The 60,948-nt window shown below is 36.1% G+C and overlaps 1 protein-coding gene across 3 annotated transcripts; it reads left to right on the top strand.

The window, feature by feature from the left end:
• Positions 1 to 216: 216 nt before the first annotated feature.
• LOC105493692 (caspase-12) lies at positions 217 to 16,667 on the top strand. Of its 3 annotated transcripts, none has more exons than XM_071075515.1 (11): positions 217 to 297; positions 1,400 to 1,651; positions 3,229 to 3,294; positions 3,463 to 3,540; positions 8,301 to 8,395; positions 8,792 to 8,965; positions 9,883 to 10,117; positions 10,708 to 10,857; positions 15,290 to 15,399; positions 15,789 to 15,908; positions 16,501 to 16,667. In XM_071075515.1, the coding sequence occupies exons 1-10, from the start codon at positions 291 to 293 to the stop codon at positions 15,885 to 15,887; spliced, it is 1,266 nt and encodes a 421-aa protein (XP_070931616.1). In that variant the 5' UTR covers positions 217 to 290; the 3' UTR covers positions 15,888 to 15,908; positions 16,501 to 16,667. The 3 variants fall into 3 exon arrangements, 2 of the variants coding, with proteins under 2 accessions (XP_070931616.1, XP_070931617.1); XM_071075516.1 differs by lacking the exon at positions 16,501 to 16,667 and adding an exon at positions 16,162 to 16,486; XR_011611027.1 differs by lacking the exons at positions 15,789 to 15,908; positions 16,501 to 16,667 and adding an exon at positions 10,971 to 11,083 and having other exon boundaries at positions 15,290 to 15,379.
• The last annotated feature ends 44,281 nt before the right edge of the window (positions 16,668 to 60,948 follow it).

The following is a 60,948-nucleotide window of genomic DNA, read 5'->3' as shown; positions in this document are numbered from 1 at the left end:
AACAGAATGCAGAGACGTGTTCTTGTGCAAGTGTGCATGCTTTCATTCTGATCACTTTGTTATATGAAATACAAAAAACACCTTCTGCTTTCTCTTTTCCAAAAGAAAGCCGTTATACATATATGAGATCAGGAGTCTAATTGTATCTTGGCAAAGAGAAAGAGAATTTGAGGACCTGTAGTTTTCCATTTAGGGTGGTATCAACAAGCTGGTCCATTCAGAGGAGAGCAAGCCTGTTGAAATTGCTTTCACTTTCGTAGCTTTTTCCTTTCCAGGGAGCAGTAGCAGCCATGGCTGGTGAGTGGCTTCAGTTCTTCTGTTGTTTATGGTTGTACTTTGAGAACACTATAGTTCAAGGGAAAGAAGAAGGCAGACTGGAGAGGGTTCTCCCAAGACCTAATTATTTTACTCTGGGTGTAGCGGGAGATATGTGAGCTTGGTCACAGCACTAAAAATGCAAACCAAGTGTCTTCATGAATATGTTACAACGTCTCAAAAAAAAAGAGAAATGTAGACACATCTGGATCTCTGTTCTTAAACTTTTCCTTTGATTTTTAGACTCTTCTTTTAACTCATACTGACCTGCAGTTCTCACCCATTTTATAAGTGTTCTGTTACGGTGAGGGTGAGAAGCCAGACGGTTGAACAGGATAACTTGCATTTCCTCCATATTTCTACTCTCTGTGTGAACTTTCAAATACAGCAGGAAATGGGTCAGCTACAATATGTACTTTCAGTCTCGGCATGCCGAGCTTCCCTGTCAGCCTTGATAAAGGAAACAAAAAAGGTGTTATTTTACAGATGAATGCATTTATGTTTTACTGCTGCACATATTGAATATAATGTCTTTTCAAACTAGTTTTTCAAACTAGTTATTGATAAAAGTGAAAGAAAATGAAGAGATCGTAGGAGATGCAAAGACTAAACTGAGTCAGCTGTCACTAAGTTCCTTAGCGAATTCACTTTGCTTCTCTGAATCTATTTCACCATCTATGGAAATGGCTAGGTGAACAAGACAGGAGCTTCTCCATGTGTGGTCCTTGCACCAGAGGTTTTGGCATCACCTGAGAAACTGTTAGAAGGGAAAATTCATGGCCCATTCTCACCTATGAAATGAAAATTGTTTGCACTAGGGTGCAGGAAGCGCTGCTTACTAAGCTTTCTAGGTGATTCTTATGCACATTAAAATTTGGGAACCACTACCCTAGAATAGGCTAACTAAAGTTCTGTCTATATCTGAGATTCTATCATTCTCACAGACAAGAAACCATCCAAAGATGATCTGGTCCACATGGTGAAGTTGCTGGCCAGGAACGTTCTATATGGCATTTTTGATGACTTGATGGAGAATGGGCTATCTAAAGTTCTGCCTATATCTAAGATTCTGTCATTTTCACAGATAAGAAACCATCCAAAGAGGATCCAGTCAACATGGTGAAGTTGCTGGCCAGGAACGTTCTAGATGGCATTTTGGATGATTTGATGGAAAATAATGTGTTAAATACGGAAGAGTTACGCAATCTAGGAAAAGGTTTGAACTTCATGGTGAACAACGCTGGAAACCTAGTTGATAACATCACTGAGAAAGCGCAAATGGCAGGCAAAATACTTAAGGACCGCCTATTGAGTCACCCAAAACAGCTGAGTTTAGGTGAGTATTGTCGTACTAAGAGCTAGTAACTCATTCTTTCTCTACTATTCTTATTCAGTTTTTGTCTTCTTTACTTTTTCCTTCTCCAAGTGGAGAATAAACTATCCCCATTTTAGCACCTTCTTCACCATTTTTTTTTTAATTGAGATGGAGTCTCGCTTTGTTGCCCATGTGGGAGTGCAGTGGTGCAATCTTGACTCACTGCAACCTCCACCTCCCTGGTTAGAGCAGTTCTCCTGCCTCATCCTCCTTAGTAGCTGAATTTACAGGCACCCTACACCATGCCTGGCTAATTGGTTTTGTTTTGTTTTGTGTTTAGTTGAGATGGGGTTTCACCATGTTGTCCAGACTGGTCTAAAACTGTTGATCTCAGGTGATCCTCCTGTCTCAGCCTCTGAAAGTGCTGGGATTACAGGCATGAGGCACCAGGCCCGGCCTCCTGTCTATCATATTTAATGCCACATAATACTCTGATTAACCCCAATTACTTTTACACTGCTGTTAACTTTTTCTTTAACAATCCTCACCCTCATCATTCCCTTCAGTTTACTGATTCATTATAGTATTATGTCTCCCTCTGCTGAAATGTAAGCCCCACCATGTGGGGGATCTTTGTCTGCCCTGTTCATGAACATATCCTAAATACATAGAAATGATACCTGACACATAATAGGTGCTCAGTAAATATTTGTTAAATACGCATATGGTGCTGGAGACATTATTAAAGGCTGATAGCCTTTAGCTATTCTGGGATACTCTGGTTTCACAATGTGGACCTTAGTGTCGTTCCCAGATACAGAATGTACAATAGGGAATATCCATTATCTTTTGCTTAGCTGTGGCTTTGCCCCGGAAAGAAATGTCTGGAAATCTAGATTTCTATTCAAGGAAGTAATAGGGAATTCATGGGTTGGTGGGGTACAGACGTTTCTTTCTCTGTGTAGCACAGGTTGTTGCACTTTTGCTTTGAAAGATAATGAATATTTTAATCTTTATGGACCATGTGGCCTCTGTCATGACTCAAATCATCTATTGCAGCTCACAAACAGCGTAGACCACAAGTACATGATGGGTGTGTTGATGTGTGTCCCAATACAATTTTATTTATAAAAATGGGTGTCAGGCTGAATCTGACCCACAGGCTGTGGTTTGCTGATTCCTATTCCAGACTGTAATATATAAATGAGTATATTCCCAATTCTTGGACATGCATCTGGAATTATTTTTGTTGTAGATAATTTTTATACATAGATGTACTTTTCTTTGCTCAGAATGAACAATGCCGTTGCATAAAAACTTTGATTAAAGATTTTGATTATTCATTGAATTCTATAAGCAGACAGATAACAAGCTCCCTTTTGTTTTACAGAAACTCAGCCTCCCTTTACACTTGGCTGAAGGCTACATTCCTCTAGGACAAACTTGTTGCTTAGTGAATGGGCCAAATCTTCATGCTTCATACAGTAGCCCCATGCTAGCATAGTCATCTACTCATTAGTGAAAGGGAAAGAGTGTAAAGTGTGTAGGTTCTTGAAACTTAGTTCTGCAAACAAATCTGTTTTTTTATATTGTTTCAGAATATCAACGTGAGAGTGAGGACCAGGAATCTGAAGAAAGCTCTGTATCATCTTCCTCTTCCACAGGTAACGGCCTCCTAAGGCCAGATTCCAAAAGAAAACTCTTGGGCCTCTATTGTGAGAATGTATCCCAGTAAAGACCTGGGAAACCTGTGTTCTCAGTCAATTTTCATCCTTGGAAATGGCTTTCAGAGTAGAGCACTGATCCTAAACCTTTTCTTCATTCTACTGCAGAATCAGAAGAAGAAAATGAAGAAAGCAAAGATGAAGAAAGAGCTGCATCAGCTCATTCAATGGCTGTTCCTCCAACAGGTAAATTGCCACCAAAAACGTGGTTCATGGGAACCCTCAGGCATCGTTTGGGGGTAAGATAGCCTTAGAATGAGCCCTATATTACAGAGGAATCACCACTGCATTGAGGTTCAGACAACATAGTTATTTCTCACCTCCTGTTGTAACAAGGTGTCTCAAAAGCAAGATGAGCACCTACATCCCTGCTCTTCAATTCTCCTCAGAACCCAGAAATGAAGGTGAAAGTGAAGAAACTGAGCAGAATGCTGTATTGGTCCAAGCATCAGCTTTAACAATGACAGGTGATATCTATCCATGGACATATAATGATATTATTTGAGATAAAGCAGACCTTTTAAAGGTCTTATGGGGTAGTGCAAAGAGAACTGGAATAAAAGCTAAGAACATTGTATATGGTGAGCCCACCACTACCACTATGTGCTTTGATGTAAATATCCCCACCTTTCTGACACTCACATTTTTAAATGGAATTCATCACATCTTTAAAAAATGTGTAAAACTACAGATATATAAGAAACTATTAACTGCAGAAAACAGAATAAGGAAATGGTTAAGAAAAGCACATAAAAAATAATAAAAACTGCATATGAGTCACACATTCTATGCAGTCACCAAGGAAACTGATCAATTATCGAGCTACATTAAAGAATTGTAGTGTCTAGAATGACAGGATGAGCATAAAAGATAGTATTGTCTTCCGAGTGCCATATTTTCAAAAGTTCTGAACAAACTTAAAAAGGAATAAAAACTTTTCAACCTTTTATCATGGTTTTATCCACTCAGTATATATTAATTGAAAACCTACTGCATGCTGTCTAGTACTGTGTGTATAGCAGTAACCGAGATAGACAAAGCTCCTGCTCTCATGGAGTTTACAATGTAGTGAAGTAGGTATGTAAAAGGCATGTAAATAATAAATAGTGTGATTTCAGAGAATGCATAAAATAAAGGAGGATTAGGTCATAGAAAGAGGTGGTTGTGTATGTGTGTGTGTGCACGTCGTGTGTGTGTCAGCCAGGGGTGGTCAAGGGAAGACCAGTGAGCCAGGGTGTTTGTTTAGTCATGACCTCTCCCCAGAGGTGGCATTTCAGTACATACTTGAGCTGTGGGGAAGGAGCTGTGCCAAACTCTGAAACACAAGTGTTCTCTAGAAAGAGGAAACAGGAGCAAGGACCCTGAGACAGTAACGCTCTTGTTGTGTAAGAGGGTCACAGCCAATCTGACTGCAGATTAGGAAATTAGGGGTAGTGTAAGTGGAGCTATTAAAGATTCATGCCAGGAATTTTATTTGCAACAGAAAACATTGCAGGGTTTTTTTGTTTGTTTGTTTGTTTTTTAGGACAACTGTTTATTAGTAGTTGACAATCCTTACAAATTCCAGGAGTGTTGCATAGCCTCTGTTCTTCCTAGCCATCTATTACAGTTAACGTGCATTCCTAAAACAAGTGTTTAAACTTACATAAGTTTATCTTAGTTTACATAAAATAGTTGACATTAAAAAGCAAAAGCAATATAAATATAATAAATTGACCTCTCTGTGTAAGAATTTGGTACTCCCTTTAACCAAAATGTAAATAAGGTGTTTCCAACTGAGGGTTTTTAAATAACAACCCTCAAAGTGAAAGACAGCTGTTAATCTCCCACTTTTCTCTCTCCATTTCTTTCATTTCCCGTTTCTTACCATCTGTTTCATTTTCTTTCCATTGAATTCTTTTTCTTGTTCCTCTGTTTTTCCCTCTTCTCTTTTTTCCTCTGTTCTTTTTCTCCTTCCTTTCATTTACTTCACTCTGTACTCTCAATTATCCCTTTAATCTTCCTGCCCATGTTGAAATCATTACATACTAATAATGCCAAGTAAATTGCAACTGCAAGGACATGACCTAATGTCACAGCAGAAAAATGATAAATGATGCATCTTGCCTTCATTTACACTACTTAGAAGTTGTTAAACAAGGAGTGATAGGATAAGCATCCCATCAAAAAGGTCAGTTGAAAGTGGTTTAAATATTTCAGTTAGAAAGACAATAGCTTTTAGACTGACTTTATGGCAATAGAGTTGATGAAAAGTTGTTAAATTTGAGACCTAGTGTTACCGGGGGTCCTTGTTCCCAGGGCTCCCAAGATGGTGGCAGGCCGCTTCCAAAATGGCAGCGGACCACTTCCAAGATGGTGGCGAGCCTCGTGTTCTCTGACCTGGGGTTCCTGGCCTCACAGATTCCAAGGAAAGGAATCTTGGGCCATGTGGTGAGTGTTACAGCTCTATTAGAAGCCATGGGTCATGGAACAGAACCGTGGAACCCGGGGACTAGTGCTCAGCTCAATTAGGATGAACCCAGGCACTTAGCTGTGCAGGAACAATGGCAAGCCTTTAGCCCGATCGGGAGTGGCAATGGGTGCCTTGCTGGATCAGGAGCACAGCAGACATCCTGCTGGATCGGGAGGGATGGAAGTCAGTGACGGGTCTGCAACGGGGGCAAACAGCAGTGGCAGAAGGCGAGTGAAGACAGCTCAGCTTGAGCTGTAACAAAACATGGACCAGAAGAGAGTGCAGTTGCAAGATTTAATAGAGTGAAAACAGAGCTCCCATATAAGGCGAGGGGACCCAAAGTGGGTTGACCTTGCAGGCTCCAATGCCTGAGTTTATATCCTGATCCTTGTCCCTCCTGCTGTGCTCTCAGGCAATAGATGATTGGCTATTTCTTTACCTCCTGTTTTTGCCTAATTAGCATTTTAGTGAGCTCTTTGATTGGTCGGGTGTGGGCTAAGTTGCAAGCCCCATGTTTAAAGGTGGATGTGGTCACCTTCCCAGCTAGGCTTGGGGATTCTTAGCCCAGGAAATCCAGCTAGTCCTGTCTCTCACTAGTTTTGGCAGCAGAATCAATGGAAACTGACTAATGAATTGGATATGGGATGTGAAAGAAAAGAAATAATTAATAATGACTAGGTTTTTGGCTTGGCAACTGGGGTGAATGGTGCCATTTACTGAGTCAGAGAAAACAGGTGTGCAGGAGATACAGATTTGAAGGAGTGCACAATATCAGGAGTCCTGTTTTGAATGTTTGGTTTGGAACACGTGTTACCTCCAGTGGCAGACGTTGAATAGGCAAATGGATGGGCTCACAGAGAAATCTGGACTGGGAAAAATCTGGAGATTCATCAGCATGTAGATAGTATTTAAGAGATTGAGACTGGAAGATGCCACCTGAGAAAGAGCATTGACAGAGAATAACAGAGTGTCTGGCATAGAAAAACACAACTTTTGGAGACATTGTGGGAGAGGAAGAACGAACGACTAAGACAGACAGATTTAGGAAGAATGGCTGGAAAATGCAGCATTACAGAAGCCTAGAGAATGTTTTCTAAGAAAGAGTATATTTTCAACCATGCCATGCTAAGAAATCAACAAATGATCAGTGGTAGTTTTGATAATAAGTATTTTATTTAAGGATTGAGGATAACAGCCAGATTGGATTGCATACAAAAAAAAAAAAAAAAAAAAAAAGACATGAAAATTTGAAATAGCAAAAAAAAAAAAAAAAAGATTGCTTTTAAGGCATTATGTAGAGAAGTAGAGAAATGGGACAATACCTGGCAAGGAAACAGGAAGGCTTTTTTCAAAAAGAAAAAAATAAACCTTTATAGATATTAAGGCATGCTGATACCAATGGGCATAAGTCTGTAGGAAAAGAGGAAGAGATTGATGACATAGAACCTGAGGCAGAATAAATACCTGATAAAAACCCTTGTGGGTAGGAGGCGATGGAATTCAGAACTCAGGTAGGGGCAGTGACCTTTGATAGGAGGAAGGACACATGTTTTATGCAGTAAAAGAGAAAGTAGAACAGGTGAGCAGAGATGTAGGTAAACTGATGGATTTGATGGTTAAAAGGGGAAATATTTCTTATGCAAAACTATGATAAGATATAGGTTTGTTGCCCTAAGGGAACAAAGAACCAGGGGAGACCTTGTAGCTATTTTCAAGTATTTGAGGACAACTATTCACTAACAAAATTTATAAACTAGCAATCTTTCCAGATACAATTCTATATACTGGAAATACAAATATAAAAGTCGACTTCTCTATCCTAATTAAGGTTATAGTAAGTAAACACAATTAAAGTACAATGCAATAGTTGTTTATGTAGAGGGTATTTTCATGTAAGAATGAAAAATAGGGAAAGACATATTGGTCATGGAAGAATTCATGGGCTTTTACAGGGAAATGAATTAAATGTTTTCTGTATGATTCTGAGGTGGGAAATACATATCAATACCTAGAAGGTACACATTTTATTACATACATAAGAGTTTAAGAATGCCTTGGAATGTTTTGCGTTCCATGAAAGGGGAGATGTCTCAGAGAATGGTAAATAATAAAGAAAGGATATTTCAAGTGACATTCAAATATCTGAGTAGTGATTCCACTAGGCTAAATAAACATTAAACTTCCTTCCAAATCTTAGTTGCTGTATTTATATAATGCTAATGTGTTGGGTCTGAAAGATTAGTCCATGCCATGAGCACTAACAAAAACACGGAAATTTATAACGAGGCAGTAAGAAGCAGAAAGAAAATAGGGATGTACTCAATATTTTTGTTATAGGCATTTTAAATATGAAGCAATTTTCTCATTTTGTAAAACTTTTTCATGGACTGGCAGCAAGCAGCTTTGAGGAATGAGAGCCTAGCAAAAGGGTCTGCAGGGTTGCAAGGCAGCAGACATTACTGCTTAATGAGCTACACAATTTTTTCTCTTTCAGCTCCTCTGGAAATCCAGGGTGCCCAACCCAGTGGCAGGTTAAAGCTTTGCCCTCATGCTCATTTCCGTGAACTGAAGACGAAAAGGGCGGATGAGGTGATATGCTTTGAAATAGGGAGTCATAAGATTACTCATTCAGACAAGACACTGGGGACTTACTGGGATGCTTTAACTCTCGTCACAAAGGCCTTAAGATCAGGAAATGATCTAACTGATTGGTCTTCACATTATATTTTCTGTTTCTTCAATCTCACTTTGGGACACAGTCTAAACTCCTCTCCACCACCTAACTGAAGCCAACTTCGTACAGTGAACACTTGCACCTCGTACATGCTTTCAGTCTGGTTTTCTGCCTCTTTCCTCACGAGGGTGTATTTTCATGCAGAAACTTTGTGTCACTTACTATATATTTATACTGGCCTGTTGTGTATGAACTTTGGAGGCAAAAAGGAAAAGGCCTGGGGAAAGTCATTCTGTGTGTATTAATTGCAGATATATCCAGTGATGGAGAAAGAGGGCCGAACACGCCTGGCCCTCATCATCTGCAACAAAGAATTCCACTATCTTCTTAATCGAAATGGTTCTGAACTTGACCTTTTGGGGATGCAAGATCTACTTGAAAACCTTGGATACTCAGTGGTTATAGAAGAGAATCTCACAGCTCAGGTAATGGCTCCAGAGGGCAGAACAAGCTTTCCGTTTTTTTTTCTTTTTTTTCCTTTAGATAATTTTCAACCTCTTAATTGGTAGCTACAAGAGCAAGATGTATGATATTATAGGAATTATATTTTCTCCAGAATAGGATCCCGTGGATTTCAGCCTTCTCTAATGCACCATCTTATAACATGTATGTGTGTGTGTGTGTGTGTGTGTGTGATTAGATAAATTCTATGTAGCAGAGTTTTAGTGAAAATATTAGGTCTTTCTGATGTTCACAATCTGGGAGACTACTAGATGGTCTGGTTAAGACAAAAGCGCCACACCCTGCCACGCGGCCATGTCTGATTCCTACAGAATTAGCTCGTGAGATTTTTAAAATGTCCGTAGCAAATGACTAAATGTAAAGGCAGGTATAGGTGAAAAAAAATCACACACACACAAATATATAATGAAAAAGTTGTGATTCTAGCTCTGTTTTGCATGACCTTAGACCATTTTAAACTAACTTTCTGCAGCTCCATAGTGAAGGAATTTCATATTTTTAATACTTGTCAATTTTATCTTTTAAAATAAAAACTTACAAGAACACCATTGTTAAACAGATTATAGCAAAGTGGCCCTGTTGGTGTCTTGTCATCTCACTTGGCCTTCATTTTATTCCATCTCCCAGCATCTTCAGAAACCTATGGTTTTACTGAAAACCACTGGGCAAGATACTACATAAAAACCCTACTAGCTTTAATATTCTATACTGTTAAATTTTCTAGTTTTATGTCAGAACACTATTTGTCTTATAATCCCATTCAGTCTAAACCATCTGATTCCTTAGTACTGGCTCATTTTTGTGAACCCCATGTACTATTTGAGTACGAACTGCACACGTGTGGAGACTTCCTTGATAGTGACTCAAGGGTCTCTTTCAGGAAATGGAAACAGCCCTAAGGCAGTTTGCTGCTCGCCCAGAGCACCAGTCCTCGGACAGCACATTCCTGGTGTTCATGTCACATGGCATCCTGAATGGAATCTGTGGAACTAAGCACTGGGATCAAGAGCCAGATGTTCTTCACGATGACACCATCTTCGAAATTTTCAACAACCGTAACTGCCGGAGTCTGAGAGACAAACCCAAGGTCATCATCATGCAAGCCTGCCGAGGCAGTGAGTCTCCAATTAGAAAGCTATAAATCTTGATTTTGAGACCCCCGGGAGTGGCTGTGCACTTTTAAAATTAGCCTGGTGTTTATACTTCATTTTCCTAGGGATAAGCAAGATAAACAACATTTCAGTACTATTCCTAGGTCCAGTGCACTTCGAAATTGTATTAAGTCCATACCATTTTTTAAAGAAACTATAAGTAGAATAATTAGAAACATCCCAATCATCTGGGATGATATTGTCAACATGGTTGTTCTAAACTCAAGTGGGCTCTGTTTTGTTCCCGGTAAGTGAGGCAGTATTTCTAGTAGTAAGGTACTTGCATTTTTAAGTAATGCCATGAGAAAATGTACTAAAGTAAAGGTATTATGGTAAAAGAGACAGTATTGTGTATGTGTATGCGTATGCGTATGCATATGTGTATATGTGTGTATGTATATGCATATGTGTATGTGTGTGTATGTGTATGTGTGTGTATGTGCATGGGCATGTGTGTGCATATGTGTATGTGTATGCATGTGTGTTTGTGCTTGCATATGTATATGTGTATTTATAAATATCTCATGTTTCATAAGACATAATGTCTCTCCCAGGTGGTGCTGGGATTGTTTGGTTCACCACTGACAGCGGAAAAGCCAGTGCAGAGACACATGGTCAGCTCTTGCAAAGTAGCATCTGTAATGATGCTGTCACAAAGGCTCATGTGGAAAAGGACTTCATTGCTTTCAAATCTTCCACACCACGTAAGTGATTTCAGAGAGAATAGTTTCTAGATTTCTTTGTAGGCTGCTAGATAGTCGACTTGGCTATGATTATATCTTATCACTGATAAGAGCATTTCTTCTCTAATTACTAGGATATTTTAGATGGAGAAAAGATTTAAAATGCTGAGACTTTCATAATTAGAAAGCTATAAATCTTGATTTGGGAAGAAACGTTCAAAGTTAACAGGACTTTGGAAGGACTTTGGTGAGCATCCAGACCTGGAATAATCTAACTACAAAAAGTGAGGTGTTATCTGATTTTGTTTTTTGAATGTAACAATGGCAGAGAAAGGTATCATTTTCTCACAGTGTATCTCCACAGTCACTTACCAGCAATTAAAGAAGCCAACCACTGAAACCATTATGCTTGCTTCACACATCCCAGTAACTCTTGGCCTATTATTATTAATCTAGTTTCAGGAAACTAGTTAACATTTAAATGCCTAAATGTTAACTAATTTTGGATAATGAAGTCAATGAATAAAAAATCAGTCCTTCGGCTGGAAAGTCACAATGCAATGTAAAAATAGAGAATATTCTTGACCACTCATGGTCAAAATTGCAGATCTCTTTAACAATCATCCACAATATTATTCTATCAATGATTTGGATAACAGGAGCAATTTTTAAATACTCCTTTGCACAGTTCACAGTTCTAAATGCTCTAATTTATGGATTTCAAATTTTAATGAACATAGAAATCACTTGATTTCTTGTTCAGTAGTTTGCTTATGCAGTAGATTTCTTATTCTGTAAATCTGGGGTGGGGCCTGACTTTCTGCCTTTCTTTTCTTTTTTTTTATTATTATACTTTTTTCAAAAAATTTATTTATTATTATTATACTTTAAGTTGTAGGGTACATGTGCATAACGTGCAGGTTTGTTACATATGTATACTTGTGCCATGTTGGTGTGCTGCACCCATCAACTCGTCATTTACATCAAGTATAACTCCCAATGCAATCCCTCCCCCCTCCCCCCTCCCCATGATAGGCCCCGGTGTGTGATGTTCCCAAATTCTAGGGTACATGTGCATAACGTGCAGGTTTGTTACATATGTATACTTGTGCCATGTTGGTGTGCTGCACCCATCAACTCGTCAGCACCCATCAACTCGTCATTTACATCAGGTATAACTCCCAGTGCAATCCCTCCCCCCTCCCCCCTCCCCATGATAGGCCCCGGTGTGTGATGTTCCCAAATTCTAGGGTACATGTGCATAACGTGCAGGTTTGTTACATATGTATACTTGTGCCATGTTGGTGTGCTGCACCCATCAACTCGTCAGCACCCATCAACTCGTCATTTACATCAGGTATAACTCCCAGTGCAATCCCTCCCCCCTCCCCCCTCCCCATGATAGGCCCCGGTGTGTGATGTTCCCAAATTCTAGGGTACATGTGCATAACGTGCAGGTTTGTTACATATGTATACTTGTGCCATGTTGGTGTGCTGCACCCATCAACTCGTCAGCACCCATCAACTCGTCATTTACATCAGGTATAACTCCCAGTGCAATCCCTCCCCCCTCCCCCCTCCCCATGATAGGCCCCGGTGTGTGATGTTCCCAAATTCTAGGGTACATGTGCATAACGTGCAGGTTTGTTACATATGTATACTTGTGCCATGTTGGTGTGCTGCACCCATCAACTCGTCAGCACCCATCAACTCGTCATTTACATCAGGTATAACTCCCAGTGCAATCCCTCCCCCCTCCCCCTTCCCCATGATAGGCCCCGGTGTGTGATGTTCCCCTTCCCGAGTCCAAGTGATCTCATTGTTCAGTTCCCACCTATGAGTGAGAACATGCGGTGTTTGGTTTTCTGTTCCTGTGATAGTTTGCTAAGAATGATGGTTTCCAGCTGCATCCATGTCCCTACAAAGGACACAAACTCATCCAGAAGCGACTTTCTGCCTTTCTTAAAAGCTTTGTTGTGATTAGGGCTGTTGTTTGTGGCTGCATGTGAGCACTGAGGGGCTAGAGGACACTCTGAGTCCAGCCTGGGGAATAAACAACTAAAGTGGCTTCCCTTTGTCATGTATTCGAGTTTTCATAAGATTTTATTCGAAAAATAAGTTCTACACTTACAGCTGTTAAAGGAAGTTAAAGAGGTATATAAGGCCTGGTACAAATTCTGAAAGTATACTTAATTTATTTGGGGAAATACAATACAATATGCAAAATTCTTCCTTCCTTCCTTCCTTCCTTCCTTCCTTCCTTCCTTCCTTCCTTCCTTCCTTCCTTCCTTTCTCTCTCCCTTCCTTCCTTCCTTCTTTCCTTCCTTCCTTCCTTCCTTCCTTCCTTCTTTCCTCCCTCCCTCCCTCCCTCTCTCTCTTTCTTTCTTTCTTCTTTTTCCTTCTTTCTTGCTTTCTTCCTTTCTTTTCTTTCTCTTTCTCACTTTCCCTTCCTCCCTTCCTCCCTCCCTCTTTTCCTTCCTTCCTTCCTTCCTTCCCTCCCTCCTCCTTCTCTTTCTTTCTTCCTTCCCTCCTTCCTTCCTTCCTTCCTTCCTTCCTTCCTTCCTTCCTTCCTTCCTTCCTTCCTTCCTTCCTGTCTGTCTGTCTGTCTTTCTTCTCTCTCTCTCTCTCTCTCTCTCTTTCTCTTTCTTTCTTTTTTATTTCTTTCGCATGTAATTTTGTGCTAGGCCTGGGCTCAGTGCAAGACATATGATGCACAATTAAAGCAGGTATGGTTACTGAACTTGATGGAGCTTATACCCAGAAAGGCAGGCACTTAACAAGAATAAATAATAATTGTTAACTCTGGTAAAAGCCTTAAAAAATATGTGTTCACATTTGAGAAATGAAGGAGTTAACAAATCTAGGGTAAGAGAGGAACTTTTTAGATAGGAAAGGCAGTGCGTATGGAGAACTTACAGACAAAAAAGCAGCTTAGGAGAGGGGGCTGGGTGGCTGGAACACAGCATCAGGAGAGATGCTAATATAGTCTGGAGAGTGAGGCAGGCCTGAAACACCTGAGGCCTTATATGGTCCTTCATACTAATAGTAATAGGAAACTCAACTAGGCTGTAAGCAGTTAAATGATAAGATCTTTGTTTTTGAAGATCATTCTGGAGGTTCAGTGTGGAATACATTATAGTACAGCAAGAGTCGATATATGAGGACAGGTTAAATGCTAGCACAATATATTAAGCCATAGATGATACTAATAGTCTTGGTATGTAATAAGTTCTTGTATCTAAGAAGCAATTAGTATACAAAAGTAGTATGACTGACCACCCAGTGGTTTGGTGAATATATGGTACGTGAAGAATAAAGTGTGATAGAAGTGACTCCAGCATGCAAGTAAATGATGGGGCATTAGTTAAAATGGGAGTTTTGCAGGAAGTTTTCAGGTGCTTTGGCATATTTTGAGATGAAATGAAGAGTAGGGAGCTGCACAGTTGTATATTTCAGAGGAGAGATTTGCATGTGGGATAAAATTTTGAGAGATGCTGGTCTAAGGATAATATTTAATATCCTAAAAATGGATGAAATCATCTAAGAATTGAGAATCGCATAAGAGGGGACCTTGAAATGGAGGTTAAAATTACCCTAGAGTTCAATACTAGAGAAATAGGAACCAGTAAATTTGACTCGCAAAGTAGAATCAGAGAATAAGAAAGAACATAAGGAGTATGCGTTGCTAGATTTACCAACAAAGAATCTGTTGGAGTTCCAACAGTTTCTGATGTGAATGAAAGATCAGATCTAGGTAAGGGTTGATGAATGACTATTAGATTTAGTAACTTGGAGGTCATGGTGACCTTGGGGAAAGCCATTTGGCAAAGTTGATGTTAGGTATAGAAAGGAGAAGCCTAATAGGAGTGAGCAGGATAAGGGAAATGGAATGATGAATATAGACAGAATTGGAATTTTGACTTTAAAAAGTAAGGAGAAATCAGCAGCTGGCTGCAACTAAAGCAGTAGTTAGAGAAGTATTGCCTTTTTTTTTCTAAATTATAGGAGCAACTTGGTCATATTGAAATGGTAAACAGAAGCAGTCACTGAAAATATTTTTATACAACATAACAAAAAGTACACAAAAATATATAGTATGAAACAAGTCAGGATGAAGAAAGGGCCCAGAATCAAGGAATGTCAAGGCTGTATTATTTTTCTCTTATGTAGTTAGTGCTGAAAGGACTTATACTCTTTTCCACCACTTGCAAACCCAGAGGATATCACTTCAGTCTAGCCTACTAGAAAAGTCAAGGGGATTTATGAGTGAGGGTCCATGATGGTTTTTTCCGGGTCTGCCATGGAAGCTGGAGGTACTATCTTTATTAGCATTGGTTTTCCTCTCTTCTCCGAAGAAACAAAATCAGATTTTGTCCCAAAGGTATTGCTCCAGGAATCTTCCACCTGTATAAAAGATCACATCCTCCAATATTTTGATGCCTTTTATTTGCAGATAATGTTTCTTGGAGGCATGAAATAAGTGGCTCTGTCTTCATTTCCCAAATTATCTACTACTTCAAAGAGTATTCTTGGAGTCATCATCTAGAAGAAATTTTTCGAAAGGTAGGGGTCTTCCTTTATTTTCAATGTTATGCCCCAGAAAATTTTGGAGAACCATTTGTGAATTTTTATAGGAAATCTCAAAGCTCTTAATTCATCTTGACAATCCTTCCTGTATTGCAAGTTTATTCAAAGATGGGGTCTTCCAAAATGCTACATAGAACCAGTGTGGGTTTTCCCAATAACCTGACTTTGATAGATTTGCTCACCCAGGGAATTCTTTTTAGAGTAAGAATTCATTTGTGTATGTGCTATATCTAAGGAAAAGCTAAAAATACCTTCTGTTTACATTACCTAGCTACAGCCTTAATACACACCATGACTTTTCTCACTCCTGAAAGAGTCAGGTTTTCCTTTCAGAACATCTCTAAAGGCTTTCTTTACTACTTTAGGTTCAACGTTCATTTGAGACACCAAATGTAGTGACCCAGTTGCCCACCATTGAAAGACTATCCATGACACGATATTTCTATCTCTTTCCTGGGAATTAAAACTCATAAAAAGCAACTCAGGTAAATATATTCTAGAAGTGGATTTGGGTGCTCCCTGTTCATCTATTCAGAAAGTCTGGATAGAATGGAGAATAATGATGGCATGTCAGCTGCCCGCTAGTTATAGAGAAGGCTTGTGTTATTTTCCTTTTCTTAGTGACCCCCAGTGAAATCCTGGTTTTATATTACATCAGTCATAGCATAATGGTTGTGTAAGTAATGGTAGCCCAATAGTGGTCAGCTAGAAAATCCTTTATGTCTAATTTCTCTCAAGGAACTACTCAGCAAGTGGGGAATATTGGATAATGATGTACGCGGAAAGAAAAGTCATTGGAAATGTGATGTATATCCAGTGTTTGTCTCTCTTCACCCGAAAGTCGCTTTTACTGAGCCATGTTCTCCTCTGTTTGTGATGAGGTTTTCCTGTACCATATGTTAGACTAGCTGCTAAATCTATGCTGAGGCAATGAGGCCCTAGTACAGATCTTCCCATTTGGGGATGACAGGTTCATAGCCCTTTTGTGAAGGTATTTCTCACAGTAGAGATTAGTTATATTTACATCTTACCTCTAATAGCCAAATTACTCATGTTCTTTTCTTCTACTTTCTCTAGGAAAATGAAGGCATTATGGTATCTATGAATCTGCTGTATGAAAAGGTCAATTTTTGATTAAGAATATTTTTGTATCAAACTGCTCGCTCTCCACCTTTTGCAAATACCAGGCTAAAATCAATCTCATTTTTTTGCTAAATTAATGCTTAATAAATTTTTATTATAAACTTGTGCTTGTTTTCTCATTTTGTCATAAATAAGTCATGCTTATAGGAGAAAAAATTAAGTATTAAAAATCACAAGAAAAAATTAATGAAAAAATAATCATTGTCAACCTTGTTAAAACTATTCACAAAACTCAAGTTATTTTATATAGCCTGCTTATTTTGAATATGCGATTTTGTATCCTTTCATTATATTGTTATAACATTACTACTAGTAATAAAACTGTCCTAAACATAACTTTTAAGTTTATAATATTCATCAGGCATATATAGTACATACTATTTAACTTTCACCTGACTTTTAGATGTTGATTTCAATATTCATTTATTTTATTTTATTTTTTGTTTATTTCAATAATTTTGGGGAACAGGTGGTGTTTGGTTGCATGAGTAAGTTCTTTTGTGGTGATTTATGGTGCACCCATCACCCAAGCAGTGTACACTGTACCTAATGTGTAGTATTTTATCCCTCAACCCACTCCCACCCTTTCCCCTAAGTCCCCAAGAGACCATTGTATCATTCTTATGGCTTTGTGTCCTTACAGCTTAGCTCCCACTTATGACTGTGAACATACGATGTTTAGTTTTCCATTCCTGAGTTACTTCATGAAGAATAATGGTGTCCAATTCCGTCCAAGTTGCTGTAAATGTCATTATTTAATTCCTTTTTATGGCTAAGGAGTATTCCATGATGTGTATATATATCACATATTCTTTATTCATTCGTCGATTAATATGCATTTGGGCTGGTACCATATTTTACAATTGCAAATTGTGCTGCTATAAGCATGCATGTGCAAATACCTTTTTTGTATAATATCTTTCTTTTCCTCTGGGTAGATACCAAGGAGTGAGATTACTGGATCAAATGGTAAATCTACTTTTAGTGCTTTAAGGAATCTCCACACTGTTTTCCATAGTGATTGTACTAGTTTACATTTCCACCAGCAGTGTAAAAGTGTTCACTTTCACCACATTTATATCAACATCTATTATTTTTTGATTTTCTGATTATGGCCATTCTTGCAGGAGTAAGATGGTATTGTATTGTGGTTTGATTTGCATTTCCCTGATCATTATAGACGTTGAGCATTTTTTTCCATATGTTTGTTGACCATTTGTATATCTTCTTTTAGGAATTGTTTATTCATACCCTTAGCCTACTTTTTGATAGGATTGTTTGTTTCTTTCTTGCCAATTTGTTTAGGTTCCTCGTAGAGTCTCAATATTAGTCTCAATACAGACTGTGGGTTGTTTGTGCACTCTGCTGATTATTTCTTTCGCCATGCAAAAGCTCTTTAATTTAATGAAGTTCCATATATTTATCTTTGTTGTTGTTGAAGCAAGAAAAAAATTGTTTTGCATTTGCTTGGTCATAAAGTCTCTCCCTAAGCCAATGTCTAGAAGGGTTTTTCTGATGTTATCCTCTAGAATCTTAATGGTTTCAGGTCTTAGATTTAAGTCTTTGATCCATCTTGAGTTGATTTTTGTATAAGGTGAGAGATGAGGATCCAGTTTTATTTTTCTACATGTGGCTTGCCAATTATTCCAGTACCATTTGGTTAATAGGGTGTCCTTTCCCCACTTTGTGTTTTTGTTTGCTTTGTCAAAAATCAGTTGACTGTATTTGGATTTATTTCTGGGTTCTCCACTCTGTTCCTTGGTCTATACACCTGTTCTTATATCAGTGCCATGCTGATTTGGTGACTACAACTTTATAGTATAGTTTAAAGTCAAGTAATGTAATGCCTCCTGATTTGTTCTTTTTGCTTGGTATTGCTTTGGTTACATGGGCTCTTTTTGGTTCCATATGAATTTTAAGGTTTTTTTTTCTAGTTATGTAAAGGAAGAGGGTGGTATTTTTATGAGAACTGCATTGAATTTGTAGATTGCTTTTGGCAATATGGTCATTTTTCATAATAATGATTCTATCCATCTATGAGCATGGGTTGTGTTTCCATTTGTTTGTGTTATCTATGATTTCTTTCAGCAGTGCTTTGTAGTTTTCCTTGTAGAAGTCTTTTACTTCCTTGGTTAGGTGTATTCTTAAGTATTTTGTTTTTTTGCAGCTACTGTAAAAGGGGTTGAGTTCTTGATTTGATTCTCAGCTTGGTCAATGTTGGTGTATGGCAGAGCTACTGATTTGTGTACATTAATTTTGTATCCTGAAAGTTTGCCAAATTCATTCACCAGTTCTAAAAGCTGTTTGGATGAGTCTTTAGGGTTTTCTAGGTATAAGATCATGTTATGAGCAAATGTGACAGCTTGACTCCCTTTTTACTGATTTGGATGCACTTTATATTTTTCTCTTGTCTGATTGCTCTGGCTAAGACTTCCAGTACTGTTAAATAGAAGTAGTGAGAGTGGGCATCCTTGCCTTGTACCAGTTCTCAGAGGGAATGCTGAGAGTTTTAATTATGAAGAGATGCTGGATTTTTTCAAAAGTTTTTTCTGTATCTATTGATGTAATCAGGTTATTTTAATTTTTAATTCCGTTTATGTGGTGTATCACATTTATTGACTTCTGAATGTTAAGCCATCCCTGCATCCTTAGTATGAAATTCACTTGATCATGTTGGATTACCTTTTTGATATGCTGTTGGATTCGGTTAAGTAGTATTTTGTTGAGGATTTTTGCATCTATGTTCATCAGGGATATTGGTTTGTAGTTTTCATTTTAAATTATATCCTTTACTGGTTTGGGTATTAGGGCAATACTGGCTTCACAGAATGATTTAGGGAGGATTCCCTCTTTCTCTATCTTTTGGAATAGTGTCAGTAGGATAGGTACCAATTATTTTTTGAATGTCTGAAAAAATTTAGCTGTGAATTTGAATTTGTCTGGTCCTGGACTTTTTTTTTTTTTTTGGTTGGTAACTTTGTAAATTACCATTTCAATCTTGGTGTTTTCTGTTGGTGTGTTCAGAGTCTCTATTTCTTCCAGATTTAATCTAGGAGGGTTGTATATTTTCAGGAATTTATCTATCTCCTCTGAGTTTTTTAGTTTGTGCATAGAAAGGTGTTCATAGTAGCCTTGAATGATCTTTCGTATTTCTGTGGTATTGCTTGTAATATCTCACATTTCCTTTCTCATTGAGCTTGCCTGGATCTTCTCTCTTCTTCTCTTGGTAAATCTCGCTAATGATCTATCGATTTTATTTATCTTTTCAAAGCATCAGCTTGCCGTTTCAGTTATGTTTTGTATTGTTTTTATTTCCATTTCATTTAGATCTGCTCTGATTTTGTTATTTCTCTTGTTCTGCTAGATTTGGCTTCGGTTCTTGTTTCTCTAGCTCCTTGAGGTGTGACCTTAGAATGCCTATTTATGCTCTTTCAGACTTTTTGATGTAGACATTTAATGCTATGAACTTTCCTCTTAGCACCACCTTGACTGTATCCCCAAGGTTTTGATAGGCTGTGTCACTATTATTGCTCAGTTGTAAGAATTTTTTTAATTTCCCTCTCGATTTCATTGTTGACTCAATGATCCTTCAGGAGCAGATTATTTAATTTCCATGTATTTGCATGGTTTTGAGGGTTCCTTTTGGAGTTCATTTCCAATTTTTTTTCTACTGTGGTCTGAGAGAGTACTTGCTATAATTTTGATTTTCTTAAATTTATTGAGACTTGTTTTGTGGCCTGTCATATGGTCTATCTTGGAGAATGTTCCATGTGCTGATGAATAGAAGTATATTCTGCACCTGTTGGATAGAAAGTTCTGTAAATATTTGTTAAATCTATTAGTTCTAGGGTATAATTTAAGTCCATTGTCTCTTTGTTGACTTTCTGTCTTGACGACCTGTCTAGTGCTATCCGTGGAGTATTAAAGTCCTCAACTACTATTGTACTGCAGTCTCTCTGATTTCTTAGGTCTAGTAGTAATTATCTTATAAATTTGGGAGCTCCAGTGTTAGGTGCATATATGTATATATTTAGGATTGTGATATTTTCCTGTTGGGCTAGTCCTTTTATCATTATATAATATCCCTCTTTTGCTTTTGCTTTAAAGTTTGTTTTGTCTGATATAACAATAGCTACTCCTGCTTGCTTTTGGTGTCAATTTGCATGGAATATCTTTTTCCATGCCTTTACCTTCAGTTTATGTGATTCCTTATGTGTCAGGTGAGTCTTTTTTAGACACCAGATACATGGTTGGTGAATATTTATTCATTCTGCCATTCTGTATCTTTAAAGTAAAACATTTAGGCCACTTACATTCAGTGTTTATATTGAGATGTGAGGTACTACTCTATTCATTGTGCTATATGTTGCCTGAATACATTTCTGTTTTGTTTTGTTTCTCATTGTGTTGTTGTTTTAAAGGTCCTGTGAGATTCATACTTTAAGGAGATTCTATTTTGGTGTGTTTCAAGAATTTGTTTCCATATTTAGAGCTTCTTTTAGCAGTTCTTGTAGTGCCAGCTTGGTAGTGGCAAATTCTCTCAGCATTCGTTTGACTGAAAAAAACTGTCGCTTTCCTTCATTTGTGAAGCTTAGTTTCATTGGATACAAATTCTTGGCTGATAATTGTTTTGCTTAAGGAGGCTAAAGATAGGACTCCATTCCTTCCAGCTTGTTGGGTTTCTGCTGAGAAATCTGCTGTCAATCTGACAGATTTTCCTGTATAGGTTACCTGATGCTTTTGCCTCACAACCCTTAAGATTCTTTCCTTTGTCTTGACTTTAGATAACCTGATGACTATGTGCCTAGGCAATGATCTTTTTGTGATAAATTTCCCAGTTGTTCTTTGAGCTTCTTGTATTTTGATGTTTAGATCTGTACCAAGGCCAGGGAAGTTTTCCTCAATTATTCTGTCAAATATATTTTCCGTACTTTTAGATTTCTCTTCTTCCTCAGGAACACCAATTATTCTTAGGTTTGCTCATTTAACATAATCCCAAACTTCTTGAAGGCTTTGTTCATTTTCTTTAATTCTTTTTTATTTGTCTTTGTTGAATTGAGTTAATTCAAAAGCCTCGTCTTCAAGCTTTGAAGTTCTTTTATCTGTTGTTCAATTATATTGCTGAGACTTTCCAGCAATAGAATCGCGTTTTGCATTTTGCAATTATCTTAGTGTGCATTTTGCAATTATATAAGTGTGCCCTTAATTTCCTAATATTGTGATTATTTTTTATTTATACTATCTATTTCACTGGAAACTTTTCCATTTATATCCTGTATCTTTTTTTTTTTTTTTTCCCCTTTAAGTTGGACTTCACCTTTCTCTGGTGCCTCCTTGATTGGCTTAATAGTTGACCTTCTGAATTCTTTTTCTGGCAATTCAGAGATTTCACTGGTTTGGGTTCATTGCTGGTGAGCTAGTGTGATCTTTTGGTGGTGTTAAAGAATCTTGTTTTGCCATGTTACCAGAATCGTTTTCTGGTTCGTTCTCATTCTGATAGACTATGTCAGAGGGAAGATCTGGAACTCAAGGGCTGCTGTTCAGATTCTTTTGTCCCACTGGGTGCTCCCTTGATATGGGGCCCTCCTCTTTCCCCTAGGGATGGGTCTTCCTGAGAGCCAAGCAGCAGGGATTGTTACTTCTCTTCTGGGTCTAGCCGCCCAGCAGAGGTACTAGGCTCTAGGCTGGTAGTGGGGAGTGTCTACAAAGAGTCTGTGATGTGATCCATCTTCAGGTCTCTCAGCGGTGGATACCAGCACCTGCTCTGGTGGAGGTAGCAGTGGATTGAAGTGGACTCTGTGGGAGTCCTTGGTTGTATTTTTGTTAAGGGCACTGGTTTTGTGTTGGTTACCCTCCAGCAAGGAGGTGATGCTTTCAAGAGCACATCAGCTGTGGTAATATAGGGAGAATCAAGCAGTAGGTGGGAACATAGTGCTCCCAAGGGATTATGTCTTTTGTTTTTTGTTACCAGGGTGGGTAGAGAAAAAACATCAGGTGGGGGCAGGGTTAGGCATGTCTCATCTTAGAGTCTCCTTGGGTGGGGCTTGCTGCAGCTGCTGTGGGGTTGGGGCTGTGGTTCCCAGGCCAATGGAATCATGTGCCTATGGGGATTATGGCTGACTCTGTTGAATCACATGGGTTACCAAGGAAGTGGGGGAAAACCATCAGCCACAGGCCTCACCCAGCTTCCATGAAGCCCACAGCTCAAAATGCTAGTCTCACTCCCATTGTGTCCCCACAACAGCACTGAATTTATTTCCAGGCAGCCGGTGAGCAGGGCTGAGAACTTGTCCCCACCACAAGCCTCCCGGATGAGAAAGCATGTGGACTCACAGTTCCTCAGCTCTCCCACACAGCCTGCAGTAGCAATCCACCTTCTTCAAAGGGTCTGTGGATTCTCTCAGCTTTCCTAGTATGTTCTTGTGGTAGTTCTTGCAGCAAAGTACACGATGTAGGTCTCCACATGCTGCTCTGTCTGTTAAGCTTAAGAATTTCTGGAATAAAAATTCCCTTGTACATGTATCTGTAAGTCTCTGTCTGATAAAATTATTGGAATAAACTCTCATAACTGAAATAACAGAGTCAAAAGCATTAAATTTTAACTTTTCTATGTAAGATATTTTAACAAAATTGTCCAAATGGGCACTCTCTGTGAGCAGAAAGTGACAGGACCCATTTATCTATAGTTTCACCATTGTGAATATATAATTAATCCTGTTGATTTGTCAAGCCAAAAACAAAATCACTTTAAATTTTCATTGTTTCCTTTATAAATTGGTTAAGCATCCTTCCATATGCATATTGGTCACTATAGACAAGTTACATGTTAGCTGGTGTCTCCTATTGCCCACAGGTTCTACACGTTTGCTTTGCAAACTATCTTCTGGGCTACCTCACCAATTTCAAACCCCACCAAGCTTTTCCTCTTACCTGCTAGGCACATTCTCACTTTAGAATTTGCTACCATTACCATCACTGCCCAAAATAATATCCCTTCTCCTCACCATACTCATATGATGTGCCACTGCATTTATTTAAGCCCTTATTGGAAAAATCTAATAAAAAGCTAGCCGGCCAAGGAAAAGTAGGGTTTGCAGAATTCCAAACCTGAGATCATAGAGCAAAGTATGAAAGGGTGAAATTGAAGTTGATAAATAATTGTATAATGACTGCCATGTCCTATGTAACTTATCAAAATCTTTCTGCTCTTCTTAGTGTTACAGTAGGATTATCACAGAAACAGAATCAGATTGTTTGTACCTGTATCATTCAGAATTTGGTCAGAGAAGCAGAATCCTCTGGAAGCTGTTTCAATGGTCTATGTGAAGCTGATGCTTCTTTGTCTATGACTGGAGTCTGTAGGGTACCTGACAGGGTAAGCAAGAGGTGAGTGAAAATAGACTTGATGGGAAGGAAGCAAGACAAACTAAAACCTGGATGAATCAGCTACCAACCAAAAGACTGGACTAAACTCATTCCAGTCTCTCACTGTTGCTACACTTCCAACTTTGGAGGTGGGTGTGTTCTGCAGAAAGAGCTAATGTTAAACTCATACCTGAATCTAAGTAATCATCCGATTGAAGAATTGAGGAAGCTGAAGGAGAAAACTGACTGGACCCACAGGAACTGTGGGCCTGGCTGTTTCTCCAGCCAACCACAGAAGAGGCGACAGACCTAAGTTGCAACATGGCTCGTGTTTTTCACCTGTCTTTCATGTCTAATAAAATATGGTTGCTGCTTTACTCTCATCTTCCAAATCTCAGGAAAATCTCCTGTGACCTAAGCTAACTTGGAACTATGTATGGAGAGGAATTCTGAGAAACTTAGTTTCAACTTAGTTAAGTTGATACAATAAAAAACTAAAACATTGGCCTGCATATAGTACACTATAAATATGTATGTATAAATGGTCATATATATTGATCCACTGACTTCTCTTATCACTTCTACATTACCTTCTTAGATGAAATCACGTAATTTCATTGTATTCAATGTCATCTATATGTCGCTATATTCCCAACTTTGTATATGCTCAATAGATTTGTCTTCTAAATTTCACATCAATATTTAACAAATTGACAACTGGTATATTTTTGGGACATAATTTCTAAACTGGATTTATATTTATCATGTCCTTCTACTCCTCAATTAACTCTTCTTTCATTGTTCCCATACTTCTTAGTGAGTGATACTTATATAGAACCAAAAAACTTGGAGTTATCCTTGATATCTTTTTCTCCTGCAAATCCCACATAAAATCAGTCACCTAGTTCTGCTAATTTTCTCTCAATTTCATCCATTTTTCCACATCCTGTGTGGTAGGCCCAGGCCAAGGCAAAAATCATCTCTCAATTGAACGATGACAAATGTCTCTTAATCCTTTAAAAAATGCAAGCTCTCTTGTTTAGGTCTGGAAAAATATTGGGGAATACAATTTACAAATTTTATGATTATAACAGTAATCAAATTAGATGGATTGGCTAATGGCATTATGTAATGGGATTTTGCTGTACTGTGGAGAATATTCAGTTCTGCTATAGAAGATAAAAAACCAAATCGAATGGATGGAATTCACAAGAAGTGCTAAACATGGACAGTAATATGTTAGAAAATAAGCATATGAGATATAGGCAAAACCCACAAGATCGGTTTATTATATATAATGAAAAAGAAGTAACTTGTGAGACATAGGTAGAATTCAGATGATTTGGTAAAACAGATAGTAACTTAGTAACCTGTATGACAACCAGAGATAGAATAAATAGAAAACGTGATGGAACAAAAATATGCTGCTTAGATGCAAAGGAAGAAAAGACCCACATCTTGAGAATGCCACTTCTTCTTGACTGAGAACTTTATCAAACCTCACACAACAAGGCTCTATTGACACACAACAGGGTTCTATTCTAGTCCTACCCAAGTAGTTTAAATAAGATACCCAGTATGGTTCTATTCTGGTCCTGCCCAAAAAGTGCAAATAAAACCAAAGGCTGTTCAATAAATGAATTGATGCTACTCTTGCATCAAGCACACTTCTCCTGCATCTCTCTGAAAGAGGATGTTTGTGTCCTTGGCTCTGGTTATCTTCTTCTGTGGCCCTTCTTTGTTCAGATATTAACTCTGGCCCTCATCTTTGAACCAGCACCCATGAAGGCTGATATATCAAAAGAGAAGTAAGATTTATGCATATTGTGAACCCTAGGACTCAGGGAGTGTAGTCCTTTCACCCTGCTTGCACCTATCTAAGCGAATTACCTTACCCCATTTCATTCTCCTTTTTTGCTCAGTATTTTAATGAATTTAATAAGCCATGTGGTTTGGTAATTTTAATTTGGTCTGAAAGCCTTTCTGTTCCTTGACCTCTGGGATAGCTCGCCAGTTAGTGCTTCCACTGCATCAAGGTAATTTCCCACATAATGCATTCTCAGCTAATGTAGTGTCTTTTTGTATTGAAGGAAGACTTGGGAAGGAGGCAAATGCTTCTCAGCATCATAATACTACGGTTATTATTTTTCAAGTCAGGTCAAAGTCTAATTGATGGGATAAATTTATATTCTTTAATAAGACTAAGCTATGTCTGCTTTAGAGAAAATGCAATATACTTGGAACTGGTGTGTCTGCCCTTAAGTAATTCAGGAAGAAATCCATCTTTAACCTTTACCGTTGTAGAGAATAAGGAAGATTCCTCAACCCAAGGGAATAGATTCTCCAGGTTTCAACAGCGTTAGCATAGACTGGGCAGAAGAAGAATGTCTAAGGCACCAGACTTTGAATAATTCACAAAGGAAAAGAGACATGAGGACTTTTATGATTGTTTACATTTCTAAAGAAAGGCAAGTAGAAGTGTTGTTATTGAAGGTGGACCTCTGGAAGAAGACATGGATTTTGAAGACAAACTGAAATACTAAAAGTAATTGAAACATATTAGATTCTTAAACTAGTGCATATATGAGCACACATATACACTCCCCCACCCCGCCCGCCACCCACCAACACACACACACAGAGGCATGAGAACAGGAAGTCAAACTTTTTTCCTTCCTCTCTGTCTTATTTTCGTTTTACTTTCATAGCCCTTGATTCTCAGAACTGCTTAATCCTTTTCTGGAAGTCAGTGTGTCTTTGGTCTGACATGACAATTCTCAGCAAAACAACACTCTTATTTTCTGATTATTTCAGAACTAGAAAAGCAAAGTGTTGGCCTTCTGAGATTTGAGAAAAAAGCATATTGTTTATTTCTAGTCTCATGCACTCAACCAATCACTCAACTCAACACTTCTGACACTAGATGTATGGGGGTCTTTCCCCACACACCAAATAATTCTCCGACAGACACCAGCTGGGTTTCTTATAATTCAATTTAATTCTGACACTATCTAGATAGATAATGGGATCTGGATAGTGTCTGATATGTTTTGGTTGTGTTCCCATACAAATCTCATCTTGAACTGTAGTTCCCATAATTTCCACATGTCATGTGAGAAACCTGATGGGAGGTAATTGAATCATGGGGGCTATTTTACCCATGCTATTCTTGTGATAGTAAGTTCTTATGAGCTCTGATGGTTTATAAGGGACTTCTTCCTTTGCTCGGTTCTCATTCTCCCTCCTGCTGCCATGTGAAAAAAGACATGTTTGCTTTCCCTTCTGCCATGATTGTAAGTTGTCTGAGGCCTTCCCAGAGATGCTAAACTGTGAGTCAATTAAACCTCTCTCCTTTGTAAATTACCCAGTCTTGGGTATGTCTTTATTAGCAGAATGAGAATGGACTAATATGGTGCCAGATCCCACAGGTTAAAGGCTTATTCCCATAAAAATTTCTCCCACTTCAAAGGCCAATTGCAGGTAGTAGGTTATCAACAATACTTCCTATTAACCAGCTATAAATCATGTTTTACATTAGTGGCTCACAGAAGTCAGAGAAACAGTTTACTTAGAATTACTGGCTTATTAATCATGGATATAACCAAGGATGTAGATGAACAGCCAGAGGAAGAGGCACATAGGGTGAGGTCTGGAAGGATAGCTTCTGTCCCTATGGAGTTGAGGTGCACCATCCTCCCAGCACTCAGATGTGTTCACCAACTCAGAAGTTCCTGAACCCCATAGTTCAAAGTTGTTGATGGAGGCTTCATCATGTAGCCATGACTGATTGTAAACTCCATTTGTAGCCCTTCTCTTCTCTTTGAGGAATGGGGTGTGGGGATGAGAGCTCCAAGCATATAATCACTATTTAGTCTTTCTGGTAACCAGCCCCATCCTAAAACCCACCAAGTCACCTCATTACAACCAAAGATACTTCTATTACCCAGGAAATTCAAAAGGATTTAGGACCTCTGTGGCAGGACCCTACATCAAAGACCAAATATTCGAACAAAAGATTCACCTACCACCTTTATCTACAAAGGTTAGAGCTTTGTCTCATGAACCAGGGCAGAGATGAAACATTAGAACAAAAGATTCTTTTGGTACCCCTACTGCTCAGAAAATTACAATAGTTTTAGGAGCTCTGTGCTAGGGACTGGGGTTAGAGATCAATATGTGTATTTCTTATTATTTCACTGACCTTCTTCCCTGTCTGAAGAAAAGAAGATATTCCCCGAGCATGAGAAACCAGGAGACCAATTTTCCTAATTTTTATTCATTGGGCAGCAAGTGATATCTTCACAAGATAACAAGTGACAGAAAGGAGAATGTCTGCTAAAGTAATATTAGATATCCCCATCTCTTTTGCATCCTCCTCAATGCCACTCCTGCCTCTGATTCATTCTTGAAACAACAGCCTGAGTGGTCTTACAAAATACAAAGTCTTAAAATACAAAATCCTTAACAAGCCTTTCTGACGCCTCTAACTTCACTTTATATCATTTGTTTTCTCTGAACGACATGCAGGCAAACAATTTCTCACTTAAGAGCCTCAGGGCCTCCAGACATTCACATGTTGGCTTTTTTTTTTTCCTTCTGCTTGTAATACTGGAATTTCCTTTCATTGTCCATTGGGCTAACTCATATCCTTCTTCAGTCATCATCGTAAGAGGCACTTCCTCACAGAGGACTTCTCTGATCCTCAGTCTAAACTGGATATCCTATTATTTACTGGCATAAAAATGAGATTTTAAAAAATCCTTCAATGTACTTGTCACAAATTATGTATTTACCAATTTTTTGTTTAATATCTACCCTTTTCTAAAACTATAAGCTTTATTAGGGTAAATGATCCCCTTTTTATTCTCATCTGCATAGAACCCACCAAAGTATATAAAATAGAATTGCTGCTCAGAAATACTTATGGAATGGAAGAAATTCTCAAATAAAGTGTATATTCCCAAAAAGTATATGGATTCATCATGTTAAATATACCAGAGATTAGGTTAGGTGGGAAAGAAATCAAATCATTTATAGATAAGAATTTAAATATCTTTTAGGATTCAAGTTTAGCTTCATGGCAAAAGAGTAGATGTCCATGATTAGATGCATTTACTCCATTATGTTTTCAAGAGTGTTAAACATTAATCAGAACTTCCAAATAATCATGTTTCTCTCCCTTCTGTTTAATTGTGAACAAACTAAGAAGTTTACACTCTATTCAGAGAGTTAGAAATAAGCATAGCTCCTTTATTATTAAGTTGGTGTCCTAATAGGATTTTGAATATCTTTTGCCTGAAAGTGAGGCACTCTCCCATGATAGCGCCCTTCCCCCAGCTGCATTCACAGACCCTAATGTGGTAAAATTATTTCATAGCAGAGAAGAACATGAATACGATAGTACCCCCTTATCCATGTTTTGTCTTCTGTGGTTTCATTTACCTGTAGTCAATTACGGTCTGAATATTACAGGATTTTGAGAGGGAGAGAAAGACCATATCTATGTAACATTTTTACAGTATCTTGTTGTATTTTTTATTTTACTATTAGATATTTTTATCAATTTCTTATTATACCTAATTAATAAATTAAACTTTATCATAGCATATGTACAGGAACAAGCACCGTATATTTAGTGTTTAGTACTATCCTAGATTTCAGGCATGCACTGACAATCATGGAACATGTCTCCCAAGAAAGATAAGAGGGGAAAACTGTATTTTCTAAGCATATACCCCTCCAAAAAGATGAAGAAGAGGCCAAACTGATTATATGCAACATATTCTTATTTCACAGATTAGATAATTTACTTTCTTTCCCCTTGTGAGGAGTGAAAAGAAGGAGAGGAAAAAGTACAGAAGGCCTCCCCCTAGAGTTGGCTTTTCCTGGGTAGTAGGACTGATGCTTTCTGTGTAAGCCGAGGTACAAATTCAGGAAGAAGGAGATCATGGTTTTGCCAGCTTTCTTCTCTTTTCCTAGATATTTTCTCCTCCTCAGTTTACAGTTTAAACACTTCTTCGTATGAAAGAAGTGACACAGAAAAGTCTATGTCACTGTATAATGGTATATAAGACTGAGAGATCCATGCAAAAGCTGTTATAGCCATATATATCTTAGACGAGAAAGGGATTGAAAGTGAAGGGGGAGCCAGAAAATACAGGTCATAGAGAAGTCTATGTCACTTCACCTAAATCCACAAATTGCTACCCACTGCCATTTAAAAAGAAAATAAATAAGAAAAAAGTAACTTTTAAAATCGAAAGGATTGTAAATTATATGAAGAAAAAAATGCATAACACTCTATACACAGAGTTAAGAAAAGTAAGTGACATTCAAACATTTTATACTATTTTATAATATTAAAGGAAAACATAAAGAAGCAAAAAACCAATACAAGCAGCTTCGTTATGTTTAAGAGTGTGTGTGTGTGTGTGTGTGTGTGTGTGTGTGTGTGTGTGTGTGTAGGTACAGCAAGGTTTCTGATTTAGTAAATGCTAAGGAAAGCAAATTAGTCTTTCATTCTTTTTTAAACCAATACCATCACAAAATTCTTGTTTTTCATCCCAGTTATCGACGGTTTGAAAGCAGCTATGTTTGGTGTTTGGACCTGGACCGTTCTCCAGCTCTTTTTGTTTGTATTATCCGCGCCCACCTAAAAGGGAAGCACAGGTCAGAAGATAGACCCTGCTCCCAGGCCACACCCACTCCCAGCTTCTCCCTTACCTATGGCCTCGCGTGACGATGATGCCATTCTCAGTAGAGAAGGCGTCTAAGGGCAACCCTTGGATGTTTCAGTTCCAGCCTTTGGTAGGATTGGACAGGAAGTTATCAACGGCAAAGCCAGGGGAGCAAGGACCCTGAAGCTCCCAGATCTTGAAAGTATGTGGTTAGATACTCAGAAAGAAGTCCAGCTGAGGGAGCAAGTTGTCGCAGGAAAAAGAAAAGTGCACTGACTGGTTAATAAGCTAAAATTAAACTGAAAGATTCAGTGTGTATTAGGCATTTTTTGTGTTGCTATAAAGAAATATCTGAGGCTGGGTAATTTGTAAAGAAAAGAGGTTGAGTTGGCTCACACTTCTGCAGGGTGTACAGGCACCATGGTGCTGGCATCTTCTTCTGATGAGGGTTTCAGGAAGCTTAAAATCATGGTGGAAGGTGAAGCAGGAACAGGCATGTCACATGGCAAACGTAGGAGTAAACCAGCGAGGGGCAAGGTGCCATACACTTAAACTACCAGATTCTCATGAGAACTCAGAGCAATAACTCACTTATTACCCAGGAATGATGCTAAACTGTTCCTACAGGATCTGCCCCCATGATACAATTACCTCCTACCAGGCCCTGCCTTCAACACTGGGACTCACATTTTAACATGAAATTTGGAGGGGACAAACATCCAGCCATATCAAGGGGTGTGTGTGTGTGTGTGTGTGTGTGTGTGTGTGTGTGTGTGTGTGTTTATAAAATGGTATATAAGATTGAGAGATCCATGCAAAAGCTGGTATAGCCATATGTATTTTAGATGAGAAAGGGATTGAAAGTGAAGGGGGAGCCAGAAAATAGAGGCCATATGGGAACTAAACTTTTCAACTTCTGAAGGTTGCTGATTTTCTGTCCAGGGAAATGTCCTAAAATGGGTCAACCGATAAACTTTTATTAGTTAAACTAGGTTCTAATACAACAACAACAAAGTTTTCACGTGTTGACCAAAGTATCAGGTGTCAACGCTGAATTACACACTGTATCAAGAGCAACAAAGACAAGTTATGGGGAAGGAGCTTTGCACATTGACACAGACTGAGGAGGAGATCTTGGTGTCCCAGTGTCCTTTCTAATCCTAGATTACAGCAAGGAAGTATGAACAGAGCATCCTGCACTTCCACACATGACCCAGCCCCACTTTTGGGTGTGTGTGTGCTTGCATGTGCGTGTGCACCTGTATTAAAATTTACATAACGTAGAATTCACTCTTTATCCATGTTAAAGTGCACAAGTCAGGGACTTTTAGTTTATTTACAATGTTGGACATATCACTATCTGATTTCAGAATATTTTCATCACATGAAAAGAAAATGCCTCGCCCCTTAAGCATTCACAGCCTATTTGTTCCTTCCTTATAGCCTTTGGCCACTAATTTTCTTTTGGTCTCTATGGATTTTTGTATTCTAGACATTTTATGTAAATGGCATCCTATAATACATGGCCTTTTTTTGTCTGACTATTTTCACTTACCATAAGATTTCTAAGGTTCATCCATTTTGTAGCATATACAAGTACTTCATTTCTTTTAATGACCAAATAATATTCCACTGTATGCACATACCATAATTTATCTGTTGATCAATCACTCTGCCTTTGTGACTAATTCTACTATGAACATTCATGTGCAAAGGTTTATTTCATTTGAAGTTATGTTTTTATATTGAACATACATATTCAATTCTCTTAGGAAATACCTAGAAGTAAATTCTGAGTTATATGGTAATTCTCTGTTTAACTTTTTGATTAGTCTGTTGCTTACACCAACTATTATCATTTGCCCCCGGCAGTAGCAACTATTAAATTTGTCTTTAAATGTTTTTGTCATTAAGTAGCCTCCTCAGACCTGAGAAAGTTCTGACTTAGGCAAAATAAAGACAAGCCCTTTGAGTCAGGCTTTCAAGGAGCCAACACACGGGGTTAAAATAAACAACCACAATTCTTTGAAAATAAGGCCCACCCTGGACAGTCTCATGCTAATTACTCATACCAGGAATAAAAATTGGCATTTTCAAGACTGTCACCAAGGAAGTAACTGAGGTAAGTTAAAATGCTACAAACATCACTTACTGAGATTCAGCTGTCTTTTCCTTAAGCATTCTAAAATAGTTTATTCCTACAGTTTTTGTCAGTTTGTTTATTAATTATTGGGGAGACAGATTTTGGAGTTCTCTACTTTGATATTTTTACTGACATTGAATTGCTGTATACATTTTTGTAACTTCCTTTGAGTCTATACTTGCTTTAAAATAAAAAGTTAAAAATCCCCAAATCTTCCACATATATGAAAAATATTGAATAAACAATGGGTAATGGGAAATAAAATAATTTTAGTTATGACTCAATATGTCCCACTAGGCTCACTGAGAGAAGTCTTTGCCCCAACCCAAAAGGATTGATTATAAATCTTTTCTATCCTTTCTCTCCCCTAAACTACACTCCTTACATACACCCTGAAACACAACATTATAATTTCCATTTCTAATAAACTTCAAACCAAAATCACAATGAAAAAAAGTAAATACTACAAATTAAGAAATAAGAAAAAACTACTATTTTGAAATTATTTGCTTTTGGATCCTTCCAACAATCAAAACAATAAACTAAAAGTGTTTCGTCCCTTTTCTCAAAACATTTCATATGGTCTGGTAGCATAAATACATTAATTATGTTAATTATTATTAATTTAATATGGATTTATTCTACTTTTTCCTTAATATCATGAGACATGAAGTATCAGTTATTATTTTTAAAGTAGGTGAGCATGGCTTTAATTCAAGTGCAAAAATTATAGTTTTTCATCTCTGCAGATGGTAATAAAAAAGTAGGGCACACATTTTTAAAGGTAAAAATAGATAAGACAATTTGAACACAGCAATTAACTCAGCAGCTTATCAGTATGTTTTTATTTTATTTCCTTTTAAGACAGCGTTGTTTTCTATATTTATATGAGAAATATTTAAATTGTAGTTTGTTTAAAGAGGTGTTTATTTCAAGTGTGTAGTAAGTGCTGATTCTGCAATTATTGCTAATTAGAGAATTTCCAAATTGCCTGAAGTGTTGAGAGCCTCATCATTTTGTCATTATTCCTTTCTCCTTTTACTTCAAATTTGTGAAATGAAAAATATAGTAAACTAAAATTAAACTTTCAAATACATAATACTATTGCTAAACTTTGTCTTTTGGCCACAATATATTACCACATTATAAACTTTCTATGTTTATAGTAGAGTTGGTACAAACTCAATAGTGACAGCTTTTATCTCAGTGACTCATCTATGCTAGTTCATTGGAAACATGTAAAGGTTATTTGTGCTACTAAATTTTGCTATCCCCCAAACAAACAAACAAACAAACAAACAGTTTTCACTTCAAATATGAATGTAAAATATATGTTTGAAAATTAAATCACAATCTATATTTTAGCAGGGAGAAGATATTTACTTTAGCTAGGACTTTCATTTTAATTTTCACAGATTGTTAATTAAAATAACAGTGAAAGGTAAATGATAATAATTATTATTATCCTTTCTGTAACTTCTTGGAGAATCACGTAAGAAAAAATGGTAGTAATGAGGGTCAACTTATGGATAAAGTCACATGGTAAAGTGCTTTCCTTAAAATTTCTAAAAATAGGAAAAATAAGTCAAAATGGTTGAATCAAGGGTGGAGAATTAATAAAGATTACTGCATTCTCCCTTAGAGGATCTCTGAGATTTTGTCCTTATCACAAGTTGGGCCAGCCCAGCTTACATAAAATATATGATATGGCTACTTCATATTCAAGACCAATCAAATTCTCATATTAGTAAATATCTTTAATTATTTAATTCCCAATATTTTAGTAAATGTGGTAATAATTAGATAGGTCATTTTAATATTAATTCCATTTACTCAGAGAACTGTATGAGATATTGAGGGTTAGGGAAAAGAATAAGAAATGACATGTCTCATCACATACCCTGAAATTTAATGGATTTGTTTATGAAACTACATGAAATTTAAGGCAAACATAAAATGTTATAAGTGAAGGCTGTATGTTAACACCATAGGGCAGAGTTTTTTATTTGTTTGTTTAGTTTTTAAAAAATACTTTGCTTCCGTCTATGCGTTCAGTACCTGGCATTTAGCAGACACTCAATATATGTTTGTTTAATCAGTGAGGTTTCATGTTGGAAATAGTTAATTGTATCCATATTGATTCTTAAAAGACTGGTAAAATTTTTATTTTCCACATGTTTTATAAAATTAAATTATACTCCCAAATAAAATGTGAAGGCTGGTCAATAATACAGAAAAAGGAGCCATGCTCTTGCAAACATCGCATAAGGACAAGACACTAAACATTAGTAAGGATGTACTATGTGACTTTCAATGAGAATTGTAGAAAGCAACAGAAGTTTTTGAATATCGCATGCCATTCCTCCACTTTTCCCACATTTTCTATTTAATTAGAGCCAGCTGGACTTTGTATAACTGTTGTGTAACTATTTTGTATAACCACAGATTCTTCTCTTCTGATATCTCTTGACTATAGTCAGCATTTCTTTCTCTTTAAAATTCTAAGACTCCTGCCCATTCAATAGCTTGTTGCATTTTACAGCCTTCATTTTCTAATGTCTCACACATTTCTACAACTACTGTTGTGTGACTTCTCTCATAATTACTTCATGGGAAATGCTCTTGACAGGAACACCAATTATTCATGAGCCAAAGTAAAATATGTGTTTATTTAATTTGTTTCAAGCAAATATCACTGCAGATGTTTCCCTCCTATAATCTCTGGATTCTGAGGCACTTTATTCATAGATCCCTCAAAAGCAGGCTCTTCTCCTGCAACTCACTTTACATTTGGCTTTCTAAGTTCCTCATTTCTAGCCTCACTTGCAATGCTTTACATGCTTTACCTGGAATATCTTATTTATTTCTAAGGATTCAGTGCTCACGTATATGACTATGACTCCAAAATCTGTATTTCCTGAGGTCTATAACGATAAATCAAACCCATCACTCAATGCCACCAGTGGATGTATTACAAAAACAACAGGTTCAAATGTGATGTCAACCTGTTCCTGTATAGCTAATTTGTAATGAATATTGATTTCTCCTCATAGTGAATGGTACCAGCCTCCAACTCATTGTCAAAGCCAGAAACAGAGAGTTCTCCTTGACTTCTGCCTTATTTGGTATATCCACATCAAGTCAACCTGTAAATCCTATATCTCTAAAAACTCCATGATTTTCATTTTCCTTTAAAATTTTTTCTAGCTTTATTGGGTATAATTGACAAAAAATTGTATCTATTTAATATGTACAATAGAATGGTTTGATACAAGTATACGTTATGAAATGATGAGCAGAATCAAACTGATTAATATATCCACCATCTCAGATCCTTACCATTGAGTGTGTGTGGGGATGGGGAGAACATTAAAGATCCACTCCTTTAGCAAATTTTAAACATATAATACTGTATTAACTATATTCATCATGTTATAGATTAGATCTCCAGGATTTACTCATCCTGCATAACTGACACTTTGTACCCTGTGACCAACATCACTTTATTTTCCCACATTCCAGACCATGAAGACCACCATTCTACTCTGCTTCTGTAAGTCTGACTTTTTTAGTTCCACATATAAGTGAGATCATGCAGTATTTGTTTTTTGCACCTGGCCTACTTCACCTAACAAAAATGTTCTCCAGGTGCATCCATGCTGTCACAAATGACAAGATTTCCTTGTGTTTAAGATTTCTTTGTGTTTAAGCATGTAAAGCATGTTATTCTGTTGTTATATATATATATATATGTGTGTGTGTGTGTGTGTGTGTGTATGTGTACACATACACATACACACACACACACAGAGCCTGTATACAAAGGGTCACTTAACTGGCCAACAAAAGGCACTTTTGGCACTCAATGTACATTGGCCCAGGTTTCTGTATACATACATACACACATACACACATGTATATATCTTAGTCATTCTAACAGTTGCAAAGTAATATCTCATTGTGACTTTAATTTGCATTTCCCTAATTATAAGGCTGAGTATTTTTTCATACATCTGTTGTCCATTTGTATGTCTTCTTTTGAAAAATGTCTATTCTGATCCTTTGCCCATTTTTTAATCAGTGTATTTGCTTTCTTGCTATTGATATTTTTAAATTACTTATACATTTTTGATAGTAAACCCTCATCAAACGCATGGTTTGCAAATATTTTCTGCAGTTCCATTTATTGTGTTTTTTACTCTGTTGTTTCCTTTATTGTGCAGAAGATTTTTGGTTTGACATAATCCCACTTGTCCATTTTCACTTTTGCTGCCTGTGCTTTGAGGTCGTATCCAAAAAACCATTTCCCAGATCAATGTCATGAAGCTTTTTCCCTACGGTTTCTTCTAGAATTTTTAGTTTCAGGCCTTTCATTCATTTTGCAATGATTTTTAAAATAGTGTGTGATAAAGATCCAATTTCATTATTCTTCTATGTGAATATAGTTTTTCCAGCATGATTTATTGAAGAGACTATCCTTTCCTCACTGTGTGTTCTTGGTACCTTTGCTAAAGATGAATTAACCATAAATGTGTGGATTTATTTCCAGGCTTTCTGTTTTGTTCCATTAGTGTATATTCCCATATGTATGGCAGTACCACACTGCTTCAATTACTTTAGCTTTGCAGTATATTTAAAAAGTAAGCAGTTTGATGTATCCAGCTTTGTTTTTCTTGCCAATCTTACAACTTTGGCTATTTAGTTTTTTGTGGTTCCATGTGACTTTCAGGATTTGTTTGTTTTTTTTTTTTTCCAGTGAAAAATGCCCTTGAAATTTTAATAGAGATTACATTTCTCGGTAGTATGAACAGTTTAACAATATTGATTCCTCTGATCTATGAACAGAGGATATCTTTGCATTTATTTGTGTCTTCTTAAATCTTCATCAATATCAGAATTTTCAGTATACAGATATGTCATTCATTTTATTAAATGTATTGTTATGTATTTTACTCTTTTTGAATGGTATTTTCAATGACTTGTTTTGTAATTTCTTTTTTGGATAGTTTGTTTTTAGTATATAGGAATGCAATTGATTTTTACATGTTGATTTGTATCCTGTGAATTCACTGAATTCATTTATTAGTTCTAACTGTTTTGGGGAAGTATTTAGGATTTTCTTAATATAAAATCATGTTATCTGCAAACAAAAAATTTACTCCATCCTTTCCAATTTGGATGCCTTTTATTTCCTTGTCTTACCTAATTCCTCTAACTAGGACTTCCAGAACAATGTTGAATTAAAGTTGCAAGTTTGGAAATACTTGTCTTGTTTTTTGATCTTAGAAAAAAAGCTTTCAACTTTCAATGTTGAGTATGATATTAGCTGTGGGCTTGTTGTGTTGCAGTACATTTCTCCTGTACCTAATGTGTTGATAATTTTTAACAGAAAGGATATTACTTTTTATCAAATACTTTCTCTGCATATATTGAGATGATCATATGATTTTCATCCTTCATTCTATTAATGTGGTTATCACATTTATTAATTTGTATATATTGAATCACCCATGAATGCCAGGAATCAATCCCACTTGATGACATTATATCAGCCTTTTAATAGTTTGTTGAATTCAGTTTGCTGGTATTCTGTTAAAAGTTTTCTATGTTCATGACAGATATTGGCCTGTAAGTATCTTTTTAAAGTATTTATCTGTCTGGCTTCAGTATCAGGGTGATACTAGCCTTGTGAAATGAACTTGAAAGTCTTCTTTCCTTTCCCTTTTTTATTTTTTTTTGGAAGACTTTGAAAAAAGATTGATATTAATTCTTTATTAAATGTCTAGTAGAATTCATCAGTGAAGCTATCAGGCCCCAGGGAGGAAAAAAAGAAAAACCTCAACTTCTTTGTCAGGCAAGGAAAGGAAAAGGAGGCAGGAAGGGAAAGTCACTCACTCAGTTGTGCTGCTTCATCTGGGATTTAACTGCTTCCTGTTCCTACTTTCAAGACTAATACCTGTCTCTCCTGGCGAGGCTTATTATCCATTTCTGATTTTATTTCTTTGTGTCTTCTCTATTTTTTTCTTAGTCTAACTAAAGGTTTTTAAATTTTACTCATCTTTTCAACAAACTAGCTCTTAGTTTTCTTCACTTTTCTGTTTTTGTTCTAGTCTCTATTTAACTTATTTCTACTCTAATCTATCTTATTTGTTTCCTTCTGCTAACTTGGGCTTACTTTGTTTTTCTTTTTTGGTTTCTTCTTTAATCCATTAATTGTTCAAGAATGTTCAATTCATTTCTACTTATTTGTAAATTTTCCTATTTTCCATTTTCATTGCCAACATTTCCATTAAAGCTAATATTATTTATCTCAAGAATATTCTCATATATTCTTACTGGACATCCTGTCTCTATAGGTTTTTCTGTTCTTATACTCTAATCTTTTTCTACTCTCCTTAGGGCAAAATATTTACTTCCAAATTTGATTATAAAGTCTGTCATAGTCAAGCCATGACTTGCCCAGTCTCTAGCCATGCTCTACCTTTTTCTCTATGATCTTGTCACATTCAATCCTCTTCATCTCTTCGTTGTTCCTTCTTTTTCGTGTGCATTCAACACACATCTGTGTGGCATGGCCATTTGATGTGCTTCTCTGCTACCTTTTAGTTTGGATAACTTCTTATTACCATTTTGTTCTTAATGTCAACTTACTATTTCCTGGTAAAAACCTTCTCTGAAACTCCAAATTAACCTATAGAGCATTTGGGTATCAGCACCTGCCTTTCCCCTATTACAGCATTTATCAGCCTCTATTTTAATAGTTGCCTAATGGTATATCTGTTGTTATACTAAAACACAAGGAAGACAATGTCCATTCTGGTTTCATTACTACTATAATGTCTAGAACAGAATATAGTTTCAATAAACATTTGTTGAACAGATGGATACCTTGGTGACAAATGGATGAATAAATAAATGTTTTCTTTTCATTAATTTGTACAGAATTATCTAAAATACACATGTAAGTATACATGTGAGATTAGTGTAATAAGTATTATACTGATTTATGTATTAAAATGAAATAGAAAAACCTTATATATCTGAAGTATTCTTCTATGTGCTGCAGAGAAAAAAAGAGAGGTAATTTATCTCTTCCTAGAATATAAATATTGATTACTACATGCTGATCAATAACATGCTTATGAAACAGTACATTTTATTCTTCCAAGACTGAGACAGGAAAAAATGGAATTCCTGAACAGACCAATAAGAAACTCCAAAACTCAATCAGTAATAAATAGCTTAGCATCCAAAAAAAGCAGAGAACCAGAAAAATTCAGAGATAAATTCTATCAGATGTACAAAGAAGAACTGGTACCATTCCTGCTGAAACTATTCCAAAAAACTGAGGAGGAAGCTTTCCTCCCTAATTCATTTTATGAGGCCAGCATAATCCTGATACCAAAACTTGGCTAAGACACACACACAAAAAGAAAACTTCAGGCCTATTTCCTTGATGAACATCAATGCAAAAATCCTCAAAATAATACTGGCAAACCGAATTCAGCAGCATATTAAAAAGCTTATCCACCACAATCAAGTAGGCTTTATCCATGGGATGAAAGGTTGGTTCAATATACGTCAATCAATAAATGTGATTCATCGCATAAACAGAATTAAAGACAAAAACCACATGTTACTCAGTAAGTGCAGAAAAGACTTTCAATACAACTCAACACCCATTCATGTTAAAAATTCTCAAAAACTGAGTATTAAAAGAACATACCACAAAGTAATAAGAGTAATCTATGACCAAAGCACAGCCAACATCATACTGAAAGGGAAACAGCTGGAAGCATTCCCCTTAAAAACTAGCGCAAGACAAGGATGCCCTCTCTCAACACTCCTATTCAACATAGTATGGAAAGTCCTAGCCAAAGAAATCAAGCAAGAGAAAGAAATAAAGGGCATCCAAATAAGAAGAGAGGAAGTCAAAGTATCCTTGTTTAAAGACCACATGATTCTCTACCTAGAAAACCGCATAGTCTTGGCCCAAAATTTTTTCAGCTGATAAACAATCAACAGTTTCAGGATACAAAATCAATGTACAAAAATCACTAGCATTCCTATACACCAACAACAGCCAAGCCAAGAACAAAATCAAGAAGGCAATCCATTTCACAATTTCCACAGAAAGAATAAAATACTGAGGAACACAGCTAACCAGGGAGGTGAAAGATATCTACAATGAGAATTACAGAACACTGCTGAAAGAAATGAGAGAAGACACAAACAAATGGAAAAACACTCCATGCACATGGATAAGAAGAATCACTGTCATGAAAATGCCCATATTGCCCAAAGCATTCTATAGATTCAATGCTGCTACTTGCAAACTACCAACGACATTCTTCACAAAACAAAAAACAAACAAACAAACAATTTTAAAATAGTTTGGAATCAAAAAAAGAGCGTGAATAGTCATAACTATCCTAAGCAAAAAGAACAAAACTGGAGGCATCATGTTACCTGACTTCAAACTATACTACAAGGCTACAATAACCAAAGCAGCATGGTACTGGTACTAGAACAGGGATATAGATAAATGGAACAGAATATAGACAGTTGATATGTAAGACCATATACCTATGACCATCTAATATTTGACAAAGCTGACAAAAACAAGGAATGGGGAAAAGGCTCCTTATTCAATAAATGGTGCTGGGATAACTGGTTAGCCATATACAGAAAATGTTCATTGCAGCACTATTCACAATAGCAAAGACATGGAATCAACTTAAATGCCCATCAATGGTAGGCTGGATAAAGAAAATGTGGTATACAAACACCATGAAATACTATGCAGCCATAACAAATAATGAGATCATGTCCTTTGCAGGTACACAGATGGAGTTGGTTGCCATTATCCTTAGCAAACTAATGCAAGAACAGAAAACCAAATAAAACATGTTCTCACTTATAAGTAGGACCCAAATGATGAGAATACATGGATACATAGAGGGGAACAGACACTGGGTTCTATTGTAGTGTGGAGGGTGGGAGGAGAGAGAGACTCAGGAAAGATAACTAATGGGTGCTGGGCTTAATACCTGGGTGAAGAAATAGTCTGTACAACAAACCCCCATGACATGAGGTCACCTATTTCATGGGAGTTTCCATGATTGGTAACTCCTTTCTGTTAACCACTGAATAATATTTTATTGTTGGAACGTGCTAAGTCATGTTATCCATTCCCTTGATAAAGCACATTTTGGTTGCTTCCAGGTTTTGGCAGTTATGCTGTCAAACATCCGTCAATGTCAGTTTGCAGGTTTTTGCATGTATATAAATTTCCTACTCTTTTGGGTAAATGCAAAGGAGCACACTTGCTGTACTGTATGGTAGAAATATATTTAGTTTTGTAAGAAAGTGTTTGTCTTCCAAAGTAACCATACAATTTTGCATTCCCACCATCAGTGAATGAAGGTTGCTATTTCTCCACATCCTTGCCAGCATCTGACACTGTTTGTGTTTTGAATTTAGACAATTATTATAGGTATGTAGTGGTATCTCATTATTTTAATTTATAATCTCCTAATGATATATGATGTTGAAAAGATAGAAGCATCTTTTAATATGTTTATTTTTCATCTGTGTGTCTTTTTGGTGAAGTGTTTGTTTATGTCTTCAGCCCATTTTTTTAATCAGGTTGTTTGTTTTTACATTGAGGAGATGTAAGAATTCTTTGTATACTTTGGATAGCCACCCTTTGCCAGTCATGTTTCTTGCAATTATTTTCTCTCAGTCTATTGCTTTTCTTCTCATTCTTTTGACAGTGTGTTTCAAAGACTAGAAGTTTTAATTTTAATAAAGTTCAATTTTTCAATTATTTCTTTCACGTATCCTGCCTTTAGTGTTGTATCTACAAAGTTATCAGCATATTCATCATTTAAATTTTCTCCATGTTATCTCCTAGGAGCTTTACATTTACATTTTATATTAGGTATGAGATCCTTTTTGAGTTAATTTTTTTGTTAAGTGTGTAAGGTCTGTATCTAGATTTATTTCTTTTTCTGCATGTGCATATCCAGTTGTTTCAACACCATTTGTTGAAAGGCCCATCTCCTCTCCATTACATTGTCTTTGATCCTTGTCAAAAATAAGCTGATTATATTTGTGCAGATCTATTTCTAAACTCTCTAATATTTTCCACTGATCTTTCTGTCAGTTATTTTGCCAATGTTACACTGTTTAATTACTGTAGGTTTCTAATAAGCCTTTAAGTCAGCCTTAATGTCCTCCAAATTTGTTCTCCTCCTTCAATATTGCACTGCTGTTCTGGTACTTTTGCTTGTATATTAACTTTAGAATCAGCTTATTGATATCCACAAAATAACCTGCTGGAATTTTTATTTGGACTGTTTTGAATCTAAAATTCAAATTGGAAAAAAGTGACATATTGAAAACATTGAGCTTTTCTATCCAAAGAATGAAATGCCTCTTCATTTATTTCATTTTTCTTTAGTTTTTAAAATCAGAGTTCTGTAAATTTTCTCACATAGACTTTGCACATTTTTTTAATTTATATTTAAGTACTTCATTTTGAGGAAGCAGGTGTTTTGAACAGTAATGTGTTTTTAATTTCAAATCCCTTTTGTTTATTATTGTTATATAGGAAAGCAGTTGACTAATTTTATTGTGGTAATAAAACACACAACATTACATTATTAAATGTATTATCTTAATATTTTTAGTATATAGTTCAATATTGTTTATTATTACATGGTTGCATAGCAAATTGCTACAACTTTGTCATCTTACAAAACTGAAACTCTATACCCACTAAATACTAATTCCTCTTACACCCTCCATCACCCACTTCCCACTCATGACAAAAACCTTTCCACTCTCTGCCTCTATGATCTTTATTACTTTCAATACTTCATATGAATAGAATCATACAGTACTTGACTTTTTGTGACTGGCTTATTTCACTTAACAAAACGTTCTGGAGGTTCATCCATGTTGTAGTATGTGACAGAATTTTTTTCTTTTTTAGGTCTGAATAGCGTAACTTTGTATGTATATATCATGTTTCTTCATCTATTCATCTGTCAGTGAACATTTGGGTTACTTCCACCTCTTGACCATTGTGAATAATGCTGAGATGAACATGAGTGTGCAAATAGTTCTGTGAGATCCTACTTTAAATTCTTTTGGATATATGACTAGAAGTGGGATTTCCATATCACATGCTAATTCTATTTTCTAATTTTTTGAGGAAACTTCATACTCTTTTCTATAGTACTTGAATTAATTCAAATACCCACCAACAGTGCGCAAGTGTTTCAATTTCCCCACGTTTTAACACTTGTAATTTTTCTGTAATTTTTATATTGACAATTTATTTCCTAAACGGGTTATTTTCTTAATTTCTTTTGCTGATTGGTCTTTGTTAGTGTACAGAAACACTATTGGTATTTTGTCTGTTAATTTTGTATCCTGAAACATTGCTGAAATTGTTTGTTGTAACAGTTTTTTGTGGATTTTTTAAAGGTTTTTCTACATACTAAATTATGTCATCTGCACACAGATATAATTTTACATTTTCTTGACCAATTTGAATGCTTTTTATTTATTTTCCTTTTTCTTTATTTTTCTTCTCTGGATAGGATTGATAGTTTGCAATGTTTTTTTTATCATGAATAGTGTGGATTTTGTGAAATGGTTTTTCTGTGTCTATTAATATGATCATATGATTGTTTTCCTTTGGCCTGTTGATGTGATGAATTAAATGAATTCATTTTCAAATGTTGAAATTTCCTTGCATACCTGAGAAAAATTCCATTTGGTCATGGTGTTCAATTATTTATACATTACCATATTTTATTTACTAAAATGTTGTTGACAATTTTGCATCTATGTATGAGAGATATTAGTCTCTAATTTCCTGATTTCTCTAATTTTCTAATTTCTGATTTGGGCATTAGGGTGATCCTCTTCTTATATAATGGGTTAAGAAGTGCTCTCTCTGCTTTCATCTTCTGAACAAGATTGCAGAGAATTAGTATAATTTCTTCCCTAAATGTTTCCTAGAATGCACCTGCGAATCCATGTGAACCTGGTGATTTCTGTTTTGAAGGCCATTTATTATTGATTCTATTTCATTAGTAGATATAGGTTATCCAGAGTGTCTACTTCTTTTTGTGTCACTTTTGGTAGATTGTGTCTTTCAGGGAATAGGTAGATGTCATCTAGGTTATCAAATGTGTTGATACAGTACAGCTATTTCAAATATTCTTTTATTACCTTTTTAATATCCATGAGTTCCGCAGTAATATATGCTCTTTCATTTATGATATTGGTAATTGCTCTCTTCTCTTTTTATCTTAGTTAGCCTGGCTAAAGATTTATTAATTTTATTATCTTAATGAATCAGACTTTAGTGTAATTGATTTTCTCTATTGATTTTTTATTTTCATTTTTATTGACTTCTGATCTACGGTTTATTATTTCTTTCATTCTGTATACTTTAGATCTAATTTGTTCTTTTTCTTTCCAGTTTCCTAAGGTGTAACCTTACGTTGTTAATTTTAGATCATTCTTCCTTTATAAAACATATACATAAACCTACAAATTCCCTCTAAATGTGCTTTTGTTATTTCCCATGAATTTAATTGTGCTTTAATTTTGATTTAATTCAAATATGTTCTAATTTGACCTGAGATTTCTTCTTTGACTCATGTGTTATTTAGAAGTGTGTTGCTTAATCTCTAAGTATTTTGGAATTTTCCAATTATCACTGTTATTGATTTCTAGTTTAATTCCATTGTGATTTCAGAGTAGGCGTTGAACAATTTGTATTATTTTAATGCTGTGAAGGTGTTTTTATGGCCCAGAACATGGTCTATTTTGATGATTATTTAATGTGACATTGAGAATAATATGTATTCTACTGTGTTAGATGAAGTAGTCTACAGATATCAATTTTATTGAGTTGCTTTATTATGCTATTGAGTTCAACGATGTTGTTACTGAAAGTCTGACTACGTTACACCTTTTAAAGTTGTCTGTGGTTCTTGGATATTTTGGGTTTTTTTTCTTCTTTGCTTTTCAATTTTGGAAGCTCCTACTGACATATCTTGACGTTCAGAGATTCCTTCCTCACTCATGTTCAGTGTACTAATGCCCATCAAAGGCTTTCTTTGTTTCTGTGTTTTTTATCTCTAGCGGTTTTTCAAAATTGTTTCTTAGAGTTTCCATTTCTCTTTTTGCATTATTTATCTGTTATCACATGTTGTCTACTTTGTATATTAGAACCCTTATTAATCTTAGTATTTTAAAATTGATGGTCTGATAATTCCGACATCCCTGCCATTTTTGAGACTGGTTCTGAATCCTGCTTTTCTTCAAACTGTGTTTTTATCCTTTTAGTATGTCTTGCAATTTTTTTCTGGATATCCTGACATGAAGGAGGGCACGGGGGACTGCAGTAAATAGGTCTTTAGGGAGGTGGTGGTGAAGTGGGGAGAAGGGGCTGTTTTGTAGTCCTATAGTTAAGTTGCAGTCTTTTTAGTGAGCCTATGTCCCTAGACATAAACTTCATCAGTGCTTCTCAGTCCTCTTCTCACTCAAAAGTAGGACCAGATGGCTGAGGCGGAGGGGGTGGCTAGAGTTCTGTATTTCCCTTCTCTCATTTGAAAAGCTAGAACAGGGCTGAATTTGACTATTTCCTTTCACACATGTGAAAGCTAGACAGGGCTGGATTTGCTTTCTGTACTTCCTGAAGTCAGTTGGGCTCTGATAAAATCCCAATAGGTTAGGCTCTGGTGAAATATTTTCTCTTGAGGGCAAGCCTTGTTAAGAAGAATAGAATGCTCTGGGGTATTTAAAAATGAGTACTTTTTTTTTTTTTTTTTTTTTTTTTTTTTTTTTTTACCATGCTGCAAAGTCAGAAACAACAGGTGCTGGAGAGGATGTGGAGAAACAGGAACACTTTTACACTGTTGGTGGGATTGTAAACTAGTTCAACCATTATGGAAAACAGTATGGCGATTCCTCAAGGATCTTGAACTAGAAGTACCATATGACCCAGCCATCCCATTGCTGGGTATATACCCAAAGGATTATAAATCATGCTGCTATAAAGACACATGCACATGTATGTTAATTGCGGCACTATTCACAATAGCAAAGACTTGGAATCAACCCAAATGTCCATCAGTGACAGACTGGATTAAGAAAATGTGGCACATATACACCACGGAATACTATGCAGCCATAAAAAAGGATGAGTTTGTGTCCTTTGTAGGGACATGGATGCAGCTGGAAACCATCATTCTCAGCAAACCATCTCAAGCACAGAAAACCAAACACCGCATGTTCTCACTCATAGGTGGGAACTGAACAATGAGATCACTTGGACTCGGGAAGGGGAACATCACACACCGGGGCCTATCATGGGGAGGTGGGGGGAGGGATTGCATTGGGAGTTATACGTGATGTAAATGACGAGTTGATGGGTGCAGACGAGTTGATGGGTGCAGCACACCAACATGGCACAAGAATACATATGTAACAAACCTGCATGTTATGCACATGTCATGTACCCTATAACTTAAAGTATAATAATAAAAAAATTAAAAAAGAAAAAAGAAAATGTAACCAATACTGCCAATATTGAAAAAAATATATAAATAAATAAATTAAAATGAGTACTTTTTTTTTTTTTTACCATGCTGCAAACACTAGGGAATTTTCTCACATCTTCACTGTAAAAACCTGATAGAGAGCTCTGAGAGGTAAAACTCACAAAAGTGTGAGGACCCTCCTATTACTTGGTTCCCATAGAGTTTTCAACGCTCCAACTTTTCCAGTGAAGCCTCCAGCAATTCACCAATTACAGTTCAGGTTTCCCTACTGTGTCATTGGTTCCTAAGGATATTTTTGCTTATGGGTTTCTGTCCTGGTAAGTTGTAATTTTTTGCATCCACTTGTTTGTCTCTCCAATTTGGGGTTTAGTGGTTTGCCCTGTGACCTCATTTCTGTGATGACTCTAAGAAGAGTTGTTGCTTTTACAGTTTCTTCAGTTTTTTACTTATTGTTAGAACAAAGACTTTCAAATTTCCTATATGCTAAACTGGAAACTAGAAGTCCATATTGTTATTTGAAAGGAAAAAAAAAAAAGAGAAAACTTCATATCCAGGTAGGAGAGTAAAACTTTGAAAGCAATGCTGAATTCAATTCTACAGTGTACTATTGGCTTTTCCCAGTTCAGACTAGAACCTTTTTCATGAAGTTTCTTATTTCGCTGGTTTTCTTTTCCATTTCCATGACTTCCCCAAGGCACTTTGTTTTTGCTGGGTTCTATTACCTGTTATTGCCTCTTCACTCCTTGAGCGAACAGGGTAGACTTCAGTCTCCTGCTTACATATTAGTTTCTCCAGTCTTTGAGTCAGTTTAGATATTGATGCATCTTGCCCTCTCTACCATTATGAAGATACCTGAAATCACTGTGAGCTTGCTGAAAATTTCAGCTTAAAATAATTTTTCTTTAGCAATGGCCTGTTTTTCTGAGTTAGAATGAACACCATAAATCTTTGAAATTGAAGAACATGACATGCATACTTTATAGTGTTTGATAAAGCTCTCTAACTCATCTTCATTGTGTCTACATGACAGGCTTTTACCTTGAAAAGATGTCCACAAACTCTGCTTGTTCACAAAAGTCTGTAAAATCTTGACATCAAGTTTATTTCTTTCTATGTTAGTACATATCTCAAGAAGAAGTCCTTAAGGAGGGCATTACCCCATTTCTCACCAGATCTCCTTTAAACTGGAGTCTCTCTCTCTCTGTCTCTCTCTCTCTTTAGTTAATGATACAATTATCCTATTTTGCTTTGCAAGGCATAGCCTATTATCAAACAACAACAACAACAAAAGTGACTACTCTCTCCTATCTTGTTTAGGCATCTCCTACAGATGATTTCCTTGTGTTTGTTTATATAGTTTTCTCTCAATAAATTTTGAATTACAGAGAGAACAACACTTTCTAATCATTTTTATTTTAATGGTCTCTGGCATAATTCTGTTGAATGAAGGACTTGAGTAACAGTTTTATGACTTTGAGCAGGATATTTCACCATATCAATCCTTAATTTTTTCATTGTGAACTAAGGACAAAAATGCCTCGTTGTCTTATCCCATAGAGTTTAAGGATTAACTAAAACAAATCATGGGAAGATACTATGTGAACTGTAAACTGTCATACAGATGTGAGTGTTATAAGAATAAGAGAAGCATGTACATATATTCAAATTATCTATCTTCTTATTTCCCCTTTCTTTGCCAGGAGGACGCATAACTAAGCTGTCAAAATCGAAATAAATACAAAAAGTTTAACTAGGAAGATTAAGTGATAAAACAAAATTAAGTTATGTACCTAATAGTAGGTAGATACATTATGGTTCCATTATTTTAAGTTATATGCATTTAGAGAAATGTATGGAAAGACATGCAAGTCAGTATACTTTCAGAAGAGGTTTGCATTCTTTTTTTCACTTTTTTGTATTTTTTTACAGTGAGCATTTATTATTTTTACAGACACAGAAGAGTAATTTTCAAAAAAACAAAAGTTAGAGAGGAGGCAGAGGTGCTTTGATGCTTTCTTTTGCCACTTGTCCCCTGTTCATCTAAAGTCTGCATCGTACTTAACCTCAATATGTTATAAAATACTCTTGTAAAGATACCAATGGTTACTTGGTTGCTAAATGCAATGGATTCTTAACCTCTTTCAATTCACCAGACACCCCTGAGCTATTTCTCCAAATTGTTTTTCTCCTTTGGTCTCAGGGACATGTCTTTTCTTTGTAGTTTTGCTTGCTCATTTGATAATTAACTGCCCTCTCTTTAGCTGACATTTCTTCCTTGGTGCTGTTAAAATATAATTTTCAGAAAAGGAAAAAGTTGTAACTCTCATACAGATTGAAAATAAATACATTTTAATATCTACTCATTTAATGTGGTTACCAGACACATGTTAACAACTGGTTCAAAGAGAACTGTATAAGCAGGCACATTTATAGATCAGTAATGTTGAAAGAAATATGTAAAGGGTGGTAAAACTGGTGTTAATACAGAGTGGAAGGAAGTATGTTGAAGCTCTACCATGCAAGACAGAATTCACAGGTCTATTAGAGACCTACAACTTACGGAGTTGAAAATTAGCTCAGTCAATAAAAGGCTAGAATTAAGTAAAGCCAGGAAGATTTTCCTATATGGGGCAATGCATAGTTTTCTGTTGAAAAGTGCTCCCCCGCCCACACACACACAGTCTCCATTCAAATAGCATTGTTTCCCTAAATTCTAATCTTTTCTTCACTCATTCTACATACACCCTCTGCTTACTAATACTTAATTTAGATATGTTGATACATTGCCCAGATTTTCTTTTAGAAGCACATAGGGACTGGTTTGGTAGTCATTCAATTTCTTATGTTAATTTTAATTACAATAATAAGACCTCACACTTGCATAGCGATTTGTGCATTTTCAAGTTCTATCGCATCCCTTAACTTTTTAAATCCTCACATAAACCTATCCCCTATAAGAAGTTATCCCCTATAAGAAACCTATCCTTTGGTCAGTTAGGAAACCCATTTTACAGATTAAAATATTAAGTGACTTATCCTTGGTATTAGTAATATATTGAGGTTTGACCTCAGATCTTACTTTTTGTACCTTTGTTTTCTAATATTCTGAGAAATGAACATTAAGTGGGATTGGGTTGTAGGTATTTAAATAATTTTTTCCAGATTATACTAATATGGTTGGCAGCTATAGCTGAGAGCTACTTCTCATAAAGACTTGAGAACTGAGGAGTCAGTGAAAGAGTCATAACCTCTTTCACTGAACTGAACCCAGTTCAGTGTTCCAGTGAACTATTTCATAACAACCCGTTTATTCATACCAGTTCTTTGTAGTATTGCACAGTGACATCAACAAAGACTGTAATTCAAAGAACAATAGTGCAGCTATTTCATTAGGAAAGTTGAATAAGTGAAAGAAACCAAGCACAGGATGATTAATGTCATATAATTTCACTCATATGTGGATGTTTAAAAAGTTGATCTCATAGAAGCAGAGAGTAAAATGGTGGGATGGGGATTATGGTGTTGGAGAGATGCTGGTGAAAGAATACAAACCTTCCATTAGACAGGAAGAATACATTCAATGGATATATTATACAACATAATGGCTATAGTTAGTAGCAATGTATTGTATTCTTGAAAATTCCTAAGAAAGTAGGTTTTAAGTGTGCTCACCACACACACACACACACACACACAGATAAGTATATAAGGTAATGCACATGTAAATTATCTCAATTTAGCATTCCACAATGTATGCATATTTCAAAACCATATGTTGTACATGGTAAATATGTACAATTTTTATTTTTCAATGAAAACTAATTAAATATTATCTTATAGAAAGAGTACATGCCCTGGAGTTGAGAAAAAATGTATTATTCTGCATCTGTGATTTATAGAAACACAGTGGTAATGTCTGTCTGTATTTTACAAAGCATTGCAAGGTCATTCACATACCAAAATGAAACTACCTAATTATCTTGTATCATTTGTATTCTTAATACCTGTTAATATAGTGGTCTTTGGATGGTAGTCATTAGCCCTACACATTGATTTATTTAAACAGTATTTTAGCAAGAAGAATCAGTGCCAGAAAATAAACCTTTAAATATATGCTTAAAAAATGTGATATTCATGTTTTCTATCTCTAAATAACCACTACAAGGAGATATGCATGCTCTGCTTCGTCATTTCAATGGTTCAGCGTATTAATCTTGAAAACCCCATTAGCGCCTTTTATTGCAAATTAGAGGAAGCTTTTAAATAATACCTGATGTGTTCAATTGCTATTAGAAAGTGTGTTGTATGTACACATATGCATATTTTGTTTTATTTTTTGACAATGGGAAAATACACTATATTCAACATTTAAGACAATAATAACATCTCCCTTTCCTATTTTCTAGGCATGTAAAGCCATAATCTCTTATCTTTTCTAAGATAATGGTATCAGAATGCAGTACTCTCCTTCTGAAAAGTCATGATATCCTAAAACTGCATGAATACACTTTAGAAAAATGCTGCAGTTCTCGACAGCTGCTTGCCTTACGTCTAGAATGTAACAGTATGCTGCCTGTTTACCTCAGGCCAAAGTTGTCATTTGAACTATCTGGGCCACCACATTTCCTCCGGCTAGAAGCCTCTCTTATATGTACTAGGGACTTCTGTTAATGCTGGTGTGTGCAGTTACTCTACACTGAACTGGATTTTTGTCTTCTATTTGAGGATTACATGCATGATATGCCTAGTCATTTTCTTCTTCATCATTATGTTACATGAAATCTGAACTGAAAAGCCTCCACATTGTGATGTGTGACACCCAATTATTCAGATAGCAAACAGCAATTATATATAGATGTAGATATTGATAAGAAAATGTAAAGTTCAGGGAACTTTTAGGCCAGGTCACAAAGTAATAAATTCCAGGTAATTCAAGATCAATGAGAGATTAATATTTACATGAATAGTATTGTTTTTGGAAACAAACATGTTTCACCTTGATTTACGTTGCTAAAATGTGCCTATGGTCTTGAAGATTACACAATGGCTAAGTTGAGTTAGGTGAAGCACCATGCATTTGACAAAGTGTTCTCATTAACACCATGATTCTGAATTGCTTGTAACACTGTCGCTCTCAGGAAAAGTAAATGGAAGCACAGGCAGGCAAGCAATGGCTAAGAACCGGGATGCCCATGTCAAACTCTCTCCCTCAAAGTAAAGGGGAAGGGAGTGGTTTAAGTAAGGAGTCCAAATGAAGATAGATTTATTTAAGTGTAAAATGTGAATTTTGAACTAGATGAACATAAAGCCCTGTTCAGCTTTGTGAATCTATGTTTCTATGATGATCTTGAGTTATTAAAAGTAAATTATGGTAGATCATAATTAATAAAGAGCCATCTGTAACACGAAATCCCCCTTTTCGATTGGGCTGGGTGAGTTGGCCAAGATATTTACTTTAGGGGAGATAGGAGATGTGGAAGAAACTCATAACTGCTCTATCCCCTCTCCAGGCACAGTTTCTCAAATTTAACTGCAAATAAAAAATAGAAGGCCGGATTTTATTCAGTGTTAAATTAGGGTGTTGATAGAAGATTAGGTGACTAGTATTGCAAAAGTTTGAATAAAGTAAGAGACCTTCCTAATTGTTTGATTTACAATATTTAACAATCAAATTACCAGGAAGTAATTTTTCTGGAGGAGATTAAAAGCTAATTCTATTTGCCATTACTGAATGAGTGCTGATACAGGTCAATCACTATTTTAATATTTTACAAGAATTACTTATATAATCTTCATAACAATCTGATAGAATAGACACAATCATTATTCCCATTTTATAAATGAGGAAAGTTTTGCCCAGAAAGATAACATTACCAGGATCACACAGGCAGAAGTGAGAGAGTCAGGTATTCCAAGCAGATGCATTGCTTAAATATTAGCTCCTCACTTCTGACAGTTGATCTGATACCCTTTGGATGGCCTAGCATCTGGTGGACCAGGCACATTAATTCAGCGAGTGCAGTTTTCTGCCTAGATACTGTCTGTAGTGCAGAAGAGAAGACAAACTTGCCTGGAGGCTTTCTTCTAGAATCGGTTGCAATTTCTTATCCACAAAAAAGAGAGACCATGGCCATGGAGATGTGAAAGTGTGTAGCTTATCCTCTACCACTGACAGTAAAAGATAACCCGATAGCCAGAAACATGAGAAAAACAACCTTGAGCATCTTCCATCATAAACATTTCACTGCCTTTAATTTGAAACTTTTTAAGCTACTTGTGTATTGTCATCACCCTTTCAAGCCCACTTCCTCCACCTTAGTGGGAACTACATACTCTACTCATGGTATAAGAATCAAGCCTTAAAGCAGGTAGAATTGCAGATTCCATATTTGCCCATCAACTTGCCAGAGCTGCTGAATAGTTTATGACTCACACTGAGATGCACATCTTGGGCACCACTTTATATATTCTAATCTTGAATCTATCAACGTTCTCTTTTTCTGGACTGGCCTAAAATGCCTGCCATCTGAATTATATTTTTAGGTTCAACAGCAAAGTTTTATTCTGTTAAAAAATGCTTATTGAGAACCCATGGCTTGTGTAAAGCAATGCTTAATGAACAGGTATATAGAGATAAATAACTACATTTAAGCTCTCAGTGAATTTACAGTACATTGTCTTATCTCCACTCTACCACTGTTAACACACATCCATTATTTGGGGACAATAACAACAGCAGCCACAACACAACAGTAACTGTTAAGTAGGCATTGAGTGTTTACTATGAGCTAGATATTATTATAAATATTTTGCAAAATTTGTCTTGATAAATTTTCATAATAACTAAATAAATATGTTGCATTACCCTGATTTTGTAAATGAGGCATCAGAAAGATGTGGCTATAAATAAATAAAATAAATTTAAATAAATAAAATTTGAAATAACAAATGAGGAAACTCAGGAACAGAAAAATTGCATAATTTAGCCAAGATCAACAGTCCAGACTCCTAAACACTGAGGAAAATAATAGCATGGCCAGGGAGAGAGGAGTATATTTTAATAATCTTAGAACCACCTAGAAACCAAGATTCAGTTTTTAAATATGAGAACTCTCACTTTGGAAATTCTAAGAGAGCGGTGTGGAGGGCTAGAGATACAGCGTAACCATGTCTTAGCTAAGTAAAGGGGTTAGCTCAGACTTGAGTATCATGACAGGAATAAACTGCAGGGTGCACTGAAGATTCGTCTGTGTGGGCAAGTGGAATGAGCACCTAGCTAGTTTTTTGGACAGTCCGAGGCATCTTGGGAGCAATTAATAAAGATTCCTTTTCTATATACACCTAATGTTTTAGCTTATTTGTAATGCTGTCTTTTAATATTTCTTCTGTACTGATTCTTGGGACTACATTTTAAAATTTATAAAATAAAATAAATCGCTATTCACAATGAACAGCTCTATAAAATCCATGCTTTGAGTACACATTTTCCTCTGACTGTTCTTGCTGACCTTAGAATACTGTTACATTGCTCGTTTGAGTTTGATGGTTGGGTCCGTAAATGTAACACAAGGTCAGTTCTTTTACATTGCACACATCTTCAAATAAAATGTTCAGCTCTGCTGGGCAGTGCTGTTGTTTCTGGTGTGCTTATCTCCTTCAGCAAGAAACAGGTGAGATTGCATTTACCACTATGTGAGGAATTATATGTGGATGTTTGAGATAAATGGCACCATAGCTTTGATCTCCACCTCCTTCCAGTGGCAGATTGAGCAACTGGCTAACCTCTATCTGCACCCGGTTCCTTACCCTCTGAATTTCTAATAAACACTAAAGCCAATTTCATAGAGGTTCGTGTGCTCTGCTTTGTACAACATATGTGGCAAGTAGATTTTGTTCAAACTTTACTCAATTTATTAGTTTTAAGTAGATGGAAAGCAACATGTCAATCGTGGAAATAGTCATGTGATTTATTGATAAGTCAATGAGTCATGTTGACCTACTGAATCTTTTTTTAGGATATTTTATTAAATTCTAGTACAAGTGCTTCTCATTTTTCACTGTTTTTCCTCAGGTTAAAATCCAAAATCTTTTAAGAAACACATAAAAATAAGTATACCCATTTAATTATCATTTTATGTCACCTAAGACTTGCAATATTTTAAATTTCCTAGCATTCATCGAACATGTCACCATGGAATCAGAGCAAATTATTAAATTAAGCATTTTATTAGTTATGGATGTGTTCTAGAATTCAGGGCAAATACAATTTTGGGTTTGAAATCACAGTGATGCTGAAGACAGTATTATTCCTCCTTCACCTTCATCTGAAAATAGATGGCTTCAGGGGTTTGAAAAATAAAATATGAAAAAATGTGTTGTGCCAATTTCCACAAAATAAGCAAGGATATTAAATGTAGGCTGATTTGAGTGATAAATCTTTTTTGTACTCATCAAAATGCATCTTCCTTGTTAGGATTCTTTGAGTTTTCTTCTGGCCATTTCCTAAATCTACTTCTTATAATGTATTAATTGAGAATGCTGAAATCTCCAAATAGACCATTAAAAAACATACATTGAAAATAAATGGCCTTGAAATATTTGGATGAAAACTTAAATCTCCCATAGTAAATTAAATTATTCCTCTGATCTTCACATTGCTTTCGGTAACTGAATCTCAAACAATAGAAGTTGATTGTGGCAATACATGGCCATTGGAACAATATGTAAAAAGCAGCAAAACTAAAAATTAATACACTCTCATATTTGGAAGTCTGTAGAAACAGACTAGGAGTTCGCTAAGTCACAAAAATGAACTCAAATTGAGTCAGAGACAAATATTATGTTCCAAGAATAATACCATGATGTAGAGGAAAATATAGATAGAAACTCTGTCAGAAACAAACTTTTAAATTTTTGTTATTTACAGTGTTTCCTGTGAACTAAGAATCAAACATGTAGTGTTTCTAAATGTTCCCTATCCCTCCAGATACCAATCTTCAGGACTGGGAACAGAATTAGAATTAGAATTAGAATTCTCAGAAATTGGGAATTTCTGCAACCATGTTATTCTGAAAATACATCCAAGATTTCTCAGATTCTTTAAAAATTATTATGAATATCTTTTATCAATGTCTAATCAACACAAGATTTTGAGTGTAGTGGTATTTACAAGGACCTGTAGTGTGGGGTGAATATTTACATACTGGAAATCACCAGTCACCCTTATTGGGCAGTATTTGAATAATGTAACATTAGGATCATCTAAGAAAGTTAAACGGCTCTACACAGTATCATGTGTTTAACTTGCTTTTTAAAGGTCTTATTTTGTTTCCTAAACTTGCATTTTTGGTCACCTTATGTGTAAGAATTACTCGTTAGCTGAAGATACGTCCATACACATCTGCTTATAACATGGCAAGAGCTATAGGTAAGACTGAGGAGGTCATGATCATTTCTCTCCTGCCTGCTCGTGAAAATGGTCACTTTAACCTTAGACCTTGCATGTCAGCTTTGCTTCCTCCAAACCAGTTAAGTCTGTTAATATTTAAGCTTTAATGCTTGCAGAATAATCATTTTCCTGATTTCTCAACTAATTTTTTCTTGACATCAAAAACTGAGAAAAAATAAAAATTTCCTAAAAAATAGGAAAATCTACATGGAGACATTAAAAGATAATATACATTTTTAAAGTATAATTGTGATATTAGGATTGTTGGGATTATGGGTTAAGTTTTTATTTAGTATTATTTGGTAATATTATATCAACTTTGCAGTAGTAAAGGCTTGCCCTTACTGAGATACTCTTAAAAATTGTTAAAAAAAACCTATAAGGCTATTTATTGAGATCATAAATCAAAAATACCAATATATGCTGTATGAAATGAGATTCAGGCAAAATGTAAGTGAGTGATGACATTATCTCAAACACAGCTCAACCTTTCTTACATTGAAGATCTCCCAGCCAATCAATCCTTGTGGCTCTGTCCTTTTATCCTTTAAGAATTGCCTTAAAGGCTAAGAAGAAGCCTGCATTTACTGCTTCAACCTGTAGTGATTTTCTACCCTAAATCTTACGTCCTTTTGGGACTCGTATCTTTAGCCATTAAAAAAAAATAAAAAATAAAATAAAACCTCAGAATGTCCACTTTTTCAGATGATTTTAACTAACCAATAACCTACCAAGATATTACAAAATGGCAGGGACCTACGTTAAACTCCTGTGATATTCTGCTGCATCTACCACAATCCCCTAATATAGATGTAAAATAAAAACTCAATAAGGATTAGTCAATAGAGTCAGATTGTCTAATAAAATAGACTATAGTTTTCTTGATAATTTGCACAGTCTTTTTAATGATTTCATATGATTTTGACTTAGAAAAAAATAAAGGCTCTACTTACTAAATTAAACAGAATCTCAATTTAATTGGCTGCCCATCAGATGACCTCCTTCTTAGTCTCATCCTTTTTCCTGTTCTAATATGAAATTCCTGCCAGTATTTTCTTGAACATGCTCTTTTTTTTCCCCTAAAATCTGTATGTTTCCACCTTTAAATTGGAGATTTCAAAAAAAGTCTTCCTTTCTCTGTTATTGTAAGTTTTTAAGAATTGCAAAGTACCTAGATTGCCTCTATATTAAAGTAAAATATAAATTTTATGTTATAGAGTCATACAAAAATGACAGTCATTTAGTTGTTTGGTTGTTCTGGCATCTTACAATGCATTGGTTCTCACTGTATCGCAATGAGTTACGTAGTCTTCATTTTTAGTATATGTGATTGACTGTGTGGCTTAATATTGAATAAAAGAGCTGCTACAGCTGTTCACAACAGGCATAATCAAAGGTTTTTACTCTCTGTGGCATGTGGCATGTTAGAACCAAATTTTCACTGGAAGGCAGCCCTTGCAGAGAAATCTTCGTTCCAGGTAAAAAGTGGGAAGAAACATCAGTGGATCCATAGCACTTCTCTAGCCATAAGCATTTCTCTCCTATTTTTGGAATCAGGACATAAGTACGTTGTCAATTTATGTTGTCTAAACTAACGTATTCTTCTTTCTCAAACACATATTCACTTAAAAAATACACAAGGGCATAATGACCAGTTTTTTTCACCCATTATGTAAATGTAGACATAATTTTTATAGGGACTACAGGAAGATCATCTTTGTGAGAGACACAGACAGACCTTGGAGTAAAACCTCAAGATAATGTTTCTCCAACAGCACCATAAAACAGCTATCTACCTGACCTACTCACAAAAGAGGTCTTTCACTGCATCCTTTGCCCAACTGCATACTCTCACCTAGGTTTTTAAAACTTTCCTGAAACTGAATAGCTACGATTATATTTACACTATTTACCTCACATTGTTGTTAGAATCAAATCATTCAATAAGCAGGGAGGTGTTTTAAGAATATTGCTATCCAGATGTATTATAACAAAGGATGTTCTTAAATGCCATGTTTTCCAAAAGAACAGAAAAATTAAAAAACTTTTAAAACACAAGAAATACAGCATCTTATATACAACCTTCAGGGATATGTAGGAAATGTAATGAGAATATGTCTCTAAGAACAAAACAAAGGTAAGCAAAGCAAACTTTAAAAAAATAGGCTCAGATCCACAAAATTTCTATGAAACCATCATCAGAACAGAACACTACTATATTTTCCATCTGTCATCTCAGACTACTCATGTCTCCAATCAGACATCAGGCTCTGTTTCACAGCTGAACCAAATTCTACAGTTAGAATGTTTGCTCCAAACATAGCTGGATCAAGGAAGTGTCACAAAATATTAGATTATTTTAGAACCAAGGGAAGTCTTTCCTCTTTACACATAGTATGAGATTGCCCTAGGCTGGGTGTGATGGCTCAGGCCTGTAATACCAGCACTTTGGGAGGTCGAGACAAGTGGATCACTTGACGTTAGGAATTAGAGACCAGCCTGGCCAACATGGCAAAATCCCATCTCTAGTAAAAATACAAAAAAAAAAAAAAAAAAAAAAAATAGCTGGACGTGGTGATGGAAGCCTGTAATCCCAGCTACTCGGGAGGCTGAGGCACAAGAATCACTTGAACCCAGGAGGCAGAGGTTGCAGTGAGCTGAAATCATGCCACTGCACTCCAGCCTGGGTGACAGCTGAGACTTTGTCTCAAAAAAAAAAAAAAAAAAAAAAAAATCTGCATATGGCTAAGCAGTTTTCCCTACACCATTTATTAAATAGGGAATCCTTTTCATATTGCTTGTTTTTGTCAGGTTTGTTGAAGATCAAGTGATTGTAGCTGTGTTGTCTTATTTCTGAGATCTCTATTTTGTTCCGTTGGTTTATGTGCCTGTTTTGGTACCAGTACCATGCTGTTTTGTTTAACGTAGACTTGTCGTATAGGTCAAAATCATGTAGCATGAGGCCTCCAACTTTGTTCTTTTTGCTTAGGATTTTCTTAGTTAGACAGGCTCGTTTTTGATTCCATATAAACTTTAAGTAGTTTTTTCTAATTCTGTGAATAATGTCAGTGGTAGTTTAATGGGAATAGCATTGAATCTATAAATTACTTTGGGCAGTATGGCCATTTTCATGATACTGATTTTCCCTATCCATGAGCATGGAATATTTTTCCATTTGTTTGTGTCCTCTGTTATTTCCTTGAGCAGTGGTTTGTAGTTCTCCTTGAAAAGGTCATTCATGTCCCTTGTTAGCTGTATTCTTAGGTATTTTATTATCTTTGTAGCAATCGTGAATGAGAGTTCACTCATTATTTGACTGTCTGCTTGTCTATTGTTGGTGTATAGGAATGCTTGTGATTTTTGCACATTGATTTTTCTATCCTGAGACTTTGCCCAAGTTGCTTATCAGCTTGAGGAGCTTTTGGGCTGAGTAGATGGGGTTTTCTAGATACAGGATCATGTTGTCTGCAGACAGAGACAATTTGACTTCCTATTTGAATAATCTTTATTTATTTATCTTGCCTGATTGCCCTGGCCAGAACTTCCAATACTATGTTGAATAGGAGTGGAGAGAGAGGGTATCTTTGTCTTGTGCTGGTTTTCAAAGGGAATGCTTCCAACCTTTGTCTGTTCAGTGTGATATTGTCTATGGGTTTGTCGTAAATGGGTCTCATTATTTTGAGATATGTTCCATCAATACCTAGTTTATTGAGAGTTTTTAAAATGAAGGGATATTGAATTTTATCGAAAGCCTTTTCTGCATCTATTGAGATAATCATGTAGCTTCTGTCATTAGTTCTGTTTATGTGATGAATTACGTTTATTGATTTACACACGTTGAACCAGGCTTGAATCCCAGGGATGAAGCCAACTTGAAAAAAAAAAGAAAAACAAAGATTGCTCTTCTGATTCACTGAAATTGAAACAGAAAGGAAGAAAATCAGAACTATCAATAATTTGAACTCCTCCTCTTAGCAGCATCTCCTGGTCAGCATTATAATAATTATTCAAAAGCAGTGATTCTGAATATACGAAAGCAGTGATTCTGCAAATACTCTTAGAAATTCTCAGATGATTTGAAACATCTACTGTAAGTTCTCAAAACAAATGGAAAATATTATTGTATTATTTAAACAAAGTCCATATCTTTGTTATAAA

This window comes from Macaca nemestrina, chromosome 12 (genome assembly GCF_043159975.1).
Source record: "Macaca nemestrina isolate mMacNem1 chromosome 12, mMacNem.hap1, whole genome shotgun sequence".
Classification (NCBI taxonomy): Eukaryota; Metazoa; Chordata; class Mammalia; order Primates; family Cercopithecidae; genus Macaca; species Macaca nemestrina.
The sequence above is the reverse complement of the archived record's forward strand: the minus strand, read 5'-3'. Positions and strand labels throughout refer to the sequence as shown.

What these genes read in the sequence shown, in the direction of transcription:
- LOC105493692 (XM_071075515.1), top strand. An exon ending in AATGGCTGTTCCTCCAACAG is followed by an intron (nt 3,541 to 8,300) that starts GTAAATTGCCAC and finishes TTTCTCTTTCAG; the next exon opens with CTCCTCTGGAAATCCAGGGT. An exon ending in AGACGAAAAGGGCGGATGAG is followed by an intron (nt 8,396 to 8,791) that starts GTGATATGCTTT and finishes TATTAATTGCAG; the next exon opens with ATATATCCAGTGATGGAGAA.